The sequence below is a fragment of the Wyeomyia smithii genome, chromosome 3 (genome assembly GCF_029784165.1).
Source record: "Wyeomyia smithii strain HCP4-BCI-WySm-NY-G18 chromosome 3, ASM2978416v1, whole genome shotgun sequence".
NCBI lineage: Eukaryota > Metazoa > Arthropoda > Insecta > Diptera > Culicidae > Wyeomyia > Wyeomyia smithii.
Window position 1 is genome coordinate 30,175,222 of NC_073696.1, and position 72,089 is coordinate 30,247,310.

At 39.2% G+C, this 72,089-nt stretch overlaps 3 protein-coding genes and 1 pseudogene across 3 annotated transcripts; 3 read left to right on the forward strand and 1 right to left on the reverse strand.

Moving 5' to 3' along the window:
* The first annotated feature begins 273 nt into the window (after nucleotides 1–273).
* LOC129730755 (ejaculatory bulb-specific protein 3-like) lies at nucleotides 274–39,851 on the forward strand. Its single transcript, XM_055690311.1, has 3 exons — nucleotides 274–430; nucleotides 29,522–29,848; nucleotides 39,507–39,851. The coding sequence occupies exons 2-3, from the start codon at nucleotides 29,656–29,658 to the stop codon at nucleotides 39,692–39,694; spliced, it is 381 nt and encodes a 126-aa protein (XP_055546286.1). The 5' UTR covers nucleotides 274–430; nucleotides 29,522–29,655; the 3' UTR covers nucleotides 39,695–39,851.
* A 4,861-nt stretch (nucleotides 39,852–44,712) lies between these two features.
* On the forward strand, nucleotides 44,713–44,825 carry LOC129733484 (U4 spliceosomal RNA; annotated as a pseudogene).
* Nucleotides 44,826–49,107: 4,282 nt separating this feature from the next.
* Nucleotides 49,108–49,839, reverse strand: LOC129727730 (ejaculatory bulb-specific protein 3-like). Its single transcript, XM_055685834.1, has 2 exons — nucleotides 49,688–49,839; nucleotides 49,108–49,628 (listed from the first exon to the last, which is right to left on the reverse strand). The coding sequence occupies exon 2, from the start codon at nucleotides 49,616–49,618 to the stop codon at nucleotides 49,238–49,240; it is 381 nt and encodes a 126-aa protein (XP_055541809.1). The 5' UTR covers nucleotides 49,619–49,628; nucleotides 49,688–49,839; the 3' UTR covers nucleotides 49,108–49,237.
* A 1,818-nt stretch (nucleotides 49,840–51,657) lies between these two features.
* LOC129726617 (chitinase-like protein Idgf4) lies at nucleotides 51,658–65,427 on the forward strand. Its single transcript, XM_055683532.1, has 3 exons — nucleotides 51,658–51,875; nucleotides 64,072–64,795; nucleotides 64,852–65,427. The coding sequence occupies exons 1-3, from the start codon at nucleotides 51,749–51,751 to the stop codon at nucleotides 65,324–65,326; spliced, it is 1,326 nt and encodes a 441-aa protein (XP_055539507.1). The 5' UTR covers nucleotides 51,658–51,748; the 3' UTR covers nucleotides 65,327–65,427.
* The last annotated feature ends 6,662 nt before the right edge of the window (nucleotides 65,428–72,089 follow it).

Genomic DNA, 72,089 nt, shown 5'->3' on the forward strand with positions numbered 1-72,089 from the left:
AATAAGTGGCACTTAAAAAAATCTGTGATTGCATCGCTCTCAGAACCCGAATAACACTCCACACACTGACCACAGTCAAATCGGGAGTTTTAATGGGAAAACAGCTGGCCCAGCTCACCTCTGTTTAACACACATCGGATTAAACCTAGAGCACACTTTAGCAGTGGGTCGATCGGTCTGTCGGTCGGTCAGTCGGTCGGTCCGTGTGATTCACGGCGGTGCCGGTGTGTGTTTCGTGACTCGTTGCCGCATAGCGGCAAAGGAAGCGGAGTGGTGGCAGCTATAAAACGAATAAGTCGACCGAGTGGCGCGATTAGTAGTAGTTTAGAGCTTTTCTAGTGCAGAAAGTGAGTGAGTAAATAATTTGCGGTAGCCACGTGCGGACGTTGATTTCTGACAGCAAGATCTTAATCGTGAAAACTAAACGAAGGTGAGTGAAGCCGCCGGGTATGAGCGGCAGCATACCGAGGAGGGAAAGTGAAATACAGCCCCGCTGGGGCTTGGGAAACCGGTGCAAATTGCGTTTGATATGCGAAAAATTGCCAAACCTGGCCTGCTGGCGGCCTCAACGGTTTGCCGGATGGCAGGTCACCAGCGAAAGTGAAACATTTTTTTAAATACATTAGAACTGGATTTGAATAAATTAGAATTGTGCAAAAGGTGTTCAGAAAAAAGTGACCATTCTCCGGTAGGGGAATCGAGTCTGGTTGAGGTTTGTTTGTGTATGGCAGTGCAGTTTTGAGGAACACGCATGTGACACTTTCAGCCATTTGATGCATGTGGTTAGCCACGGTGTGGTCGGTGTTTCGAATCAGCATGGACTGATCAAATGCAGTGTTTATCGGCTCGCTCGCTTGTTCACTCGCACTCGGTAGGTGGAAGTCTACATATAGGCTGTGGTTTCGAAAGCCTCCTCATAATGTTGAATGGATTTCATAATTTAATACCACCCCAGCAGGTAGCATTGAAAGCTCTGCGAAATCGGTACTGATGCGAGCAGCATACCGGGACCAAGTTTAGGCCTGACATGGCCGTTGAAACGGCTGTTTCAGACCGTTATGCAAGCGGATAGGCTTCGTACTTTTTAGATCGGTTCCTAATGGAGGAAGAAGCCGAAGTTCGTGATAGAGCCTAATAAAGCAGGCTTGTTCGAACTTGAGCTGGCAGCTTGTTTGTTAACAGTGAAGTAGGTTAAAGAGTGTAGCTACCGGTTAGCCAATTACATTTCACACTTTGTACAGATGAAAAATGGCTTGTTATCACAACTAACTATTTTGGTTAATTACTTCGATATATGTCTGAAATAATAAAAGGTTAATGATGTGGTAATTAACACAGTTGGTTCGCAACGTGCTGAGCCTATAATTATTTCAGTGTGATATAGTTAACAAAGTTGAATGGAAATTTTAGTTCTAGTAACTTATGCCGTAAGCGAGGTTTTTTTCTAGTTATTTTTTTTTTCTAAGTTCATTCTCAGTGGAAGTTTTATTTGGAGAATGTTCTACCAGTTCATTTTCAATACCAACTGATGATGCAGGAAGTATAAAAATGTGGATTGAATGGTTACTTCAACATTTCAGAACATTAATTTATAAGCACTTTCAAGTTATAATGTATCCAGTAATAAACTTGAAATAGAATCGGTTTTTACTTTTGAGTCGATTTTCAAGTTTTTTCGAGCTCAAGAAAGTGAGAAAATTTCAAGAATTTAATTTTGTAAATTTAACCCATTTTCAAACTACGCGTTGACTAGACTTGTTTTTGATAATCAAATCAATGAATCCTGAGATCAATCAAAACATTTTTAGATTTTTCTTGTTTTTTGTAGCACAGTTCCAACATCAAGGTTTTTGGGCATTGGAGTAAAAAAGTTCTTTTGGAGCTCATGGGCTTTTAATTTTCAAGCCATTTACTACTATTAAAGTTTTTCAGGACTTCTGTCTAGGACTCATACCGATATTCGCAGTTATTGCGATTGTAAACGAGCCGCTGGTTTTTAGCAAAGGTTTGTGACCCTTCAAGTTCGTCATTGAAAAATGAAGAAACTGCCGCTCTGTTAAATTCGGTATCTTTGTATTTTGAAACTTTTTTTTTTGGGATCATCAAGACTCCTAATATATTCTAAAATCAATACCATTAAGCATTTTGTCTCATTCGAAAAATTAAAACTTAAGGGCTTTGAATTGCTCAGACTCCTAAACTTTGGAATTTTAAATACTTTGAGCCTCTGAACGATTAACAATTTTAGATTAACCAGAATTATATTACTTGTTCAGGCATTCGATTTCTTAGAACGTCTGAGGTCATTTAGTAGATTGCCCTTTTTTATCTCTCATGTCTTTCGTGAACTAGTAATGCTATTATTGGACATCAGGACTGCAAAAATTTCTAAGGCTTAACATAAGTTTTGGGTGCTCCTGACTTCAAACAAGGTCTGTATTCTTTAGAAACCATCGATGACATTCCCTTAACTTAATATCTTTGGAACTATTGAATATTTTTGTATTCATTCATTTTTCAGATCTACGAACACTTAGAGTTTTGATAGTTTTCGGACGATAGAAAATTTTTAATGCTATGCAAAACTGGAGAGTTCTAGAGGTTTGAGGCCAGCGGATCAGTTAGATTAGTAAAATGTGTTTGTTTTTGAACTTTCAATTTCGAAAATCGGGACGCTTTCGATTTTTTTTTATTTGAAATCCTTCGAGACAACTGGTTTAATTTTTTTTGGGCATATGAGATCGAAGTTTTGTAAATTTCTCTCAGGTTTTCCTACAAACCTCTATTTTTAATTGCTTCTTCAGGTTAATAACCTCGAAAATAAAAAAAATGTAAACTTTGCCACACGAAAAATTCTTACTTGTTACTTTGTAAGCAATAACGAAAAGTTGTCCTGCTTGTAACAAATTTGTTAATTAAAAAGCAATAACATTCATCTCCACTGAAGTACCAACAAATATGATCACAGACACAAACATATGCTTTCTTGCAAGCGGATGCCAGCCTTGTTGAAAACACACTCTCGTTGGAAGAAAAAGGATTAGCAATCGCATGTTATTTTATTTTACTTCTCTATTGTTTTTCCCTAAACTTCATCGTGTTACCCGCGAAAAAAAAACTTAGTTCTTGTTTGATACTAAAATACTCATGCCAATCTAGAAGCCACAGATTCCCTTAGAACCGTAGACCTACGTTAAAAAGTACGACTAATCTTATGTTGGCGGGTCGTTTTCGACCCCTGTATATTTTGTATGGTAACCCATGGAACCCATTGATGGAATATAGGAAGCACATATTATTCGAATAGTCTTCTGCGTAACACTTCACAGATTTATTATTATTTTTTTTTTTTTGAGACTCCGGGAACATATTCGTTATCACTACTAGCTTAAAATTCTTCATCACTCAACTTTTCTGAGACACGACTGATTTCTTCATTCGATATTTTATCCAGCCGACTCAACATTTCAATGAAGTAAAAAAAAATAGTTGGAGGATGATAGGAATACGGTATTTTTCCATATTTCGATGCTTCGTAGAAATCGTCTTCTGTCGATCCTTTGTACGCTTCTGGGAGTTACACTTATACATCATATTTATATGAAGAGAGCTTGAGATTTTTCTACAAATTCTAAATATATTCGTTTACTCACTAAACGAAACCGCTCTGCAAACTGCTATTGTTCTAGAACTGTAATACAACAATCTGACGTCCGTATGTTACCGGTACGGTTTTGGCATGAGAATGATGGTAAAATGTCTGAATGGTACCTTTCATATCAAGGTTTTGTCAGTTACTTGGAAAGAGGGCGGAGCGCGGCAGAATAGGAAATGGTAGGGAAAGTAAAACATTTTCGAAAACTACACCGGCCGCAACAAAATTGCAAGGATTTTTCGTCTAAACTGGGTCAAAAACTATCCGGTTACGTAGGTCGACAACGCTGTTCGCAATGCATTTTTTTCCATTTTCAAGCGAGGTGTGGCGAGATCTATCCGACCTGACGGGTTAAAACAAAAAACAAAATAAAAAAAAACACTAGGAATAGCTATTGAACAAAACAGTGACGTTTCTAATTGGACATTTAAGCCTGGAGCGCTACGGGAGAGATTCTGCTTATGTATGAAGATAAGGAACTGAAATGAACCTGAACGTTGCAGTACTAATGCAGCAGGTAAAGCTTCATTAACATACGAATTGCGGCTCATACGAGCACGTAGCCATCATTTATTTTGTTACTTTAAGTTTATTACCTTTTGTGTCTAATGCGCGGTCATTAGACACAAAAAGTAATAAAATACTGCCCAACAAACAAAAGCTTCTCCGTGTATTTTGTGTGTGCATTTGTGAAATTGAATAACTTCGCGGTTAAAATAAAGTTCATGGACTCCAGTTTTCAGCCTTCAAGGCTTTTTGAAAGTTATAGAGATTTGCCGGACTAATAGTTTCAACACTTTCGAAGAAATTGTTACGTTCAAGAACAACAGACTTTTTTATTTGTCTCTCGATAAAGGAAATTTTCCGACATGACATAACATGATTCCGTATCTGTATGGAACAGTCCGAAAAACTACCATGATTGGAGCAATTTTGCATATGTGAGATTGCTCTGATATTTTACAAAAAAGTATTTCAAATATTTACCGGTATCATCAAACAACTTCTCCTGATAATGTTCAAAAAATTTCATTGATATTTTTCAATAATACTATTAGTAAAAAAGTTTTGAAAAATCGTCTATTTTCGAGCACAATTCGCCCTCCCGATTGCTATCATGCCTTGTTTTGCAGCAGAGATAATAGAATTCAGTATTAGAAAAAAAATTTTTTTCGGTAAAATGTTTCTATAACATATAAATTTCATGTAGGAACACTTCTTGTACGAAATAGGGTAAATTAACTTATAATGAACCTCTTTCCTATAGTGGACCACCCTCCAGATTAACTGAATTTATACAAAAACTAGACTGCCTGTGATCGCATAATTGTAACATTCGACATTTTATGGATTTCGTGCTTTTTATTGGGAAATGCTTAGAATAGTATGTACTTTTTACATCTGGAAAAATATGCTTATGTTTGTGTGAAAAAAGTCGTAAAAAATACCAAGTTGTTTTGTCACATAGCGTAAATAACCACATAATTGTCACACTACTTAACTTTTTCAACTTTTTTGTCGAAAAAGTTTCCATCCAAATCCACATCTGCATCCTTTGGAACTCGGAAGTTATTCTGGTCCGGTAACCAACCACCGGTGATCCGTTTCTGATGTTCAGCTCATGCTTGTTGAATACATGAAAAACTTCTTTTTCCATGTGATATATTCCAAAAGTAGCTTGAAAGTGACGGCATAAATGTATCATTGCAAAAATGTCAACCAATTTGACTTCAAAAGTAATATTCAATGTATACATAGTGTAAAGTAGTGCTTTCTTCATGACACTAAGTTTAGTTAAAGTGTCTATTTGCGAGAATATATTAGTAACAATGCATTTAAGGTCAAAATATAAAAGTGCGAATTGCTCGAACAACCAATTTTGCAAATGTTACAAATATGCGATTATGGGCAGTAGAGGTTTTATAAAAAATAAAACTTCCGTTGGGAAACATTTTGTCCAGCCAGTCTGCATCACAAAAATTTATTAATTACGATTTACACCAAAGGAAATTGAGTTAATCTGACGTGTAGTCCATTAAAGGTTAATTTAGTAAAGGGGTCCACCATTGGTTAATTTACCCTATTTGCTGTAAAGTTTATCAATGAAATACAAAGGCATGTTTTGTATCATGATCGGAATAGCTTACTTCTGAGACTTTACCGCTCCACTTTGCCTGTGTTTGATTTACTAATGATGGATTTCACGTAGTGTAAATAACCTTTAGTGAATCCTTTGTCTATAGAGGTCCACTCGCAAAATTCCCTCATTTTCGCGAAAACTCGAGGGATTTTCAGAAAGCTTCCATAGTGAAACATATTATCCAGCCAATCTGCAGCCATTATAGGAAAAGGGTCCACTGAAGGTTAATTTACCCTAGGTACAATTCATGGCAAAGTTGTCGTTAAAAAACCTCTTTACTTGAGTGCTCTTTTTAAAATGTTGAGAGAAGGGGTAAATGAACTTTTTTTTATTAACCTACAGTGGACCATCTGTCAGATTAACCTAATTCCTCTCAACATAAATAAGAATTTATAAATATTTGTGAAGCAGATTGGCTAGATAAAATGTTTTCCGATGGAAGCTTTCTGAAAATCACTCAAATTTCCGCATAAATTGAGTTAATCTGACGGGTGGTCCACTAGGAAAGGTTTAGTTTTTGACTGTCCACCTAAAACCTTTTGAATTTAAATGGATCCGAAACTAAATGGCTGACCCGATTATGATACATTTTTTGTTCCGATCATGATTCAATCTCTACGATTCGATAAAACGGTATAATAGGGTAAGTTAACCTATAGTGGAACTAAATTCATGCAAAAATTTGAGGTATTGTCAGAAAATTTCCATCGGGGAACAACTTATCAAAATCATTTGAAAATTCCGATTTATGTTAAGAGAAATTGAATTAATCTGACGGGTGGTTCACTATACGGTAATAACACATAGGTGTCCACTATAGGTTAATTTACCGTAGAATAAATGAACGTTGGTTTTGCTATAAATTATTGTTTCTGTATACTAAAGTTTGTTTCATTTAGAATTTAGCCGCATACAATTTCTGATTTATCCATGAGGAAATAACGTACAAAATTATTTCGCGTGGAATTATTTCACGACCATTTTGAACGGTGAAATGATTCCACAGAGATGCCATAAGTCTGAAAGTTGATTGATTTGTGATCTATGTGATTTATTCTTCAGTAACGAAAAGAATCAGAATTTGATCCGTGCCTTAAAGCGGTCAAATTTTCATTTTCTTGCCCGATGAAAAAAATGCAAACTAGTTCAGGAAATTTTCCATACCGAAAAAAAAAAAACATTTCTTTTGATGCCGAATGTCTTGGAAATGCAGAACACGTCAAGATCTGGTGTTATCAAAAAAAAAAAAAAGGAAAAACGACTTTCTGGGACTTAGAGATTTTTGAGCTGGGAAACAATCTCATTTCACTTGTCCTATTCTCAAATTCACTTCACTGTCAATCTCACTCCACGGAGGTGATTTTTGTCACCTCACTTGAGGTGGAATCGGGAATAGGTCTAAAAAAGTGAAGTGAGCGTGAGAGTGAAATATATTTCACCGTGAAGTGACTCCCGTAATATATGTTTTTGCAGGGTTTTCAATAAACTTCAAGGAAAAAATACAACAAAAGAAATAATTGGCTGCTGTTATTATGAATTTTCTAACTTTTCATCGAATACTTCCAATCAAATTCTGCTCAGTGGCAGCATCAACCGTATCAGCATATTTTTCCTACCACTTCGCCATATCAGATAATGTTTTGATTGATTTGCCACACTTCTTCAATTTACGCTTAACTGTTGCCCAATATCTTTTGATGGGACGAAACTGTGGGCAGTTTGTTGGATTGACCCTTTTCTCGATAACATCAACATTATTCTGCTTGTTTTAATACAGCCCGGGCGCAGTGACAGCTGGTTAGATCGGATCAGAACTTAACAGGGCCTTCGTGTGACTGGATGAACGGCAAAACTATCTCCTGAAGACACTTGTTCTTGTGAACTTGTCCATTCATGGTTGTCCCAGTAATGAAAACTTTTGTCTTCTTTCCACAGCTACACAGCTACAGATGGCTTGCCAAATCATCAACTTGCGTGCCAATTTATACGCGAAAACAAACTTGAACGGTTTTTTACGGTTAGCAAGGTAAACTTCCGACCCGGGATTTGTCCAAAGTCCATTTTGACATATGTTTCATCTTCCATCAAAATACAGCCGTTGTACTCTGTCAGGACTTGCTATAGTTTTCTTACTCGGGTTTTGGCAACCAGGTTCTGTTTTAGAGCAAGCCCACCAGTGGCTAAATTTAAGTTCCTAAAGCTAGTTTGGCAACTCCCACCATAACGCGGCAACCGCACCGGGCGTTGCTATGTTGGTTTGGGAAATAGCAATCCCCACCTCGGGTAGTAGCGAGTTATTAAATTTGGCAACCCGATAGCAACGAGCCGAATCGTTGCTATTTGATGAAATGTCAAACTGTTGTTTTTTTGTGCTCGATAGTGAATGTTCGTAATAATATTACGAAGATGATGAGTGTTTCGAATGCGGACTCAATTGGTCGGCCACGGAAGACGAGATGTTTTGCCTCGCTTGTTAAACACGTCGTAGAACGCAAGTGTCGGCGTGAACTACTACTCAATTTTGTTTCTGATTGAGCTGAATTTTTGCACAGGGTGTTTTTTCGGGCAGGTGAACATTTTGTAAAGGTTTTCATTGAAATGACCATTTTGGTTGGCATTTTGGTGTGCAACCTACACGATGCAGAGAGCGCAAATCCTCACAAGAATTGTCAATATTATTCAATATACCTGGAAGGTTTAAGCAAATCTGCTCGGGAGTATTACCAACTATTTTTCTCCATTTTTTTTGGCTATTTACTAGGCTGAGAGCCGCCCCGAATCATTCCAAAAACCCTATTCTTAATCGCGTATAAGGAAATTTGTTTTGCGAAATCACTTCCTTCATCACTAGAATCAACCAAATACTCGAAAACAATTTCCGCGTTCTATATTCAAGTTTTTTTTTGGTGGCAAATTTTGAAATATTAATAGCAAACTGTGGGAACCAAGACATCATAGAATACAGAATACAACTAATGAAAGTTCGCCAGCTTTCAGTAGAATAGTCGTTTAAGCCAACGTTGCGGGACGTGCCCAGTTTTACGAAATTACTTTGAATAAACATGTAAGGATGAAAAAATCCATGTACGCACAAGTAAAAAAACCTGCAAAAGAATTATGCTATCGATAACTTTGGAAAACGAAAACAAAGTTAAAACAAAGTTGCGTGAAATGGAGGGAACATTTTATGAAGCAGAAAGAACGTAGATCATTCCGGAAAAGATTGACTGACGGACAGGTTGGTTATTACTAGATACGCAAAAAATATGCGAAATACATCACAAACAAACATTTTGCCAACGCTGGCTAGTGACGGTCTTTAGAAATTGGCAACTGCCGGTGTGAAAAAGAGATAGTGGAATTGGTAATCCCCATTAGCAACGACCGGTGCGAAAATCGGTTGCTATCCAAAATAGCAACGGCCAGCGTTGTGAAAAATAGCAACTCAAATGGCAACTCACCGGTGCGCTTGCTCTTAGCGACCTGTTGGGTTGTTTGCTGTCATGATACAACCGTAATCCCCCACGAACAGCCCTGAACTGCCTGAACAGCCTATAAATGTTGAAAGTTTTTTTAAAACCGTCTGCTGGGGTGACATTGGGGCAGGGTGGTGAGATTTAGCCAAAACGAGCAATGTTTGTATGTGAAAATATTTGAGATTTCTAGAACCTAATGACTCAAATTCAATACTATATGAAACATGACTTTGATGACAATGACCGGTGCAAGCATGGCCGGATTTAGTAGTTGCTGGGGGGTTGGGGGTGGGGCAGCAAATATTTTCGTGGGGCTCTCTTTTTTTTAAAAAAAAAAGGTACGAAAATTTTAAATTTTGAATATGACTCAACGCTTCGCTGGAAGCTGACGGGCAAATAAAACGTCTCCACTCTGTCTTCTCGTCTGGTCCAGGACTAGGAGGCCCCTCGTGTCGAAAGGACCGCCATCATTTTTGATTTGGCTGAAACTTTGCATAGACGTTTTTATAGGCAAAAGATGCCGCTTTGTTTAATTTTTTGGAACACGACTCATTTTCGAGAAGCTATTGAAAAATGCTATTTTGGGAAGGTATTGATGATTACACATATTTTTGGGGCCAAAACGGTTTGTTTGATCGGTGTAACGTTTTCGGCAAAATTGTAGATAATAATTTTGTCTTTCCGAAAAAATATACACTCTGAGAAAAAAATATTTATTTTTTGAAAAAAAGTTAAAAGGAAAATTAATTTTTTTTTTATCTAAATAAGCTCATTTTTTTAAAATCTTATTTTGCTATATAAAAACTACAAAAGATTACCTATACAATGCAATCGGTCCGATCATGGAGAAATCAGTAAGAAGCAAGCCATGATATTTTGAAAAAAAAAAATACATTTTTGATGGAAGGACAAAATTATTATCTAAAACTTTGTCGAAGAGACTATACCAATTAAACAAGCCGTTTTGACTGTAAAAATGTTTTTAATTCCCCATAGAGTGCTCTATTGAAAATTAAAATATTTCTACGGACAAAACGGTGTGCATGTATGCTAAAGTTGTAGATATCCTGTCTTAGATATATGTCCTACAAAAAAAAAAATATATCACCCAAAAAAAAAATAAAGTAAAGAATTTTTTTTTTAAAAAATCATATCTTTTTTTTCCTTGATTTCTTCATGATTGGACCGATGGCATCGTTTAGAACGTCTGCGCAAAGCTCAGCCAAATCCAAAATGGCCGGTTAAATTGGTTGCCCGTTTTTTGTGGAATTGCTCATTCTTTATAAGGTAAATTAAGCTACACCCAACGCAAACGGGGAACATTTTATTACTTTAGGGCAATTTTTTATTACTTATTGTGTCTTATGACTGCGCATTATACACAAATAGTAACAAACAAAAAGTAATAAAACTTATGACGGCCACACGCTTGTATGTGTTTCTGGAGGAGAACATACAGCCAAGCACCCACCGCAATGCATGTGTTAGCAAGACTTCACTCGCTGCATTTGTATTGATGCAACGATCAGATTCATTTTTGCTTCCCTTCATCCACACATAATGGGAATCTCACCCGTCAACCTCAAATGTCTAATTAGAAACACTTTCGTTTCGTCCCCCAGTGTTTACATGAAATGGAAATATGTAATACTGTCTGACCAGAGTTGCCGAAGTTGCGAATATTGTCTGGATAGGCACGAGTATTGTATTTTCAAACAGGTGCAAATGAGTTTCCATGAACCAATGAGTATGTGTTTTAGATATCTTGCAGGAAAGCGAATGTTTTTGTTTTTCTCTAACGCAGTTTACAGATCGTGATGTCATTTAAAGACGCATTTCAAGTCTTTGAAATCATCAACGTTTGCATACTCTATGACGGGGAAAATGCTGCTTGGCAGCTCTTGTCATATTTTTTCTCTACTCCGTATGCGAACTAATACACGCACATCGGATGAATTGGAGATTGAATAAACTTGTAACAAGTGCAACATATGCGACGGTGTGTGATTTTTTTTTGCTTGAGATGGAAAGTAAGCAGTTTTCGACAGAAAGAATCTTGCATGTGGTTGAAACGACCATTATTAGATAGTCGTACTCCCGTAACACATGCTAAATTTATGTCAGTATGTATTGTTACTTGACTGGGGAAGAATTTTATTGCCTTTAAAGTAATAGGTTTGTTACCCAAAAGGCAATTTTGCGCTATTGCTTCTAAAGTAATAAGGAAAAGTTTTGCGTGTATAGTTGACCCCTTTGCTATAGCGGACCACCCTCCAGATCAACTCAACTTATACGAAAATTCTAGTGGATTTCAGAAACCTCCCACCGGGAAACATCATATCCAGCCAATCTGTATCACAAATATTCAGAATAATAGAAATAATAAAAGAACGGGGTCTACCATAGGTTAACTTATTCCATTTTCGGAGGCTAAAATTATTTGGCTAAAATATGAGGTGTTTCACTCAATATAATGCAAAAATCTTTGGTTAAGTTCCATTTTGTTGCTAAGCATCAACAGCTACTACCGATCTAAATGTACGCATAATGGATAACACGCGTATTATGCATTTGGCCATGAAATGATGTTTTCTTCTATTAGCAGTTGATATTCTGGAAGCCGCAATTTGAAATAACTTTGACCGCTCTGAGGAACGATTCCCTGTTTCCGAAGTCCGATTGAGCTAAAATTTTGCATGATGACTGTTTTCACGTCTGTAAGAAAGGTCTAGGGTGTAAATTGAAAATCTTAAATCGGGGGACAAAATCACGTCCAATTTCGAATGCTTAATAGGCGACATCAATAAATTACGTAACGCAAAAAACCCAGTTATTGGACCCCAAACTCCCCATATGTAACGAAACGTAACTCCAACACCTACCCCCCATAAAAACAACGTAACGCTGTAGAAAAAATTGCCTTATAAAAATGCTCGTTTTTGGAGAGTCTCTCCAGAGATTTTTTGTTACGTAACGCTGATCATACCTCCCCCCTCCCCTTTGTACCAAATTGTATACTTGTTCTAAATAGATTTCCTTCGCTCTTACAGCAATCGATTAGAAAATTAGCTACGCATCCGCCAAAATACAGTGAACTATTGTTCTAATGAAAAATGGCGAGCTATTTTTTAATGTATATTCCGGCTAATCAAAGCTGAAAATAAGATTAAATACTATCCAATATGGGTGTTTTCGAAACTGGGATTATATCTAAAGGCCGGAAATCGACCATTTTTTTCAAGATGGTGATTTCGGAGACGGCCAAATATCACTGAATTTGGTTATTTCTAGAACCGAAATAATACCCAGAGACCAGGAATCGACTCCAAACGCAATTTTGAAATCGACATTACATCCAGAAGCCTGAAGTCGACCATGACCCTAATTTTGAAATCGAGGTGGAAATTACTCGTACCACCCAACATAAATATTTCCGGAAACAGAAGGACTCCAAATGCCATTTTAAAACCCAAGGTGGTATTTTTGGGTTTCGGGAAAACAACCTATAATGGCCACCTTCTAATATGAGTTTTTCTGACCCCAAGTGCTTTCCTTATGGTTGGTCTTAGTATTTAGCAGCCAACGCTAAATTACTTGATCAAATTGTTATTAAAATTATTTGAACGATTTCAATAAAACTATTCGAGGTGGGTCAAAATGTGTTCGAGGTGGGTCAACAAAACGCTTGCAGTGCAACCAATATCATTTCATTTTATGTTACCGTAAATCTAACAAAGTTTTCTAGCTTTGTTATATATTAAGTCTAGATAACGTTGAAACTATGCGAAAACAACTTTAATATTCAAGCTACAGAAACAATCAATCTTGAAAGGTTGTACGTTGCTTTTTATAATCAATTTATAATTAATTGAAAGTGCCACTGACGAGACGATTGTCGATCTAGTTGCACTGCGCGCAACAATACATTAGCGCTGGGTAAATGTTTTCATAGCAACGCATTTGCGCATGCGCTTTGTTATGGCGAATTCTGACCCACGAATGCGCGAATTTCTTTATTGCACTGGGTCAGTGCAGATCTACCCAAGAAAAAAACGACATTGCGATATACTACGCATGTAAGAAAGAGATGCCAGATAGTTGTTTACGAACTAAGCCCATGTGGTAGTGGGGTAAATTGACCTTTTCGCAATGAAATAAATCAGCGAACATTCTGTAATGCATAATCTGTTTTCCTTTTATTGACAAATAGAAAACGGTATCCAATGAATGGCGCATGATTTTCAGAAGTAAAACACAATGTTTCACCATAAAATTTGAAGCGCACGTTGAACTTTGTATTACAGGCATCGCAAGGTTGATTTAATATTATTTCTTATTTTTCGGTGATTATTCGAAACGCCAAAATCACAATTTTTTTATTGTTCCTAATATAAATCAGCGCCGTTCTGCAATCTTTTTATTTTGAAGTTTTATGCTTGCGTCAACGATGTTTTGATTAGTTAGCAATTTCTTACCGTATTGGTACTCGAGATGTATTTGTAGCTTCAGTCTAACAAGTTGGCGTGCTTTCATGAAGTTCATAATACTTCATATGGCATCAGTACTTGTTTTAGTAGCCTCCAATTTTTGCGCTTTTCTGGTGATAGAGATGTCATGGAAAAGGTAATGTCAACTGAAATCTATAACTGAAGGTTGTATCATTGGAGTTTTCCCAACTTTTCTATTACAACGTGTGTTACTTGGGAATAACATTTTTTATACCTAGTGTGAATCTAAATTATCACGGAAAAGTTGAATATTTAGTTTTTTTTCTATCCATTAGACACACCTTTTTTGATAGACAGAAATCTGTTGATGTGCCAAATTCGATAACCTTCATATTGATTTCAAAATATTATAACGCACTCAACAAACTGCTAGAAATGCCGATGGCAGTTGGCAATCCAATTTGATGAAATCTTAAGAACTGAAAAGTTTGCATAGTTATTTGCGTGAATCACTTGGTAAATAACATTTTGTTGGCTTTTCCGAAGTTCGAACGGATCAGCAGTGCACGTTAAAAATAGATGAACAAGAGTCACCGTTGACGATGACGTAATTGGTTGTTTTCTTGTCTAAAAAAGCTAAACTCCAATCTCATGTTTTGACGGCTGTCGAGATGGGTAATTATCTGAGCCGTTTCGAACTCAATATAATGAATAAAATTTAGATAATCAAATCGCATAGGTATAGCCAGACCCTCAAGGGAACAGTCGTATACATACTCATGGCGATATAAGTGATTTTGTGCGAAAAGTCTATTAACGTCTCACGAAAAGTTTCCCCCGTAAGCAGTATTTGAATTTGCATATAAACATCGGTTTCTATGACGGGAAAGAAAACTCCAAGCTGGTACCTACGTGTATCCTTCGTCCGCTCGTTCGTCATCTCGGAACCATCGACGTTAGATATCGATTCAGAATTCTAATGAAGCTGATGATTCCCCTTTGTGCATACAGTTGGGACGTTACATTTTATGAAAACACTGAGCAGCTGTGCTGATGTGAGCAGCAGGGATTTCGAGTGACCTCTAGACGAAACATGACTAAATCAGTAAGTTTTGGTATTCTTTGTGTGAATGTATCTTTGTTTAAAGTAGTTCAATTATTTACCCAAAAGTGATGATGATCGTCATCTTGGCTTCGAAAAACAACTCACGTTGAAGACAGTTCAAGTATTTACCATACTCATGGATGATAGCCAACGGCATACGCAACCAGCGCCAGAGTCGGGTTGGTCGGTCATGGGAACTGGAAAAACCACACACCCATGTAGGGGAACAATTGTAAACAGAACACGCTGCCGCCGAAGCGGTCAGCCAGCCACTCGGCGGTGATGTGTGGAGCAAGGTTCCCAATTTGAAATCCACGCTCGTCAAGGCCAAAATGCCGCCAGCCAAAACAAGTGTTTTTGCAAAATTATCAACCTACGTGTGCGAGACAGACACACACACACATACTTTGTTAAATTGTTACGCCCGCGCGGTCTAAGCGAGGTCTTTACGATGCGATGTTTAGTTTTCTTTGCCATGAGCTTCTTAAACACACACTCGAAGCTTGTTGTGGAAGTTGTGAACTATTGCGTGACACCCGGCAATCAACACTCGACTATCTATTGACAGGCTGCCTAAGGGTGCACTACTGTAGATAGAGCTACATTATTGTTGCTGATTACTATCAACGATGAAAACAAGTAGCCAAGTGTCGTAATAGTGGGTTCCGATATGTTGTTACTCTGAGAGTTCCGAGAAGCTGGCTGGCAGCTGACCGCGAGCCGACCCTGAAATCTGACTAATCTGGATGAACTTGAATATAAACGCTGCATGTAAACATGTTAATTACTCATATCGCTAATATTACCCACATGCTGATGAGAATCTACCAGATAAGCATTGGAATATTTTATCGTTACGCGGGATAATTTGCCTTTCGAAGTGGATTATGATATGTTTGGGTGGGAAGGCCAAATAGTTTGATCAGCAATTTAGATTAACGTTCGTAACCAATAATTGTCTTGTGCTCGTGTCGGTTTACAAGGGGTTTCCAGATACTAGAACTGCTTGTTCGTAGATCACAATAAAAATTCGCAAAATTTATTTCGATAACACGTCGGTTAATTAAATTTGTATTTCTGTGCCATTTATCGGTTGATGCAAATTTGATGAAATAATTTGGTTTCCAACAAGCTGTTCCGCCATCCTTATGAATCACATTTTGCCATCCTTCACTGCACCACAAGCCAGAAGGTAACCGAGCGAGTAGCAGCATGGGTGCTGTTTATCAACAATAATTACTTTGGTAATGCAATTAGTGGTGCTGGTCAAACATTATAGAATTATCGACTTGCTACCACCCTGCTGGAGCCGTCAAACCACAGATTTGTCGGCACGGCCTAGTTGGAATGTAATTATCGCTAACATCAACCACAACCATCGCCATATTTGCGTGCTCTCTGGCACGGAGTTCTGTGGGTAGCTCAATAGGAATACCACACGGAGTTTTATTGAATTATTATTAAATTTTACGTTATCAGCGTACCAATTGCGATTTTGGTGGTTGAGATTATATTTACGATTTTTCGTGCAAAAGAGCCTAATTCATTACCCACAGTTTTGTTTAAATCTTTTAATCTTGAAAAAATATAGTTGAAAACTATTTTCTAGTATCAAAAAAATAGCGAACGAATCAAATCAAATCACGAAGCAAACGTTCGGAAAACATACGAACATTTTGCAAATTTGTTAGGTTATTTCTTTTGTGAAAATAAAGATACCAACTATCGAAGATTGCGCTTTAACAATGGTTAAAACGTTTGGAAGTTTGTTTACTACTTGTAATTGCTACTGTTAAAATATTGCATAATTTGTGTTTTGGGCTCTTAGGCTCGGATATTTTTTCAAATCATGTTTGCGATCGGTGTTGACAGGACGTCAATAAAAAAATAAAATGTGTTAGAAATGAAGGAAACAAACAAGTTTTTTCATCGCCAGAGCCAGTAATAAAACATGTCAGAATGATGAGAATAAACAAAAATACAAAACAGGTATACCTAGAAGTTAACATTAAGCTTCGGGTTAAGGTTTATTTCTATCTGCTTTCTCTTTTTTCAAATTGTTCATTCAGATGAAAAAAACGTTCACTGACACCTCAGTTGTGCGTCTACAATGTCGTCGCTATCGATAATAAAAAACATTTTAGCTATTTGTTTCATAACATTGAGAAAATGCAATTTCAAATGAATGTTATTTCACAATTTTGTGCTTTTTTCTACACATTAAGGCAAAGTCTTGGTGGTACATTCCGATTCGGAACTCGACCTTCTGTTTATTATACATAGACTTTGCAGCCGACTGCTAAGTGTACAGGACAATTGCGGGGCTACCGCTACGATCCTACTGACACTAACAGTCTCTCCCGAGCCGGGACTCGAACATACGACGACTGGCTTGTTAGGACAGCAACGTACCTCGAGACCAGCTGGGAGGTTGCCTATATATTACTTTAAATATATATGTAGATTTTTCTAGGGGTTTTCCTATTCAATAGTTGTATATTACGATATGTAGCCAAGCGTAGCGTAGCCAAGGGGAGGGAGGCTTTCATCCTATTATTTTTAATGTTCATTTTCGGAATTAGAAAGTGCAAAAGTTCTTCGAATTTCGTTTGGCAGCAGGGCTCAAAAGCATCTTCTCGAAAAAATTCCTCATGCAAAATTTCAGCTCATTCGAACTCCGGTATGTGGATCCTCAAAGAAAGTTTTACTTTTCTGATTAATGAAGAATGCACAGAAATTTTTCCTAACGAAGTTCAGTTGTTTCTTATGAAATTACCATAATCGAACTTTTTTCCGTTTGTGCGGAGAAAATAACGACCACCATGAAATCAAATTTGTTGCTAGATTGATTTTAACAAACAAATTCAACTTTAGCCTAATCTACTGGACAGACATCACTTTCTTTTCCGATTTTCCTCCCTGTGCTTCTTTATATTTTTATGTCTTAGTTCTGTCCCTGTTTTTTATTTATTTATTTGGTCTATTCACCAACAGGCAAGCAAGTGCCCCAATGCACAGTGGTCCAATAGTCTAGTCTAGTCTACACTAACACAGCCAGTACTTGAAAGGATCCTGGAAAAACCCCAATGCACAGTGTTCCAATAAGGCAAAAAGTGGAACTTTATTCCATAGCGCCTTTCAACTTCATCCTAGCTTAAAAGCGTCGCAAATTGTCAAAAAAATATGAAAAGTTTACTATACTAAAAATAAAAAAATAACGTTTTTGTGTTAAGAGATAGAAGAATAAATTATTCAGAAAAGTTGTAGAAGATTCAAAAATATGAAACTTTGTTGAACAAATAAAAATCCTATCTTTTTTCGGTACAAAGTTATAAAGTATATTACATGGAACTTACTAAAAAGTTAGTTTTTTGTACTTAACTTTTGTTAGTTGCATTTTACACGAAAGTGTAGTTCGGAGGAATTGTTGAGGCATACAAAACACACATTTTTGCCAAAGATCATATATCTCCAGGACTTTTCCTTACAAAGTTATATCATATTTTAGCCTATTTTTCCTATAACTTCAAGAACGTATAGGTTAAAAAGGGGCAAGTGGAACCATGATGTCAATACTTTTCCTTGAAGTTAAGCAGAAGTACTATAAACTCCCTTAGATTCCATTTGTTCCAACCCACCTATATTAGAGTACGGCGAGCATATATTACAGTAGGTTTTAATATATCAATAATACTAACTTTTTTGTGTCAAGAGATAGAGGAATGATTTATTCGGCAAAGTTTAAGAACGTGCAAAAATATGAAACTTTGCTGAACAAACAAAATTCCTATTTTCGTTGGGAACAGAGTTACAGAGTATTTTATGTAAAAGTAACTTAAAAGTTAGTTTTTTGTTCTTAACTTTTACATTTTACAAGAAAACGTTGTTCTAAAGAAGCATTTGAACATACAAAACACATATTTTTGTTGAAGACCACACATTTCCAGGACTTTAACAGAAACTGATTTGCCAACCTTTGATTTTCTTCAACGCAGTAAAAACACATTAAAATACATACAGTTGAAATTTAGGAATTGTAAAAATTCATCTCACATATTTCTGCTAAATCAAGCTAGTTTTCGGAAATTTGAGGCGAACATTTCAAAGATTAAATTATTCTTAGTGTAGTGAGTGATTTTGTTTAGTGATTAAAAAAATAGAAAAAATAGAAAATATGCGTCTTTTCCTGTTTTCAGTTGTGTTTTCATGTTGTATGAGATGAATATATGGGCTGAGATGAATGATGGAGCAGTTCCCCTACCGTGCAAAAAAAAAAAAAAAACATGTAAAAAACAACCGCGTTATTTGGAAAAAACGACGTAAAAACTGCGTTATTTGGAAAAACGTCGTGCAAAAAGGTAACTGTGTGAAAAACTCCCTACTATAGTCTGTTACCGTTACTGTTACCTACTATAACTGTTTTACGTAAAGACGAAATTCGTGCAAAAGACGTTAAAAAAACCGCGTTATTTGAAAAATCGTCGTAAGAACCGTGTTAAATGAAACCGTGTAAAAAATACTTTACTGTACTATTTCAAACCATGCAACGGAATGTTGCATCAATTATCTATCTGTGTATCTGTAAGCGGAATCGCTATGATATAAAGAAAACACTTCACCTCTTGAGTTATTCGCGTCTATTCTGTCTCTTCAATATTATTCCGCAATCAGGGGCGGATTAACGCGAAGACGAAGCAGGCGGTCGCCTGCTCGTCAATCATCGAAGGATGCCAAATGAGTGAGCGAAAAATTTGAAAAAAATAAAACTCGAACGATAATAATAATTTGAATGTTCGGCAGATTATCAACTCCTCAAGGACTGCCTGGCAGTGCCTACTTCTTCAGAAATGCCCATAACATAAACTTGACAATGATGAGCAGGGGGATGCCAAATCAATTTTCGCCTGCAGCTCGAATTACCATTCGTCCGCCCCTGTCCACACTTATATCCCTACTACAACTCAACCCGTATTCACAGTGAGTAACGTGAGTGCGCCAAACCACTTTTTTTTTAAATCCCGCTTCGCTACATAACAGTCTATGATTCAGCTTACCCCCTCTCAACCTGCCTGCCTCCTCAATTTTATTATATTATTTTGTTTTCAACAGCTCCACTCCCCCCTCAAGGTAATTCTGGCTACACAACTGTTACGATACTATATGATTGGAACAGAGGAGATGTTGAGCAGATATTATAGAGCATGGAAAAGTTTATGAAGTAGAAGCAGTAATTTTTGAGAATTTCATGTTTTTTTTCGGTTATAACGTTGGCTGAAAAGTCTTCGGCCTGTTAATTTTATCTCAAACCTATTATATTTTTCGATATAACCTCTATCTAGAGTCCTCTAAGAGTGACGAATGACAAATGTTGAAAAAACCCAAAAAAATACCTATCGACCTATCGGGAATTGAAGCCCCGCACGATATGAAGGGGAGTTTGTCTTTGCCTTCACTTTACCTCCTTTACGACTAGGCATTGTAACTTTGATTAAACGGAATAGCGAGGGGATATAAAAAACCCGTGTGATTGTCTTAAACACCTACAGAGAGAACCTACGCAACACTAGGCGGGGCGGCGTAGGTGATAAAATGAAAGAATTTGAAAAAAGGGAATAACAAGTAAATAAAAATAACTAATTTTTAAACATAACTCTTTTTAAACTGTTTGGCAACGTTTTGGCGGAAAATAATATCTACCTCAAGTTTGTTCAATTTATCGTCATTTTGGTCATCTGCTGTGAAAGGCTGCGATGTTTTTGCAACTGTCACCTGCCAGGTTCTGCAGTGCTAATATCAGCCGTTGCTCTGCTTGCTGAGGGTTGAGTCTGTTTCCAGTAAACCATCCTCTTGCTGCAGTGATCGGTTAAAATATGAAGAATAAATGTTTGCATGCTAGCCTTTGTACCCTGTGTTCCGTGTTTTGGTAGACGCATAACTTATTTTCAAATCGATTGTTTTAAGAATAGAGGAAATCCGTTGGACACTGAAAGACGATATTATCGGTTTTTGAATTTGCAACCATATATTGACGTAAGACGTAATTCTACGTCAAAGCACTAGCCAACACATCACCGGTTGATTGCTGTGTTTTGGGTGCTTCGAACGACTCTCACTAAGCACTCTGCTGACTTTCATTTAAACGCAGGAGTGTAGTGGTTGATCCATCGTCCCGTATCAATGCCCGATTTTTCGTCGAAAGTTCGGCACGATGGTCTTCTTGATCAATTGTTAAGAATAGCGACATCCATCGCGTGTGAGATCGAAGACTTAGCCCTTATAGAACTTTTGATACTATGGCGTATTCATTTCAACCAAATGAGATTACCAATTTCCACTCCAGCACCACCGGAACTCCCACGTTCGCTAGGGTCGATACCGATGATATTAATGTCGTCCGCAAAACCAAAACGCCTTTTAGAATTCGTCATGATGGTACCGTTTCTTGGCACGTTTGCTTTTCGTACTGTACCTTCGATGATGAACAATAAGTTGGAGAACGTATCCCCCTGCTTCAGTTCATCTAACGTAACGAACCCTACAGATGTCTCGCCAGCATGGCATGGTTTCGATCTCCCCAGCGTTATACGACTCAGCCTTATAAGTTAAGAGTCTGCATGTTATACTCCTGGAACTTATCGAGGATCTCTCGCAGGATGAAAATGTGATCCTTCGTGGAACGTCCCTGTCGAAAACTAGCCTGGTATTCGCCGACGAAGGATTCCGTTAACGGTCTCAATCTGTAGAACAGGATAGAGGAGGGAACTTTGTATGCGGAGTTGAGCAACGTAATGCCTCGATAATTGCAACGATCCAGTCGAAGACAAATTTGGCATATGATGCCTCCCAACTAGTCGTTTGCTTTGCTTCCTGCTTTCAGAAGTTCGGCCGGGAAAACAGCCTTCCCAGCGGCCTTGCCGTTTTTAAACTCACCAATCTTGTTCGTCGGTCATAATCCTCATCCTATTCCTGTTTTGCTCCTCTTTCTTTTCACCGTTCAATAGCGCGTCGTCGTCAAAGGTTCGTTCAAGCTTTTTTTTTTTTTTATTCTCGCTTATTTTCCGTCGGTCTAGTTCCGCCACTGTTGTGGCCAATCACCGACGCCCAGGGAGGCGACTCCACACCCAGGACCCTAACTCACGACCCGTTTATTAACGGACCGGCGCCAACGGCTTTACTTCCTCATGCGATGGAAGGCGTGATCCCAGAGATTTTTCGCCTCAGAAAATCTCCCGGTGTCGGCTAGGATTGAATCTAGACCAGTTGGGTTGGTTGTGAGTGGATCACGCCACCTCACAACCATCGACACCTATGTCGGCGGTGGGATTCGAACCCAGGCGTCGAGCGTGGTTGGCGGAGACGTTACCAACCACACTAGGCCCCCGCTATAAGATCTGGTGTTATCTAAGAAAAAGGAACAACGACTTTCTGGGACTTAGAGATTTTTGAGCTGGGAAACAAAAACACCGTAATAGTAATTCTTACGCTTCGTTAGTATGGCGGCCAAAAACCAAGGAGACCACGGCAACGAGGAAGCTACGTAAACTTCAGCGGCTAGCTTTTCATTATTATTTATTATTATTTATTGAATTAAATCCATTCGACTAGCAGTCTTAATGAATTAGTGAGTGTATGGCTGGGAAAAGCCACCTTGAAGGTCACTGGTAGGCGACTATCAAGGCGGCATTAAAATGTAAGCATCTGTTTTTTTTTATTTCCATTGCCGGAGCAATGCGGAGTACACCTTCAAAAAAAAGAAGAAGCTATTCCTTTGAATGAACACGTTCAACTAGAGGCCAAGAAAAGTGCACTTAAGCTCAAACGACAAAAGACGATACTAGACGGGGATAAGGGTCACTTGAAGATCTTGAATCTTCTACCTTCTGAACCAGCAACGAACATAAACAGTGATTGGATGGAACCTAAATCCAACTAGGACAGCCCATACTCAGTGTATGAACCCTCTCCCTCGGGTAAGGGATGCGGGAGGACCTCGCGTTCGTAATGGATTGATCAAGTTCTATGCTGACGGTTCAAAAATGGGGATCATAACAGGAACGGGAATCTACGGTCCTATAACAAAAATATCAGTAACTATGGGAAACTGGCCAACCGTCTTCAAGGCTGAAATAACCGCCATTATAGAATGTGTGAATATTTGCCTGAAAAGGAAGTATAGACACGCCAACATTTGCATTTTCTCGGACAGTCAAGCGGCACTCAAGGCCTTGAAAGCCTACAAGTGCTTGTCTAGAATTGTCTGAGACTGCATTTGCCTTTTACAACAGATGAGCCAGTTGAATTCTGTGAATCTTTACTGGATTTCTGGTCACTGTGGAATAGAGGGCAATGAACTTGCAGATGAACTCGCCAGATTTGGTTCCCAATCAACCTTCATTGGTCCAGAACCGTATCGTGCTATCTCAGACTGTGTTCTGAAGGCTGAGCTAAAGAAATGAGAACAACGAGAGATTGCAATTGGAAGGCAGTGAAAACTCTTAACCAATCAAACAGATTTATAACACCAAACACAAAATTTCTCAAAAGTTCCTAAGTCTCAATAAGAACGATCTCAGTATGTTCACTGGCCTAAAAACTGGTCACTGTCCGAGCAAACATCATCTTCAGAAAATTGGTTTCACCCAAGATGATATTTGTCGCTTCTGCAGCTCAGAAAGCGGAACCTCGGAACATTTGCTCTGCAATTGCGAAGCAATAAATAGACGCAGACTTCAGTACTTCAATAAGGGCTCCCTAGAACCCAAGAAAATCTGGTCTGCGCTGCTAGTCAGGGTAACTAGTTTCATAAATCAGATTATTCTCGATTAGCACCTAGCTATAGCTCGGTCGGTCTTTCACTTTGTCAATAAGTGGTAGACAAGCTTGAAGCGCAGTACAGCAAACCGGGGCATAGCACAATAATTCAAATACATGGACGCAGTGGTCCAAAAACCCCCCCAACAGAAAAAAAAATTGTGTGAGCAGAAAAAAATTTACAGCTCTGTCAGTCGAACCCTAACCGTGATGGCGAAAACAGTGAAGCTACTCCGTTTTGCCGGCGAATTGCCACGTGTCAGTAGTGTTGGACGACGAGACCTATTTTAATTCCCCCACAAAGGAAGTGAGCTCCGACGTAAAGTTCATTTCACACCACAAAGTGAAAAGGGGATGTCAAAATCGCTATTCTTTAGCTCCGGACTGGTCATGAACGGAAAAATTTATAGTACGAAGTGCCTGCCGGAAGTTGCTCCGTTCATCAAGAAATACCATAAGGACGAAGACGCCGTGTTCTGGTTGGACCTGGTGTCGGCCCACTACTTTAAGCGATCGCTGGAGGAAATGGAGCGGCTGTATTTAGAAGTGGTACCCAAGTCGGCTAACTCGCTCAATGTCCCATCGAGAATTTTTGGGTGAATCTGAAGCGTAAGATCTACTCCAACAGTTTTGTCGCGAAAACTGATGGGGAATTGATATTATGCACTAAGTTGAAATTTGGAGTGGTCGACCAGCGACAATCGATTTTTCTCTCATGCCGTACATTATACCTAACGTCGGAAGTAGTGCGCTGTATAGCACATCTGATTTGCTATACAGTGCAGTACTTCCGACGTTAAGTATAATACACGCTATGAGAGAAAAATCGAATGTCGCTAGTCGAAAAGTTCGACTTTCTACTGGGGCAACAATAAATGAAATGAAGAAAGAACACAAAAATATGCCTACACGCATGTTCTCGTCCGGCATAGCGAATGTTCCGGTCCTCCGGTCAACTGTCGGAAGGCTGTTCACAAGGGCGATGAATTTTTTTGCAAGTAAGCTAATATACCTTCCGTGGGAAATTGATCAAATTGAATTTCTGCCTTAGTTTTTTTAACGCCATCCGAAAAAAGTTTATGTTTTTTTCAATGCAAACGTTGGAGCGAAGCGATTTTCACTGTAAAGTCTATTTTTTAAAACAAGACGGTTAAAAAATTAAAATTGTAAATTAACTTTCGCATCGATCGCTCCAGTTCGGGTGAAACGTTTTATACTCTACGTTTCTCACGTCATATATGTTCGTATTTCCTTCCTCAAAAGCTAGCGTTCAAAAACCAATGAAAGCTCATAAATTGTTCAAGATTATCAAGAATACTGAATATAATCAGTATAATAACCTAACCTCCCCTTGGGCGAGCTCTGAAAATAGGCCTCAATATTCAAATCCGATCACCATTGTGATCATTGGTAACAACCGCGCAATCTAAAGCATATATCACAAAGAAAGCTTCAAAAAGCGTGCCACTGATGCGGTCGAATCGTGCTTCTCTGGGTTACCAGTGAGGCAATCTGTTTTCCCATCCAGTTCGATTACGCTTTCGCTTTCCATTTGTATTTTTAGCAACATCAGACAGCGAAACGAGTTCTACCCCGAAGGGGGCTCATTTTTCGGTCAGGTACTGAGCTGCTGTTGCTGCGTTTGAGGGGGAGAGGGGAAACCCCCCTAAAACGAACGACACAGGGCTGTTGTTGATGCTGATTTACTACGAAAGACAGAAGCCGTTCGTTCCCCGCAAAAGAGCAGTATCATTGAAGCCGAAAGCAAACAATAATAATGTTCATCGATCGATTTCCTGGTCGGTTCCACAGCCACAGCGATGGCAGGGGAAGTTGAATGACGTATCGAATAAATGCTTCCGATTCCGGTTCGCTGATTGATGGCAGCGATATATTCGGTGCGAGCTGTCAAACCAGAAGCTTTGCGTGATGGTACCCGCCGACCCACCAATCCTGTTTTTTTCGTTATTGAATCTTTATGATGATGATAATGGTGGTCATGATACAGATGTGGATTGAATAAGAATAAATATGTTCTATTACAATTCGATGGACAATCTGAATAATGAGCATGCACTGTTAATGAAATGCATTTATCTCTTAAACGTGGCGGATTGTCCGCCAATCGTTTCGGTGGGTATCACTTTTATGGGTAACAATTTGTCTTGGTTTGTGGCTGTAATTTGCATATCAATATCGGTACGATACGTTAGATGGTGACGTTCCATTTTGTAAAATATCTATTCGCAGGAAGCAACGACCAAGGCTATGGACACCAGCGTAAGGTGCCGTGCGTAGAATTAACTGGAATATTTACCCAGTTACGGTATATCCTGATTACGTCAACGGTTTTAGTTGAAGCACAAAGCGGAAACAGCTGTTCTGTTAATAATGTCGCCAACAGAAATCTGTTATTGCAATATGTGCTCACTGTTTGTTCCTGTTTTGTGGGCTCTCAAGCTCTCGACAGGATGTCAAGGATACAAAAACTACATTTGATTGTTTTTTTTTGCTTCACCCCAGTGGCTGGCTTACGTAACGGCTGATAATTCAATCATTTCATGACATCAGACCGAATCTGTTAACAATGGCAAATTGGATTTCTTCAGCAGAATTCACGATGTAATCTGGTTGAAAATTTTACGAAACCCTTGTTGTTTTGGAGAGTCTTGTTACGAACGTGTGTTACGGGCCGTGTCTTTCGCTTCTAGAACCACATGCGAGAACCATTCTAACGAGGATTGTGGTTTTTGGTTTGCGAAAAACCGACGAAAGCAGTAACATTAGTAAGCTTGTATAACGATAATGGTAATTGACGTTTCTGGTGCGCCTACACGGTAGATTTGGGAGTGTGTATTCACTTGAAATGGTTCATGTCTGCACTGTGGGCTGGTGGGTTTCGAAACATGGTTCAAATTGTGTTGCAATTACGACGAGTAAAAGAATTTTCACGTTTTGCTGAGATTTTCTTAAGTCAGTCTAATGTTAATGCATGGTGTATGAAACAGGTAAGACAGTGAAGGCTTTTAGTTTGATGGTCTGTCGTCTGTTACTTCTGTGGAAATTGAAACTAACATATATGTAGAGCGGTAGGTTGACTTCTTACTCAATCGGAGGTCTGACGGTACAACTGCAGAACAGATTGGTTGGATTTAATATTTACGAGCGGTTTACTGTATCTCAGACATAGACCAGAGATGGTCGGCCAACCTGCCGAGCATTCAATCCGTGAGCGACGACAGCCGTGTCGAGGCAGGGGAGGCAAGGGTTACGAATGAGGAACTCATCGTGATCGCCAAATCCCTAAAGGTGAGCAAGGCACCGGGACCGGATGGTATCCCTAACCTGGCGATCAGGCTGGCGATAAAAACGGCCCCCGGGCTGTTCAGGGCAGTCATGCAGAGGTGCCTGGATGACTGTCTATTTCCGGACAGGTGGAAGCGGCAGAGACTGGTCTTATTGCCGAAGGCTGGGAAACCGCCAGGGGACCCATCGGCATATAGGCCTATCTGCCTGCTGGACACCGCGGGCAAGGTGCTTGAGAGGATCATCCTCAACAGACTGGTAAGGTACACGGAGGGTGTACACGGTCTGGCAAGTAACCAGTTCGGCTTCCGGAAGGGCAGGTCCACGCTGGACGCAATCTCTTCCGTCATCAAGACGGCGGAGGTAGCAATCCAGCGCAAGAGAAGGGGAATACGCTACTGCGCAATTGTCACGCTCGACGTGAAGAATGCGTTCAATAGTGCCAGTTGGGACTCCATAGCGCTCGCGCTCAGGAGCATCCATGTACCGGTGTCGCTGTACAAGATTCTGGAAAATTATTTCCAGAATCGAGTACTTGTTTACGACACAGAGGAGGGTCAGAAGTGCGTCCCAATTACCGCAGGAGTTCCGCAAGGTTCTATCCTGGGCCCGGTGTTGTGGAATGTCATGTATGACGGAGTGTTAAAACTCAAGTTCCCTGTAGGGGTTGTGATCGTCGGCTTTGAAGACGACATAACGCTGGAGGTTTACGGCTAGTCTATCGAGGAGGTCGAGTTGACGGCCGCGCACTGTATACGCAAGGTCGAGGACTGGATGCGCTCCAGGAAACTGGAGCTCGCGCATCATAAGACGGAGGTCACGGTTGTGAACAACCGTAAATCGGAGCAACAAGCGGTGGTCAGAGTCGGAGACTGCACCATCACCTCGAAGCGATCCCTGAAGCTCTTGGGGGTTATGGTGGACGACAAGCTCACGTTCGGGAGTCACGTCGACTATGCTTGTAAGAGGGCCTCATCGGCTATTGCAGCACTATCTCGTATGATGTCCAATAGCTCAGCGGTTTATGGCAGCAAGCGAAGACTTCTTGCCAGCGTGGTTTCGTCCATACTTAGGTATGGTGGGCCAGTCTGGTCCAGAGCGCTAGGTACTAACAGTTACCGTGGTAAACTGGAAAGTACCTACAGGCTCATGTGCCTGAGAGTTGCGAGTGCGTATCGTACGGTGTCATACGATGCAATCTGTGTCTTGTCCGGCATGATGCCTATCAGCATCGCCATCAAGGAGGACAGAAGGTGTTTCGACCAACGTGACACAAGGGGCATACGAGGTACCAGAAGGTCATTCTCGATGCTCCGCTGGCAGCGGGAATGGTCCAACTCCACAAAGGGCAGATGGACGCACCGACTCATACCGGAGATATCCGGCTGGGTCGGGAGACGACATGGTGAAGTGAACTTCCACCTGACACAAATCCTGTCAGGCCATGGTTATTTCAGGCAATATCTGCACAGGTTCGGACACGCGGTGTCCCCCATGTGTCCCGAGTGCGTGGAGGAGGAGGAGACTGCTGAGCATGTCTTCTTCGTATGCCCCCGTTTCGTAAGAGCGAGGAGCAACATGATGGCTGTGAGCGGGCCTGGCACTACTCCGGACAATCTAGTCCGGAGGATGTGCGACGACCCGGACATCTGGAACGCGGTCTGTGCGGCCGCCTCTCAGATTGTTCTGGAGCTGCAACGTGTGTGGCGGGTCAACCACCAACACGCCAGTGGTAGCTAATTACCAGTCTCCAGGTAGTTAGCTAGGAGGTTATAAGAGTAAAGAGGGTGCATCACGCACAAAAGCCACTCCCCGACGTAATACTCAACCGTCGTTCCGGGAAGACCAGGGCTGGAGACTGGAGGGGTTTTAGTGGGTCGGGACAGGGATCAGTAGGTGCCTGGGCGAGTGTAACTACCCCAGCATCTCTCCCCTAGTCTCATCCCCACACCCTGAGTTCTCTTCTCAGGTGTCTGTTTGCAGATTTCCCCGCCAACTTTAAAATATATATATATATATATATATATATATATATATATATATATATATATATATATATATATATATATATATATATATATATATATATATATATATATATATATATATATATATATATATATATCTACGAGCGTATTGCAGGAGATTACAGACTAGAATTACTTAAATAAATTAATAGCTGTAGTTGTTTTCCTCTAGAATACATATAAACATTCAGAATGGCCTCCCGCAAGGGTTGATTTTTTCAGTGCTTTGCATGAAAGGGAAAAATAACCAAATCAAATTAAGAAAAAATCATTATTATAGATGAATTAAAGAGAAAAACCTTTAAATGGATCAGACCAACATTAAACGACCCGTGGAGTCAACAGCGGAAGATTTTGCCTAGAAAATATTTTTTCCTGAATAACCTTTATTTATCTTTTAGCATTCGAATTATTCCGCTATTTGCTAACCGCTCTGTCCACAGCTATTTCACCCGACACTCTGGCGAGGTCGGACAAAAATATATTTATCCAGAATTTCAACAACCCATTCTCACAGGAGCCATTTCCTTTCTACCCTTTATTTTCCATCCAGAAATTCCAAAGGGAGCGAATAAAAACCTGCTGCGACGCCCACCCGACCCCAGCTACTACTGTCAGAAGCAACATTTCATTCACACATTTCCGTAGTCCGAAAGCACCCGCATCCGCACCCACACCAGATACGCCATGCCATCGCTATCCGTGTCACTGCTACTGATCGGTCTGGCGCTGACCGTCGTCACAAGCGCTCAAAAATACACCGACAAATTCGACAACATCAACGTGGATCAGGTGCTCGGTAACGACCGCATCCTGAACAACTACCTCAAGTGCCTGCTGGATAAAGGACCGTGCACCCAGGAGGGACGGGAGCTGAAGAGTGAGTACATAGCCGGTGTCCGGTCGCATACGTAAGGTCCCGCATTAGAGTGTTATGTGTGGTGGTAGATCAAAGTGCTGACAAAGCTGTCGGTACGTAAATTGCTCTTTGCGTTGGTTTCATGTTTACCTACCTAAGGAGAAAACGAGGACTGTACCTATTAAAGTTTAGTATGACCGCCCTTCCTCACCCCTGAGAACGATGTCAATTTGTTCATCTATCGTCTATTATACACTATATCCATTCGAGAAGCATCCAATCCAGATGATACATTCGACCAATTATCGTCGGCTGCTGGTGTCGCGTAACAAGAGCAGGGTTAATGAGTTTCTATTTGGAAGGAGTACTTCCCAGGTAGCAAAAACTCAATCAAGTGAGCCTTGATTGAATCATTCGTCAGCCCACACCACCCCTTAGCACGTGATATTCGGTAGGATTAATTAGTCTCGAGTGTGAAAGGAACTGATCCGGAGAAAAAACCCATTGGACTGTATCAACCTGGTGCTGAAATAATGAGCCAATTATTTTTGTCCCAGAAGCAGCATCCTTGCTCTACGAGCACAAATTTGTTTCATCTTCTTTAGTTGTTACCGTTGACGGTGTCAATGGATAAATGTTTAATTCGGTCGCTTTGGCAAGCGAGAAGCTTATGACACCGACTGAACAACCATCAAGCGTTTAGTCTGGAAAGGTGTGCTCCCTGGAGCGCCACTCGAAATGATGTAATCATTTAAATTCGGAAGATAAAAGATGAAAATGCCATCGGTGGAATTTTTCCCACACACATATCTAGATAAACATTTCAAAAGGTCCTATCTGCTTTCATCGTTTTTCCGAAACGTCTTTTTATTTTGGTAACGGTTTAACTTTAGTAGCTCTCTCAAGCGTGGTTTTCGTTCAGAAGGCTAGAGCGATCCCTCCGCTATCAACTTGTCCAAATTACGTGTCATAAAAGGTGTTTGATAAGTTGTGGTGATTGAATGAAATTGATCGATCAAAAAAACGATCAAAGCAGATAGGACCTTTTGAAATGTTTCTCTAGATATGAGTAATGATTTAGGGTAACTTATGTCATTCACTTTATCCTTGTGTAGGCGAGAATAGTCTCTTTCATGGAAGCTGCTCAAAAGTGGAGCATTAAATCATTTTAAGTGGTATTCGTAGAAGCCAAAGAATTCTTTCAATTGGCTTGAAAATGATATGTCATACATTACTACCTTTTTGGTGCATAACTATTCACTTGGTAAACTGCACTTGAAATGAGAATGAGTTTCATTGTTAATTTTCCAGCACATGTGTGGTGGTTGAACTACTGCTTTACACACTGCACTTAAAAGCTGCACTTCATGATTTTATGGAGCAATCTAGAAGATGCAATTAAAGGCGCTATCTCTGACAGAGCAATCTCTGGATGGACACGGGTGAAACATGGCAGAAAATAACAGCTATATAAAAGCCGATTAATTTTAACGCTTGTCTCTACACGGTTTTAACTGGGTAGGGTTGATATGAACAAGTAGAAAAAAGTGGCTGTTAACTACATTTTTTCGTCTTTTCTGATGAAATCATCTACTTGATTAGTATATATTTTATTGCTGTGTCAACCGAGTGCTCCGAAAAAAGAACCCGCTCCAAGTGTCAGCTTCCTTTAAACTGCCAGCATCGTTTTCATAGTCATCAAAAGTGTACTGCAATAACTGATGACTCTTTCGCTTGATAATTTCTAAAGGTACGTTTAGACTATTAGACATGTCGGTCTGATTTTGACCACTGCAGAAATCGAAAATCTGCTCGATTTACCGTTCGACATACTTTGTCGAACCTGTTTGTATGGCGGTGTTCACACTGCTTGCACAAGTCGAAAGAGGGAACTGTCAAATGAATTTTCAAAACCTATCAAAACAAATTAAAGAGGAAAATCAGATAACGTACCTTATTGCTGGATACAGCTCCAGTTTGGTCCTTTCTTTTCTCCATTTCAATACTTGCCAGCACACAAAAAACGGAAATGATGTTTGTTATGGAAAGTCAGAAAAAAACTGAAAAAAAACAAAGGGTTCCTATGTTCTTGGAGTCGAACGAAAAATAGAAATGTTTCTATTCCTTTCGACATATCTAACGGCATGTCGAATCGCAATATCAAATAGGTGTAAACGTAAAACAACATTGTATTCGATATATTTTCGAGCAATTAGCTCGAATCAGATGAAAAAATCAGATAGTCTAAATATACCTTAACTCAGCCGAAACACAACGGTATAGTACAGCACCAATTTTATTAATTATCTTTGCTCGCACCCATAAAGGTCGCTTTGGATTACTGTAGTCTCGGGCAAAAACTGTGTATCCTACTTCAAAAATGAAACACTTCTTCGTAACGTAAAGATTTTTAATTGTCTTACGTCGTCGTCTCTTTGTAGCTTTGAGCTTGTCGAACGCATCTCTCTTCCGAACATTAGTTTGCATAGAGTAGCACGATACATCTCCAAGTACGTATTCAGCTTCCACACTACTGACTTCCTCTTGAACGCTGGATCTGATGACAATTTCTTCAATGCATTTTTCACAGTTTTTACCGCATTTTCAACTGCACTTTTGGAACAAGGACCATACGGCACTATCGTCAAATGTTTGATACCTAGGTGGGTGCAAAAAGCTTTGAATTTCATCGTGGAAACGCCGTTCCATTATCGGATACCAGTTTTTCGATGGCTTCGAATCTACTTGCGACTTCTGCAATTTTTTGATAGTTTCCTCCAAAGTTAACGAGCGTACAGCATGCGCCTCCATTCACATGCTGTGCCAAAATGTTGAGCTCCACGGACCGAAAAATAGCTACCTACACAATCGCAAGGTGCGCTAGTAAGACGCCAGTGAAATATTGAATCGCCTCGCTCTGGTCGGCTCTGGATACACAGGTCGCATTTTGTGCCAATGTATTCAAGTTCTTCTTCCTCCTTCGTCCAGTGAAGGCCTCCAAAAATATGTTATTCAACAACACGGCTCAGTCATCTGTCACGATGGTTTCCCATGACAATTTGCTTTTGCTCGACTAGTGATCAAGTTTCAGCTTCGATATAATACAAGAAACTGACAGACTCATCTTCGTCCTCTTTACCGTCATTGCTTCCAATAGGATATCGTGACAAAAAGTCCGCTTGTACGTTTAAGACTTCTTCTAATTGATGAATTTCGTAGTCTCAACTCGACATAATTTCTGTTAACGCTCAGACGGCGTTTTTGGTACACTTTCAGAACTAACCAGACAAGCCTTTCGGCCGTCATTAGCTCAAAATGTTGACCATACAGAACTTATTGATCCCGCAATAGAAAGCCAACGCTTCTCTATCAATCACCGAGTATTCAGCTTCATGTTTCTTGAATGCCCTCGTGGCAAACGGATGGGGTGTTCAGTCAGGAAATCCAGCCATAACAGCCTAAAAAAAAATTCTCCAATGTTGCTTGGAAAATTGAACATATTGTCTTTGTCCCGAAAGGGAGTCGATTCATCCAATACACTTCTCGGTGCGTCTTCAAACCAAGCTTCAAAAAATACTTTCCGTCCTGCAGCGCCGCGAAAATTTCGTCAATAACTGAGAACGGATGACGGGTGGCCACTAGAACGGGTTGACAGTGATGCGATAATTTGAGGTGGCATTGCGCATTTTGTTTCGAGTGATTTTTGTTCGTTTCGACCACATTTGACATTGCTGATTTCGATTCGAGCTCGAAACGAGTAGATGGCGTTCTATTGCAGTTGATCTTCGAGCAAAACTGGCATTACGTAATGGTTTGATCGAGAATTTTTTAGCTCGAAAGTGATAGGAAATGGTCGATAAGTTGAAGACGTTCGCTTGTATCTAAGTTTGTTAACTAAAACATAAATAATTTCACTAAAAATCTGTGAAGCGGAAAAACAATAATTTGGTAGGATCCACTAGCGAGTAGATTCAAACTTTAACGGAGCAGGAATTGTACTAGTGCAGTTTGGAGGGAAATACTGTATTTAAAATAGATCTCAGTGCCCCCCGCCTTATCTTGAAATGTTGACGAAACCATGAAAAAAAATTTCTTTTGCATCAGTAAATAATTAACTTTGTTTCATTTAATGTAAGCCTAATACTCATATCTTATTGTTTACGTCTCTGTATATTCCTAAAACCATTTTCATCACTAGAAAAATCGTAGAAAAACATTCAAAGATTAAGATTTTGTTTTAGGAACAAATCTTATAATAAACGTAAAAAATACCAACCCCCAGGGGCAAGACACTATTGATATATGGCGGAATATTCCCAATATTAGATATTACAAAGTATTTATCGTTGCATTGTTAGGCGTGGGTGTGATGTTAATGTGTCGGATAAACGATAAATATCAAAATTTATCAACCGATATCGTTTTATATTACCAAAATATTTTTCATGAAAATAAAGTTTTCTCGCCCCTAGACAAATCTGACATTTACTTTCGAGTCAATGTTTGCGCGAAATAAACTGCAATAAAATTGGGGTGTCGAAAATAATACGCAATACAGCTTCCAGATGGTCTCGAGGTACGATGCTGGCCTAACAAACCTGTCGTCGTAGGTTCGAGTCTTGGCTCGGGAGAGACTGTTAGTGTCAGTAGGATCGTAGCGCTAGCCCCGTAATTGTCCTGTACACTAAACAGTTGGGTGCGAAGTCTGTGTATAAATAAACAGAAGGTCATGTTCCGAATCGGAATTTAGCAACAAGGCATTGCTTTTTTTACCAGCTCCACATCGAAGCGATTTTGATTTCTCTCGATTCGAGTTACTCGAAGCGAAATGCGCAAAATCTCCCCTGCACACAGTCTTAATGATTAATCCTTAATAAGAATAGCGACCAGTAGTGTGCCGCACGTAAATGGCTGGGCAGAGCGTACCTGCAGTACAACCCGTACTAGTTTTTCATAAAATAGACCCCATTGTAATCCATAGCATCCTGCCCAGCAACTCCTATCCGCAGCTCCTCGATGTACCAGCCGGGATACGAGTAACCAAGATCATGGTAATCATTTCGCTGAAAGAGAAGGGAGAGGCTGGCTGACCTTTCTGAGCGTCTGTTTCCCAGGTTTGGAGCGGGTCAAAACAGCGTCCGACCCTAAACGAGCGGCTTAATAAGAAAACGTGCTGTCTCGAACGCTATACCCAAGATGGCAGCCCCATCACGAGACTCGGTAGCGTGGCTCTAGTAAGGCAACTTACCTTAATAATTACACTACGAACATTCAAGAAAATATAACTCGGAACATTCGTCGTGGATCTAGACAACGAACAATGGACCACGAGTGGGAACTCGGTACCTGGAATTGCCAGTCGCTAAATTTTGTGGGCGGAGACAGGATGCCGCTTGAGCAGCTAGAACTCCGCAAGTTCAGCATCGTGGCTCTGCGGGAGATTTGTCGCAAAGGTGAGAAAGTGTGGAAAGTCCATGGAGGCAAGGCCTAGTTCTACCAGAGCGGTGGAGCAACCAACGAGCTGAGAACGGGTGTTTGTGTTATGGACAGAATGCAGGATTGCGTGATCAATTGGAAGGCGATCTACGAGAGGATGTGTCTGTCGAGGATTGAAGGTCGTTTCTTCAACTACAGCATCATCAACGTGTACGGGGTGCGGATTTCGGCTCAGACCATCACCTAGTAGCAGTACATGTGCGCTCAAAACTTTTCAGGGTATTCCACACACGTTAGAACCGTCCTCCTTGGGACTTGTCATTAACTTTGCCAAAGCGAAGTACATGGTAGCTGGCAGGGAGCGTGGGAGTTCCCGTGGTGTTGGTGCTGAGGTGGAGATAGATGGGGAACGATTTGAAGTGGTTGACGAATTCGTTCATCTTGGTACGCTTGTGACATGTGACATGTGACAACGATATGCGCCGTGATGTGAAACGACGAGTTGCAGCTGCGAGCAGGGTCTTCTACGGACTACGTAACCAGCTAAGATCCTCTAGTTTGCAAACTCGCACAAAACTAGCGCTGTATAGGACGCTGATACTCCCGGTGGCCTTTCACGGACATGAAGCATGGACGCTGAAGAAAGCTGATTTTTTTTATTACTTTATTAAGGTGGCTTTCAGCCACAGGCTGGTTCGCCACCATTAAGAGACCATTAAAGATCAAAGAGTGCTCGGAGTTTTTGAGCGCAAAGTTCTGCGAACGACACTGGCGCTAAATTGGAAGATGGAGTGTGGCGCAGACGCATGAATCACGAGTTGTACCAGGTATACAAATTTGTTGATATAGTGAAGGTAATACAGCGGGGCAGGCTTCCGTGGGCTGGACATGTAGCCAAAATGCCTGACGAGAAAGCCTCCAAAACTATCTTCAGCAGAAAACCAAAAAGAGGCCGTCGACTCCGTGATAGGTCTCGCACGCGGTGGATGTGGGCTGTGGAAGAAGATGCACGATCTGCTGGTGTACGAGTACAGAAGAAGCGGGACAACTCTAATTCGTTCGGCCCTAGACCAGTGAACGGTCCGTTAGCCAACGAATTTCTGGAGAACTTGGGGGGTTGGCGGTTTTTGGTACAAAAACAACGTTATTGTCTCTGTACCAATCCAACGTCGATCGCGCGTAATGGCATGATACCAGGTCCGGCCAAAATAATGTCTCGCCTCCGTGGGACTGCAGGAGGCACTCGGTGTGGTTAATTTGGCTGTTGATAGTACCCGTTGTAATGTACGGTTCACTCAGTGTATCGCATTGGCATATGGCCTGCCAGAGCAAGTATTTTTTGGCGAATTAGTCCACTTTCCTTATGTTGTTTTTCTTCCTTATGTCTTTCGGAACATCAAACCGTGATTTGGCGACGCAGAACTCCAGCCCACGTATATGTTCCGTGCCTGACTTGATGTAGGTTTTGTCATTCATAATCACACACATCGGTTTCGTTAACCAATCTCGATACAGCTTCTTTGTGCGGGATTTGGCCACCGTGTTTTATTGATCACACCGACGCCGGTTCGGTGCCTTGCATCATTAGATATATCATTAAGATGCATTTGAATTGTAAATATGACAATGCCACGTGCCTTGCTATTATTATTCGTACTTCAAAACTGAGTCATTTCTTTTCCTGTTGAGAAAGGAAGCATAAACAAACAAGGGAAAGTTTTTTCCTGTTGCCTAGTAATGCTTCGTCTCCAAACCTCTGAAGTGAAAAAACGCTTTTTCACCCCGTGCTTGCTTTTCGATTAAGTCGTTACACCATTCGCAATCACAGCAGACCAAGCTGACATAAGACGTTAGTGAGCTGATAACGTTAATGTTTGAAGACGCTATCGTCATCGTCAATAACGATACATACCAGATTTTAACGATATCGGCGATGACGATTGTCGACGATAATCCATCGTATTAACAACCCTGTTATCAACTATGTTTGCTACGATGGTTCTTAATTCAACACCATACTCCAACGTTGAGCTCTAATGACACGCTTTAACACCAAACTTCACGAACGCAATACGCCACAGGTATCATCAAAATTCCTTTGATTTTTTGTTGTCAATTAAAATTTTCTATGTCTTAAGCCTGTATTACACTCTTTGACCAAGTGTCAAATATTTGTCACTTTTTGATAGATAAAAATTTGGTCAAAGACAATTGTTTGTCACTCTCCAATTTTAACATGGGGCAAACACGGGCAAACAACAACCATGATGTCAAATAAATTTGAATTATGTCAGAAGGTCAAATATTTGACCATTAGACAAAGAGTGTACTACAGGCTTTAAAGTTGTTAAGAACTTTAGCAAATCTCCAGAATCTTTGAAATTCTATAGACACTACTTAGGATATAGGAATTTCACCAAAATGGAATACGTTAAAACTCTTTAGGATTCTTCAAACCAGTGCGGATACAAATCTTTTTCACTCGTGAAATTCTTCGCAAATTTCAACTATTTTTCAATTTTCACTTTCCATTTACGCAGCACCCCTTTTGGGGCACTAGATTTTCATCTTTGAATCAAGCTGTCATATTCTGATGAAATATTTCACGCGCATCATTGACGATCACGCAGCAGATTTTGCTGAAAATACACCAAATAATCGCAAAAAAATTTAAGGCCAAAATTGGTCCAAGAGCGAACTTTCCAAGCCGGTTCCTTTCGAGGATGTGTTTTTTCATCCATCGCTAGTCGCGCAAAAGCACTGTACAGTACGAACAATGAAAAAAAAAAAACTAAGGAAGAGAGAACGTAATTGCATAATTGTGAAATGTTTCCTTGTTATGGTCACTTTGGAAAAAATCAGCTCTGCTTCAAGCATTTTTTGAATCTTTTTTTTTCAAGTTTCTGCGAGAATCTTTATAATCCTATGCAATTCCTAAGAATCTTTAAGTCTTTATTACGCAGTTTTTTGCTCGTTTTTTTAATGCGGTTTTTCACGCGGATTTCGGATTTCAAGTTTTTTTCACGCAAATATCGGAATCTACTCGTTTTTTCGTACACTATGTAACCCCTATTTTCTAGATTTTTTAGTTTTTTTGGTAACTTTTTATGTTCTCCAGATTTGGAATTAGGATTAGAATATTTTTAACTCATATAAAATTTCCTTTGATCCTTCAAAATATCTTAAAGTTGTTCAAAACTTCAAGAATATCTTAAAATTCTGTATAGGAGTTTTTGCAGAATTTGATTTTTTTTCCAAATTTTAGGCTCCCCAAGCTTTCTTCTTTTAATTTTCAAAATTATTAATGAATCTTTTCTTTTCAATTTTATAGAAATGTTCACGGCTTTAAGACTTTGTGACAGATACAAAAAGGATGTCTTAACGGAAATGAATCTCTATGTAAAACGCTCTATTCTGAGGATCTTGATCTACACAGTTTGGTTTCGATCTCAAAGCTACAATCTGTGTTTTGAGGTTTCTAGTATTTTTATTGATGTTTATTCACCTTTTTTGCAGATTTGCTTCATGCTTCAAGTGTTAGTTAATTTTCACTGATAGAATGATGATCGAAATTCATTCAAAAATTTTATTGGCAATCCTAACCATAACTTTTTAGATTTTCGTGCACATTTGAAGCTTTACTTGTTTGCTTATTCAAACAAGTAAGTTCTTGAAATACTCTCTAGCATAAGTGACGCCATATATTCTTCTTTTCTTTTGTCTAAAGTGCCTTTTACATAATTCAAAAACGTCAGATTTGTTTATATCAGGTAAAACTCCTGTAGCTGAGTGCAAACAAAGCGAATCCTCCTTCCCAAAATATATAGCCAATGATTTGGACCGAGTCACTCAAGCGAACATTCCATGACTCCTAGCTGTACGGTTGGAGAGACAGACTCTCATGCTAAGCATTTACCTCCAGACTCAAGATGTCTCTCCCGTTAGCAGTAGCATTCCCGTTTTGCAAAAATCCTACTCGCTTCAACGCACTTCAGTACATCCTCAGACGTTATGTGTAAGCGAAGCGGTTTGGGTGGGTGTGGAGTTCGAATGGAACCCGCCAACCAAGGGATGCGGAAAAGCTACTCTAAATTCGGTCCCAAACCGATCCGATTTTATTTCGCTTAAGTGCTTCAACTTCAGTAACGTTAAAGATTTAACCGTCGGAATGTTTCCACCGACAGATGCTACTTTTATTCGTGTGATTATTTGATATTAAATGTCGATTTTGCTTTCCTTTCAGAGCTGCTCCCCGATGCACTGAAGTCGAACTGTGAAAAATGTAGCGAACGACAAAAGACCAGCTCCCGCAAGGTGATCAGCCATCTGGAGACCAAGAAGCCGGCCGAGTGGAAAAAACTACTAGACAAGTACGACCCGCAGGGAATCTACAAAAGCAAGTTCGAAAAGTTGAACAAAAGCGCTCAGTAGATACGGTGTGTGTGTGTGTGTGTGTGTGTTCGCAACGAGAATTTGATTTCAAATGTCGGGTATTTCTGTTCGGAGAGGAAAGTTTCTGTACAAGCAAAGACAAAGTCGTGTAATTTGTACTCACAAATAAATACGATATCGGTGGCCATACAAACTAGCAAGTGCAAGTTTTAGGAAAGCAATATATGTTTCACATCTGTAGAGAAATGTCCCAACCCAGAAATGCAATGTTATGTGACAAAACATTGTCTCTAGAAATACGTCTCAAACTGATGCCCAGCGGGAGCAGGGTACAAAAGCATAAGTGTGTTACTGTCGGATGAGGAAAACATTGATTATTTCCTGGGAGAAACTTACCCACAACACAGTTGTTGGTTGCATGTACAAAGTTTGCAAGTGACTGTTCTTGCACACAGTCAATAAAACTATCAACGAACGGTAAACATACCCGCAAGTTTTAATGCTAAAGTTGTGGTTGATAGTTTCATCATCGTGAATAGTTTCTGAAATAAATCAGCAAAGCTGCTTTCTAGAATGCACATGTAGATTACATAACGAAGTCAAACTTTCACATTGAAGTAGGTACTGTGATTTTAATCACTTTGCGTAATTTAATACTCGAATCATGTAAACAAGTTGAAATTATTTCCCAAGCTGCTTTACTTACCGGTGAAACGCTGTTTGTTCTATGTTTTGCCATCTTGCTGCACCATGTTTTCAATCCAAAACTTTTTTCTGCGGAATAGCAAATGCTTCGTCCATCTGTGTCTACTTGAAAACCACTCGTAGGATTATGTTTCCAAGCAGATTAGTACAATTTATACATTTTTACGATGGTCTTGTTTAAAAAACATACACAGCGAACGCACTTGTCAAATGTTCACTATGTATTCCGCTTCCAGGCTCCACGATTTGATACAAATATGAGTAATAAGTAGTTATTTCACCAATCATACAATAGAAACAAAAGAGGATTTTCCTGAAAAATCCTAACGATAACAGATTGAACCTCTGCATGCTATGATACTAACGATGGAAAGTACAATTTTCCCACATTTACCACATATTTGGGTCGGTGTTTTCCCTATGGTGGCGCAGTACGCAGCATTGCGGTTTTGCCGCAACTTTCTGGTGCTGTCTGCATTTTATTCCACAGTATCTGTTTATCATATCGAATGGACGGACGGAGAAAATTGAAAAACCATAAACGTTCTGTTGAGAGGAAAAAAAAACAAGCAAACATGGCTTCCATTCAACTCCGACAAAACCAAGCTGCTACCACCAGCTTTGCAACAGTGTTTGCGAACTTCGTTTGGTGGTATTATTATTCGCTTAGATTTATTCTTATTTGCGGTATTCTCAACTTGGGTTGATGAAGCTTACAAAGCTAGATTTAACACTCTTCGGAAATGGCACAGCAGTTACAAAAAAAAACCTCTTTCTACATTTGATTGACATGCAGGTATTTCATCAGTTGGTTTGATGAAAAAACGATGAAAATAAATTACAAGATTAGTTTCAAATAACCAAAACAGTGTGCAAAGATGGAAAACCAAGGTATAAGAAAAAGAGGCAAAACAATTTCTCAAACTTGACCTAAAATTGTAATTTAATTCAAAAGAAGTGAACAACATTACAAATGATTTCTAATTTAAGTCAAGATGTGCCAGAACGAAAAATGATTCCAGCCCAATTTTGCACTACTAAACATTCTTCTGAATGCCATTGAATGCAAAAAGTCATTGAAGCTCGCTGAAACAGACAACAATTAGAAATTATATTCATAAACGCGGAGTTTCGTAACGCAGTTAATGTTATTCATTTCTAATGTGAATTCGAATGTAGACTGATGAAATACCACATAATCTGGGTACTTTCGGAGCTGGAAGGTAACTCCAAATGCCAACTTAAAATCCATGATAGCGACTTCAGATTCTGAAAAATAACCTAAAATGGCCAAATATCACTTTTGGAATCTAAAAATCAACTTCAGACAAGATTTGGAATTTCAAGATAACAACTTGCGATAATTGGAACACAGTCTGAAATGGCCAAATATCATTCGAAAATATTTCCGGAACAGAGATGATGCTCGGAGTCAACTCCAGATGAAATTTTTGAATCAAAGATAACCAAATTGCTCATCTTTCTGGTAACATGTGGATTCCGTGACGAAAAAACTGCTTATCTTTCGAGGTGACCCAAGTATCAATCCAATTTTGACTTCTTCATAACGGAAGTGTTGACAGATAGACCATCGATCAGAACAGGAGAAAATCAGATGAGGTAACGTCTGGAGAGTACTGCGGGTGTGGTAAGATCTCCCACTTCAGTATTTCCAAGTACTTTTTGCCACCTTGGCGATATTGGGTCACCCGTTCTTTTCCGTTTTTCTTCACACGCACTGACCAAACTAAGCATACAGCATCAATCATAGTAACCCAAGAGACAGCAGAAAAAATTTTACAGCTCTATAAGTCGAACTGAAAACGGACATCGTGCGGCACTTTGTAAACGCCGGATACGCCGCTCCGGCATCTACAACATCTTGGCACTATTGGACAACAATCAGGGCATCGAAAGAAAGCCTGGTTCCGAACGGCCGACGACCCTGAGTGACAAGAAGCTCCAAAGGATGCCAAAGAGGAAGACCGAGGGAAAAGTGGCTACAACGCTGCGCGTGCTTGGTCGGGAGGTCGGTGTAACCGGCCGTGAACGGAAAAAATTATAGTATGAAGTGCCAGCCGGAAGTTGCGTCGTTCATCAAGAAATACCATAAGGGCAAGGATGCAGTGTCCTGGCCGGATCCGGCGTCGGCTCACTTTTCGAAGCGATTGTTGGAGGAGAGAAAGCGGCTGAATATCGATGTGGAACCCAACTCGGCGTTTCACCGAGAATTTCTGGGCAAACCTAAAGCACTCCAACAGTTTTGTCGAGAAAACTGACGAGCAATTGATAAAACGAACGAAGGAAGAACTGTGTCGATTCATATCAATCAGCACACGCTAGAGAGTAGAAAACAGCAGAAACGAAGTTGTGTACCTTTTAAAAACGTTTCCTTAACTCAAAATGAGCGCATTTTGATAACCGAGAAACGTTTTCAAGGGCACAAAAAGAAAAAAAAACTAAACGAGCAAATGATGAAGAAGAAATTCCAAATTAGGCAAGATAAAACAAATATAGAAAACGTTTCACAATCTAGATTGAAATCACAAATAGAAGGCTTGAGAAGACAAGAAGAACAAAACCAAACAGTCAAAAAGTTGAAATGCTAAATATGTGGAAAAGTACAGAAAATTGAAGAAAAAAAACAAAGTAGGCACTCCTAAGGAAATAGCTGAAGAAGTTTTTTGAAATACGGCCGCAAGGTTATCGTAAAATTACAACAGCTTGTCTTAAGGGGTTATATACCTTTTTGGTCGAGAAAAATGAGGGAAGTTTGAATTTATTTTTAAGTGCATAGCACCATTTTCATTGCATCGAAGTGGTATTTTTCTAAAAGTACAGTTTATCAACAACAAGAAAATACGTTTGATTTTGAGATATACCAATTATTACTGGAGTAATGGCCGTTTCCCCGAAACGCTATTTTTTGCAGAGGCTTGCGGTGATCCTGATAGAGACTCAGCGGGTCAACTGAATTCAATAAACTCATATTATTTCACTAGTTTAGAAGTGTGCCGGGTCCTTGAACGATCGCTTTTATGAGTATTTTGTTTTCGGTGCAAACAGGAACGTTTTTCCCAAAAAATTCACGTTTTGAACGCAAAAAAATTCCATTAAACATTTTTTTGCGGCAAAATGTAACTGTATGTTTCAAAAAGCGATCGTTCAAGGACCGGCGAATTTTATAACGAAAATTAAAAAAAAAAAGATGAAGGAAATCGGTTCAGTAGTTTTCCCGCAATCAGGATCACGGCAAAGTCATTTTCCGGGAAAACTATTCCGAGATAATCGCGTGTAAAGTTTCAAGTTTAGCTTATGCGGCCGTGGCGAGGCGCGATGCAAATCGCTCTAACGTTCTTCCTATTGCTCAGATCTTTATGAAAATTTGTGGAAATGTTCTCAACATGTTGTATTTGAAGATAATGTTATAAATTTTTTTCCGGTTTTTTGAAAACTAAAAAGGTATATAACCTCTTAAGTAAATGTGTTTTTTGCAATAGGTTTGGGAATAAATTATTCGAGGTTAATCAATTTAATGGTGTAAAGCGCTAAATTTTAGTAACAATTCTCTTCAAATTTTCTTTTTTATTTATTTGATTGGTCACCTTAAAGAGAAGCGTTGATTTTGGATTGCCATTTACCGATGACACGGGATCTTCTAGTGCTCTTGTTGTTCTTCGCTCCGTACACACCACAGGCAAGCAAACAAGACACAACGATAATAACACAACGCGACGCGACAAATTCGGACAAAATTGCTACATGTCCGGATATGTTCAGCAATGCTATGCAGTGCTGCAGTGCGCTGGTTGACCCGTGTGGAACGCAACGATCGAATGAGTTGTCTGCTCAGCCTTGCTGCGCAAAAATCAGCTGCTGCTCTGCCGATTCAATAAGGCTCTACATTTTTCAATAGTACAATAGATAGCATCACAAAATCACTATTATTGACATATTGACACTTTTTCTCGTCATTATTTAAATACATTTATCGATTTGAAGAAGAAGTTCAGAAACTTTAGACCTTTTCGTTAGTTCAGATAGATTTAAAAACAGAAAGTATTTAAAGTTACTGAGAGTTGTAAGTTTCATTGAACGAACTACTCAACCCGTATCGTATTGCGGCCAGGGTTGCCACTTTCTTTCTGTATTTTTTTTCCGAAAATATATGTATATCTGTATTGCGAGCCAAAACTAATTCAAACCTGAAAACCGCAGCCGCACGTGAGGCTGCAAATCAGAACATCGAAAGTAAGTAAATATTTGCAGTCACAGAGAACTCCGTAAGCAACTGTCCTTAGTTTACCGCATTTCAAAAGGATAAATTAAACGTTTCTCTCTTTTATGCAGATTGCTTTGCGCAGTGGCGACATCGTAACCAATGAGGTACAACCGAGGTACGATTATTGCTAGACTCTGTATTGCTTTTATAGTAAAAAAATCTGTAAAATACAGAAAAATCTGTATATGTGGCATCCCTGGTTGCGACTTGGAACGACAAGCGTTTTCTCTCTTTTTCGGATGCAGTGCACCCTCAGCTACGTTGCATTGGATTGCGCTATTGCTATAGTTCAAATGACTGCAGTCGACTGCTGTAAAGTCGAATTTACAACCGCCTTTGTTTCGTGTTCTAACATTCTGAATGAAGTGTATCCAGCTTTCAACGAGCGGTAATGGCGAACAGTGCACGCAGCCCATTTTGACGTTTTCTGTAGGTCGGGTAATTTTCAATCGCAGTAACGGAGTGAAGAACATAAAAATTTTGCAACGTAGCATAGCAACTTCAAAAAACACCTTTGTTTATTTTGATCCGCGCATGCCTACGACAAAATTAAAATAAAGAAACGCCCATTGTTTGTTGAAGCTGCCAGGCTACGTTACGACGTTGTTATATTTTGAAGTAGAATACTTCTCTCAGGAAGTTCGGCTACATAGGGATGTGAAATGAAAATCTAAAACCGAAAAAAGTGAAAAATATGTCCAATTTCAAATGCTAATAAATCGGTTAGTATTTGATGGATTTCCTTCGTTCTTGCAGCAATAGATTTGAAAATCTTCTAAGATTCTTCCCAAAAGAAGATAATTGTAATTTTATTATTCACACTATTGTACTATTGAAAATAGTCAAGCCTTGTCAAAACGAAAAATTCGACCTCTGATTGGTCGTTATATGATTGCTTCCCAAGCACGGTCGACAGAATCATATACCTTGCAGTTGAAAACATGCTATTTGGCCTATATAAGAACCTGTTTCAGCCGAAGCCACTCATAATAGTTCTAGACAGCGACAACAGCAGTCGTCCTCCCGCAGCAGCAGCACTAGCCCTCTGGTTGGTCACCACGTCTCAGGAGCAGCGCAGTTCTTCTCAGCGTGTGTCGTCAGACTGCCATTATTCCCCCCGTGTTGGGGCAGCATGAAGATTGCCATCGGGAAATCCAATTTTGAAAATCAAAATGCCTTTTTCAAGGCAAATAAACAAGTCATTGAAAGTTAATAAGTTTTGACAACGCAAGCAAGCATTCTGTGTTGGATCCTAGCAATTTAAATCTGTCGCACCCGTCTAATTTACTGAATGTGAAATAGCTTCCACAGTGCATGTTGTCCGTGTATGTGTACTGTTAGGGCAGCTCAAAGGTTGCGATCAGCAGCCGATTTTGAACCGAAAAATGCCTTTTTCAAAGCAAATAAACAAGTAATTAAAGGTTAATAATTTTCTGGCATCAACACAAGCAGACATTCTGTGCGGGATACAACAAAATTCTGTTGTAGTTGCCTAATTCTTGCTTTATTTAGTAAACCCCCCACTGTAAGGGCAGCTCAAAGGTTGCGATCAGCATAACCGACTTTGAATAACAAACTGCCCTGTTAGAACGCATTCACAAAGACAGTTAGGCCTCTGCCATGGTGAACGCGAACGGGCGAGAAACTTGCCGTAGGTAAATAAACAGCTCTCTTCACGGCTGTCCGGCATTCTGGATTTTGGCAATCAAAACTTTTGCTGGCTATCTGATTTTCAGTGTGAAAACCGCCTTCAACTTTGTTGTCAGAGTGCATGACTACGATTTGGTAATATTGTTTGAGTTAAATGTTTACAAAATTTTACAATATTCCTCTTTCTCCCATTCAATAAAACAGGTAATACGATGCCTTCGTCATACGCAAGTTCACCATAACTCCCGCTATCGGCGTAACACAGAGATGCAATCAGCGTCATATCCATATCATATTTTAAATTCAACAACAAACTGTCTTTTTTAGGACAGCCAAACAAATGAATTGAAGATTTAATGTTTTCTCGTTCTGAGCTTTAACCAAAAGTTAATTATTTTAATTTGAATTCACATGTACATATACTCTGACTGTTGAAACTTGTTTGCGCCGCAAAGAGTTTGTTCTTTTCCTGTTCAGTGAGGTCGTATTTATATGTGCAAACTGAAATTTAGTAGTACTTCAACTACATTTGCACAAAATTTTCAATACTGCCAATGAGCGGTCAACATTTATTTGCTAGGAAAAATGACTGACACCGGGTTATCTTTCTTGTAAAAGTATTCTACTTCAACCTTGCGGTCGTGGCTTTGCACACAACTATCCTGTGATTTTTCTACTCCGTTACTGCGATTGAAAATTCTCTGACCACACAAAACGTCAAAATGAGCTGCGTGCACTGTCCGCCATTACCGCTAATGGAAAGCAAGATTAAATATTTTTAAAGTGCTGTGCAAACAAGGATTTGAAGTGCTACAGAATTTTAATCTGCACATAAAAATACGGCATTTCTAACCAGGAATGAGACAAGGCGGTTAAAAGTTTTAACAGTCAAAGTGTATGCAGATTATATAGCGACTTAGAAGCATTTGAAATTGGACATATTTTTTCCCTAAAAAAGTCCGAAAATTAAACAAATACAGCTACAAGTGAAAAGGTTAAAGAAATCAAAGAACAATGTTGAAAAAGTCATTAAAACTTAAAAGTTTAAAAACTCAATTAAACAATTAAAAATAAGTTATTTCTACAATACTTCAACACTCATTATAACCTTGCACACAAATTTGCATTGGACGACCGCTTTGTTCACACTGTGTCTCAACTGTCAATGAACACATTTGTTACTTCTGCAGTCGACGGTGATAAGCACTGTTGAGGCAAGATGCAACAACCCCTCCGGTTTACGATGGAGGAACGTTTTATAAACAAAACAATAATTCTTTTATTTAAATCAATGTTTTTTAGTCACCCTATCAATTTGGTAGCACTACAATGTCAGAAAATGTGAATAAATACAAAAAAAAGTTTTCGTAGCATACGGTCTAATTATTTTCTCAATCGAATAAAGTGTTTTCAGCTCTTCAATGGTTGTTTACCACCAGCATCGAATAAACGTCGAGCTACATACATCTGATGAAATTTCGGTAAGTTTTAATTAGCATTACCGTTATGTAAGCAAAAACATTCTGTTGTTACGTTCGAGGCATAACGCTTCTCGTAGCTCGAGTCAAAAGGACTTTTTGTGTACATATTTTTTGCTTACATTTCATATCGTTTCCAGCGATATCCAGACATAAGTCCAATCGGCGTTCATGGACCGTTGAACGACTACAGCTACAGCTACAGCTACAGAATGTGTGGTAAGCATTTTCTCTAATATTTTAGCATCTGATACGAGTTTGAACGAATAAATAAGAGTTTTGTTTTTATGCATTCAACAAGTATATACTATGCTTTCGTTAACTGGTGCGTTCTACCCCAGGAACCTCTACTGTGGTAAAAGAACATAGTTCGTGAGCTGTCCTATTTATATGTGTGCAGAAGTGATCGAAGCACATAAAAAGGCATAGAGAAGATCTCTACGTATCTGATCGAAATCTCCGTTGGACCATGGACTTCCCTGAAGGAATGAAATATCGTAATACATCTCGGAAACTAGTTCAACAGAAGGCTTTCGAACCGTGGATACGTGAAGTAAAACAAAATAAACTTTAAAAAATAAATCCGAAGGCCAAAATAATACAAAACTAGCAATCGTTTTGTACCAAAAACGTTTCGGAAAGACAGAGAAAGCATAAATAGAAAGTGAACCTTGATTGCGGATCCTTTCAGGTATTGGGAAATTGATATATGTTAGTCAAATACTTGTTGCTAGTAAAAATTGAGAAATCTATGAAGAGCAAAGAATTGGTAGGATAAAGATGAGACGTACTTCTTGTTCGGAATAAAATTCACCTATAGAGCCTCCGCATAAATAGGTATAATTCTCGGAAAGATTTTGGATGATCTTTCATATTGCTTCTCATTATACTTTTTATAGCTTAGAATCATCATCTGTTAGTTAAGTTGTTCGAGACGTGAATTGTAAATTTGCATTTCTAAACTACACTAAGGTCTTTTTTTACGCGGGGGATGCGTTCCTTATTTGTATGGGCCCGCGTGAAAAAAAACTTTTTTGATTTGCAAATAAAACAAAGAAAACCATCCTAGATTGTTTGAACCTCGTTCGGATACGATAGTAATCAATCTAGAGACCAAAATGCAACATTTTAAATTTTGAATATTTACACCAAAAATTGTGATTTTTTTTTTTAATTGATATAGGGTAGCAAACGGCTTCAGCCGGTTTCTGCATAAGATATCGTTTTTGAGTAAAGAAGAAAAGCAATCCGCCTAAAAAAGACCTTACTGTATTAAATTAGCGTTGGTGAAGCGGTGTGATATTTTACGATGTAATCTTTACATTGCGATTCTGGGTAATTCCTTTATTTCACTGTTAATAAAAGCGGTCAAAAATCATTACAGGGTTTCGGGAGCAAAAAATGATCAATAATCGCGCTTTGTCCAGCAAAACGTAGGTCACAGCATAATCAAGGCAGTGGAAATCCTTACAGCTTGATTCCATCCTTGTCAGCGTCATCGGCGTACTTCTCGACATACTTGTTGTTGGGGTCGTACTTGGCCTTCAGGAGCTTCCACTGTTCCGGGCGCTTCTCGGTCAGATTCTTGATAACCTTGGTACTTTGGGTCTTTTGCTTCTCGCTACATTTGGCGCAATCATTTTCCAGGGCATCGGGGAGAGCACGTTTCAGCTCGTTAACGTCCGGTGTGCAGGCGCCCTCATCCATCAGGCACTTGAAGTAGTTGATGAAGAGACGGTCCGAGTTCAGGATTTCGTCCACATCGACGCTATCGTACTTGGTCGTGTATTTGTCATCCTCGGCGGCAACCAGAGCAACCAGAGTCAGGGCAACGATGAAGAACTTCATGGTGATGAAACTAAAAATTTTCGATTATTAGCACTGTGAACACTTCTGGTACGAAAATTCCAGATCTACCTTGAGCATGCACTAAGGTCCGAAATCGAACTGTATTCTCACCAGCTTTCCCTCAGCTTTTTATACGTAAAAATCACTCCGGTTTTCTTGCTAGCATCAACCTTCGGTCAACGAACCATTAAACTGATTTCTCACTCGCTCTTAACAGCCACATATTTCGGCAAACAAGGATGAAAGAAAAGAAGAGTGTACCTCGCAAATGAGTTAATCATACAATCCATGAGAAGAACTGGAAATCAGATGATTGACATGTTTGCGGAATCTAATTTCGTTTCTTTCGCCATATCATATTTTGCCTTGTCAATCTTATTCCTGCTGGTTCTAATCCCTTATTCGTTAACTGGTTTTTGAAGTGATGTGCTAGTCTACAATTTGTTTTATTCTGTCTCATTTGAAGATGGGTATATTACAAAATTGATTTAGGTTCAATCCGATTAAAGAAAGGTCGTAAAAGAAAGACAATAAATTAATAATTTGGCTGCCACTCGTGGATTCTTTGCCCCACGATAATCTCCAGGTGATGAGCAGAATTAATGTGATCCGGACACAATCATTTGCACTGCTTGATAAAACATTATTATTCAATTATTCACTTTCACTCCACCTCGCTTTGTTCTATAACTTATGTTTCGGAAAATCATCGACAAAAATGAACGTGCTTCGAATAAGAAAATAGAATGGGAACTCTCAGAACAACCCGAACAAAGAGTCGCACTGAATTTAGTTTGCACGTTCTCTGTCGAACAGAAACTGCAGCAAGTTTTGATAATTTTAAATCCTTATTACCAGCATCAGTTGAGGTCGGCAAACTCAAAGCAGCTCAACGCTTTAATCTGGTCCAGTAAGAAATCATACCACAAGCCAAACGACAGACATCATTTCCTCTGTATGCAACGCTCTCGCTGGAGGATTTTCCGTTGACAGTGTGTCGTTTTGTTCCAAACTCGGGTTGCATCGCGTTGAATCAGCACAGTAGCGACTACCCACTGATTCTATTCATTCTTGCTTCTTCCTATCTCATGTAGCGCGCGTAAAACATGTGCACAAGTACTGCAGCGGGAACTGCGACATACGAACAATCGCAACGGGGAAATAGTGCACGTTTTATAATGTAATTCCAAAATTCCTCTTTTGGAATAAAAATAAAATGGTTGGTTTGCACAAAAAAAAAAACGCTACCCTAAAATTTAGTGTATTACGGAGCGTTCCATTTCCATATGCATATCCGGTGCTCCTCTTTCGAACCAAGGGGTGGGTTATTGCACCCATTGATGTTAGTTGAATCCCGGAGAAAATAGAAAATCGTTTTCCAGAGAAAATAAATTGCCCCGCGGATGGAGCTTTTATTCTCTGTGCTCTGTACGGAGTGCATTTCCATACTTACGCTCGGGTTTGCTGCCGGGTCGACTCAGACCGGATGATGCTCGATTTCATTTTGCCTTAATTTATTTTAATAGTGGATCCTATTATTTTGGCTCCATATAAAGTTACCACAATTCATAGTCGTGGTCAGGCTTCGCGTTTGGCAAGAGTATATTCCAAATAAAATTTAGGATTTTAACAATAAGATGATAAATGCATACGATTTTTTTTACCTTTTTTCAACTTTAGCTCACAAGTGTTAAGAATATTCAATATTCTGAAGTTTTGATTATAAGCGTTCTAACAAATTTCAATATATTTAGAGTACGGCAGATTAGGTAGCCCCCCTTGTCGTAAAATGCTATAAAAACCTAAATTAAATACCATAATATAGTTTGGCTAAAAACTTGAACCGAAACATGAATTAAAGTCTGCTGTTCGATCGATAACCTAGCTATAAAAATCGCCGCTCACAGTCCAGATTGCTGAAGAGTTCCCGCCGCGGTCGAGTGCCGATGACGACGATCAGCTGACTGCAATCTCTCACAGCAATCGTGGTCGATGATCTTCGTGCCGGTTGAGAACCCGGTGCCTTATAAAACCGTGTGTTCGCCTGCCGGCTCAGCTCAGTTGATCGTGAACTTCGCGGGCGATCAGTAATTTGTGGTGTGTTTTGTTAAAAAAAAAGTTAGTGTTAGTATGTTACCAGTGAAATCAGCTGTCCTAGCGCTGGGACTGATCCTGACGGTGTTGCTTCCCGCCGGTCAGAGTCAACAGACGACCAAGGTTCTGTGCTACTACGACGGGGCTAACTTCCTGATCGAAGGTAAGTCACACACCTTGCGTGTTTATTGTGCCGATCGACCGGTCGAGAAACTGTTTGGCACAGTGACATCACCTTGTCATGATTGTGGTCGGTGATTTGTGCGGTTTTTTTTTTGTTCTTTCCGCATCAAGATCTTACGATTGTTTGTGAGGAGCCGGTAGTTATTTTTTTTTCTATCTATTGGAGAGTGTGTATATATAATAACAAAATGAAAGAAATCATGTGATTAGTGTTGTCTCTCTAGAGCATACAATAAAATACTGTGGAAGCAGAACTGTGACAATTGGTACTAATTGTGCTACTACATGAAACAAGGAGTTGGGGCTGAATCATATATCACACCTTTGATGCGTGAGACAAAGTACAAACGAATGATGTTCAATTAGAGACTCTCTAGATTGTTACACGGTTGTGATAATAGATTATGTGCGTGATGTTTCTTGTTTCTATAATCTTCTATTATAACTTTGTATAAGCAAATAGAAATGGAACCAAACCAGCTTCGTGGCAGCCATTTTAGTTGCAAATTGGGGATACATGAAATCACTTACTGTTGCAAATTAGTGAATTTCGGTTTCCTATCGATGATCTCATTGCTTGAATTGTTAATTTCTCTGTGGCCGTAAACAAGTCCGAGACTGTTTACGGGAGCAGGAACAAAAATTCAATCATGCTTGAGCAATCAACTTTCGACCAAAATGAAGGCTGGATTTTGCTTTGGTCAAATATATTTAAAAGAACTTCGAGCAAGTTTGAATCTTTGCAGGAGTGATTGTAAGGGCCAGTAAACAATTCCTGTGGACGTGTGAAATATTTTCTCAGCATTTTTTTTAGTTTTGGGAATGATCAGCTTTTATAATTTATAAACATATTTTAATTTATTTCTATAATTTAGCTGTAATTTTTTTATGGGAATTGTAATCTCAACTCAGTACTCTAGAAGATTTCCATAATTTCTAAAAGTGTGCTCTATCTATCCAACTTTGTGCATCATTCATCTTTTTAAATTTGAAATAGCTCCTATTGTTTTTAATATCTTTCTGAGGGTTGAATCATCTCTTTGTTTCAAAAAGCATATTTTCTTTCTGGAAAACTTTTGAGCCTGCCAGACCACTCAAAACTCTCTCGATTTAAGTATTTCGTGTGGGAAGTAAAATACGAAAGATCCTGCCAGTCGTTGCCAGCCAGGGCGAGACAGATTTCGTCATCCGTCACCACCACCGCGTTGTGATTTGCCGGAAAAAATTATTTGACCATCTTATTCAGACACGGCTGCTGCGCCATTGCCTGCAGCTCTGAGACCAGTGGACGGGACTGCCACTTCCTGATATGTATGTCCATGTTCGCCAGGTTTTTTTTACTTCTATCTCGGTCTTCCTCTTCAGCATTCTTTGGAGCTTCTTGGGGCTCAGGGTCGTCGTCCGTCCGGAACCGGGCTTTTTTCGATGCTCTAATTGTTGTCCAATAGTGCCAAGATGTTGTAGATGCCGGAACGGGCGCACGATGTTCGTTTTCGATGAGACAGAGTACCCCGTTCTTTAAACACTCACACTTCTGAACGGAGTTCGTCTGATAGAGCTGTCAAATTTTCTCTGCTCATGGGTTACTATGAATGATGCTGCATGGGTAGTTTTGTCAGTGCGTGTGCAGGTAAACCCATCGGCAGTTTTTGGTTATTTATTTTACCGCAAACGTTATGAAAAAGGTTTTAAAATAAGATTATATTATAGTACGTTTGCAGAATGTGTTTATTTAGACTGAGGTATTTTCTCGTAGAAACAGATACATTCTATCCTAAATAAAGGCAAATAATTGCACTAGGAAGTTATCAAATGGCAGTAAATAATTGAGACGTCAATGGAAATTATAATCTGTAACGAAATCTTCTTATTCTCTATTGATTTCGTTTAAAAAGTTTCGCAGATATTCAACACCTTAGTCTTTTAAGATATAACTTGACAATATTTGTCAATATTTACTCAAAAAAATCTTGTTTAATGGATGTTCGGGAAAAAGTGAAACAAATTTTTTATTCCTAGTTCGAAACCACACAGTAAAGCTAAAGTAAAGTAAAGTAAGTAACGAATAAGTAAGTCTACTTTTAAAGTTTCACGTTTTTGAAGCAATGAACCTGAACACTTCGCACAGTTATTTCGATTCGGGTAGTTTCATTTCCATTTGATTACTTCCAACTACTGTCATCGAATAACAATAAACATTTCCGCTGTCAAACGAGTTCAATTGCGGGTTTCTTTTCCATCTAGTATTCACCAGTTCAAACAAAAAACAATATCGCATGCTTAGCCTTGGGGCTAATAGCGGTCTCGATCAACTAGATTAGTTGAGAGAATTCGTTATCGATATTGTTTTCGGCACATTTTGCATGTGTAGGATAAGTACAATACACCGTGCCCCAGTGCTGAGTCGAGAAAATTTCTAGCTCGAAAAGATCCTCGAATCGATCGGGAATCGAACCCGATATCACAACCGTGTGGGAGAGCTAGCCGACCGACATCGCTAACCACAGAACCACGGGGACCACAATTCACCAGTTGCACTGTTCCAATTGACGGAATGACTGACGCAAAGGTTAAGTCTATCCTTTTCTTCAGCGTGTCATTCGAAAGTAGCACCGCATCACGTCATTTGATGGTCAAGCGGGAGCTGAAGGCCATGTGACTGTATTCATTTAGTGCGCAAGTTTTGATCAATATTAACCTCGCCACTCAGGAGTTTGGAATATTTGATATACAATTTTTCAAAAAAATTTTTTTTAAATCATAAACAATTTTTATTTTTCCTCTCTTTTTATCATATCATCACGATTTGCTTAACTCCCAATCCCTTCCTTATGAGAGACGAACTGTATGGACTGGTCAGCACTTAAAGTCATTTTCAATAGTAAATCGTCAGGCGATAGTGACGCTGTTATGCTTCGCTTCCAATTGTAAATCATGTTTTTCCTTTTTGAGCTCTTCAGCTGTCGAGTTCATTGCAAGAGCATTCGAGTAGTTTTAATGTGACTGAACTGAAACTGAAAGAAATATACTGGGGTGAGATTTATTAATGAAATTTTACAAAGAATGAGAAATTACGATACAAATCAGACAACGAATCAATCAGCGATTGAAAATATTACAAAAGATTTTTTTTGTAGGCTTAAGAGAAAATAAAAAAGCTTATTAATTCAAAAAATGGAGACTTTTTCAGAATCAACAGAACTTGGAGGCGAAGGGCTCTGCGAATGAATTGAATAAGTTTTTTGTACAAAGCATTGACTGCGTACGTAGTTAATGATGATGATAACGAAGAAAAGTACCTGTTTGGGGATCATTCAAAGAAATCGATGAAGGAGAACTAAAAATGAATATGAAGGTTTTATTGATTTTTATATAAGAGTTATGTGAGATGCTTATGTCTCTATCTAAACATAATTACTGAACCTGATAAATAAGTCGTACCCCAAGGTAGTGTTCTATTGTTTATTTTTACATTAATGATGAACATAGTAAATACTGCAGAAGTCAACATGTTTGCAGATGATAAGGTGATCTTCGTAATAGCGGACAGTACACTAAAGTCGCTTTTAACGCGGGGGATACGTGCGTGAAAAAAGCGCAAATTCCGGAATTCGCGTAAAAACCGCGTAAATTCCAGAATCCGCGCAAAAAAAACGCGTAAATTCCGGAATCCTCGTAAAAAACGCGTTAACTTTGCAATTCGAGTGAAGATAAACCGAAATCCGCGTAAAAGAAAATACCGCGTAAATTCCGGAATTCGCGTGCGTGAAAAAAAACCGCGTAAATTCCGGAATCCGCGCAAAGCATACGCTATCGTGAGAACAGTACTAAAAAAAGTGCGTGATCAAAGTCAAACGAATTAATGTTGAATGTACAGAGTACAAATTACAAGCCTAAAAAAGGTAAACCTGACTGTCGATAACGAAAAGTCGAGAATGTTGAAAGTGAGAAATATCTTGCTATTAGTCGGATGAGAAGTGATGCTTCAATGAACATTTTAGGTTACACTGTAAGGAATGCCGAAAAAAATAAAGGATTACTATACAGAATAGCCCCATACCTGACTTTCGCTAGTACAACTTTACTGTATAAGGCATTTAAAGCCTGATGAAGTATTTTTTATTGATAATTGTTAGGTTATAGTGACACTGTTAACCGTTACCTCCAATTGGGGTGTTTAGCTATTTATTCTCATTTTCAAATATCAGCTAATTTTCTGAGCAAAACGTGATTTTTCAAAATTTAATATCGTTGTCCTTAGATTTTCAAATAAAGAATAAAAATCGTTCTAAACCGCTTGGATGATAGTTGGTACATGAACGAACTGCGAATTGAAGCGATTTCGAGCAATTTTAATTCGTGATTAATAAACCGAAAGACAACAATATAAAATTTCTTTAAATCACGTTTCACAAACATGTGGTATAGCTGAACAACTCAATTGAAATTCATTTATTTCTTTTTCGAGCACTTTTGATCCACAAATGAAACCCACTCGTATGCAGTTGCTTTGATTTTGACAGCTAAAGGGCTTGGAAAGGAAAGGCATGTTTTTTTTCAGGGTGGCCAGCAAACCGTGAAACCGGGAAAAAAACCGGGAACTCGAAAATGAAACGGAAAAAACCGGGAAAAAGCCGGGAATTTCAATACTAAACCGGAAAATTCATCATGTTTATTTTAAACATTATTTTTCATTTACTACATGCTTGGGATCTGTTGTATTAGTATACATTTTCTGCCATCTCACAAACACTGGAAGACTCAAAGAAGCATTTAGTTGGTCTCGGGGTAAGATGTTGGAGTAACAAGCCAGTAGTCATATGTTAGAATCTCGCCTAAGAGAGACGACCGTTAGAGTCAATAGGATCCTAGTGCCTAGCCCTGCAATTGTTCTGTACACTAACTGTTGGCTGCGATTGTTTTACTCTATTCTGTCTTCTTTCTTATTCGCACTGATTAGGACTTCAACAGTAAGTGCCGATCAAACACCAAAACAATCACCACTTTACAGGATCAACGTCTGATGTCATTTATGTCTGAGTATGTTTCAAAGTTATGTACCCATTTATTCATAATTGATGTAAAAATATTCTTTAAAATGAAACAGGTATCGAATCTTTGGTTACAAACCGCCAACAAAAACGTACAAAACTCAAGGAAGGTTAAAATTTTAAATTACTAAAAAAATATTTTTGTGAATTTTTTCATTTTATTTTCAAAAAGCACTTCGAATAAGGCCAAAATCCGTAATCGAGCTTAAAAACAATTGATGAAACTTCTCAAGGCTTGAAATGATAGAAAATGATTCCAAAGATATGTCGTTTCCGAAAAAAAATCTGAAACATGAAGCACACATTGATTTTCAATTATATCTTGAGTAGAGCTGAGGAAAATAAGGGAAATTTTGAGAGAATGATATTTTCTGCACGTTACACGTTTCGAAAAGCCCCAAGTGTGCTCTTTGTACTAGACACAAGATATAACCACATAATACCTCGTTTAGGATTTACACCATGGACCGAGTTGCATTCCTCAGCCATGAAAAATCGAAAAATCAACAGCAAAGAGGTGTTGGCCAAAGTAGTTTCAAGTTTTGAAATGAAATAATGATAATAAAATCAACATTCTTTTATAAATTTATTTTGTCAATGAATAAACGTGATTGAACTCATATATTTACGCGTTTCAAAACCGGGAAAAACATCGATTTGTAACCGGGAAAACCGGGAATTTAAAATTGGAAATCTGCTAACCACCCTGTTATTTTACAACGTCATTTTTGTCACAACAAATAACAACGTCACTGTCACCTGACGTTAGTCAATTGAAAATGACATTGAGCGCTGATGAAGACAGGGGGCTTCCATAAAGTAAAGCTGAACCATTGTGCTGCAAATTTATAGACCTTTAAAGGAAAAATACAGCAAAAATTATTCGTCTTGGTTTCGAATGAATTCCCACACTTTTCGTTTATATCGCCCATCATCTTCTGCACAGTGGAAGTGTCAGCTCGATCCGCCATTTTCTTCCACCATCTATGTAAATCAGCTGGTTATTATTTATCGTTCTGTCACTTTTCTTTAACTTGATACAGTTTACCGCCCTTTATATCTTAAATTGGCTAAGGGTTGGTAGCTTTTTCGATGACATCAATTCCATTCTCCTTGTACCAATTTATGACTTCCGGGCTGTAGTGGCAGCTGGCCAAGTCAGGCCAGAACTTCACCAGATCGGCCATTCATAGTTGATCCGGTGATGAAAACTTTAGTTTTCCTCTGCCAAACCATCAGCTTCCGAGCGAACTTGTCAGCAAACACGAATTTAAACCGCTTGGCGACATTACCCTTGCGCTTGGACACATAGAATTTTTGTTCTGGGAGCTGCGCGAAATCCATTCTTACATGCCTCATCGTCCGTTGAAATGTAACCGTCGAATTTGGTCAAGACTTTCTCATATAGAATCCTAGCGCGATGTTTGCAAAGTTTTGCAACGAGATTATGCTTGAGGTTCCTGTTAGAGTGCTTACTGACTCGGAATGACGGCAGGCCTTCACGCCGAAAGATTCGCGGGACAGTTCTGTACGGTGCCGCGAACATTTTAGCCAAATCGCGCAGGGTGATCCGAGGGTTCGTTCGAACTGCTCTGCAAACTCTTAATCGTAACTGCTTGTCAATCGTTCCATTTCTGCGGTTGCTGTGATCAGCGCAGTCCAGCGTTAGCAGTTCCACAACCCTAAGGCCTCTGCCATGCTGAATGCCAACGCGAGCGATCGGGCGAGGTTCTTGTCGTAGGTAAATAAACAGCCGTAAGTAGAGCTGTTCATTAACCTACGGCAAAAATCTCGCCCGATCGCTCGCGTTGGCGTTCAGCCTGGCACAGGCCCAAGTTTGTACTAGGCGCCAGTGATCAACAGCGAATAACAGAAGAGTTGTGTGCAAAACCTCCACCACAACGCTGTCATAAAACTATACTCAGCGGTTGTTACATCACTTGCATGGTTGCATTTGAGGGTAATCGTAGATGATAAATTCGAAGCAACCTTCTTCTTTCTGGAAATAATGCGGTGGCTCTGAAAAGATTAAAAATGGCACCTGAGGTCGATGTATGGTCTATAAATATCATCCTGCTGGCTACTGCTGCTGCTAATCGCTGCTGTTAAACGCTGAAACTACAGCTGTTACCACTCGCTGCTGCTGGATTATGTCCGTCGAATTTGGTCAAGACTTGCTCATATAGCATCCTAGCGCGATGTTCGAAATTGCAGTGCGTTCATTTATGTGAAGTTGACATAGTGCATACTTCTTGAAATGCCGTTTTGCTCAATAAAATCACGTGAAATTTCTTCATAGAAGGAGCAAAGTTTGTGTGTTCCCAGCACTTCAAACCGGAAGGCTTCGAATGCCGGTATCTTGTCGGTCATGGTAAGGCAATAATCATTTTAAATATTTACTCTGGTCTTACTATCAAAAACATTACAGTCGTTCCATATATTCTTACGTTACCTGAAAGAGATCCGTCTGTAAGAAGTCTGCGATTTAAACCTAAGGCACAGGCTGAATAACTGTTACACGTATCAACATAAGATTAAAACACATGAAAAAAATATTCTAGAGGGAAAGATTAACAAGTATAAAATAGTTAAGATGAGAGACCACGGTAATTTTCGAAATCTTTGTACTATTACAGGAAAAAATAAATTACAAGAAAATATATTTGAGACTCCATCCAAAACCGTTTCGAGAAAATAGCAAAAAAAGCTGGCACTTTGTAGAATGTAAATTGACTTTGACTCTTTATGTAATTTATTTATATGGTATATTTTTGGGAATTCTTACCCGATTAAAATCTATGTCAAATTTCGGTTGGAAATTCAAAATTAAATTTCTTGGTGTTGTGAATAACCCGAATACTCCGCTAACCGTACGATTTTCGCGTATAACTGTTCCTCTACCGCTTGCGATCGGTTCGCGGCTTGCCTTCAGCGAAACCTGAGGGTCATCAGCGAGCGTTGATTACGCTTGATGTTCGAATAAAAACAATTATGTCTGACAAAATCCATTCATAGCTAGTGGCAGAATCCTAGGAAACTTGATTAACAATATTAACCAAATACATGAAATCAAGGTATCAGTCCTATTTTTTCCATATTAAGATAAATTGAGAACGGTTTTCTTCGGTCATTACTAGCAAACAGAGACTGAGTTTCAAACGGTAAAAGTGCTTTTAAAGTCACTTAGATGAAAATTCCACGCACGAGAAGGCTTCGTAATAGTACTTCCAAAAATCTAGTTTTGCTCAATAAACAAAGTATCAACTAGAAAAGCAGTCACGTGTGCAAAGCTTTATTCAAACTGAAACTGTTCAAAACTGGTCGATTGGTCATGTAGAGGACAGGGCCCTATTTTTGTGAAATTGGGTAGTTTCATATCGTTAGCGTTTCTTGTCTCACATTGATGAGTATCCGTTCCTAATTTTGCGTAATAAAATAAATACTGCGGTATCATTTTATTTTTATTTTTAAGTGTAAACAATATTGTTCTTAACTTGATCCTTCTCTCCACAGACAATCAATACAAGCATTCTCACACAACTACACTCATCTTGTCACGTTTTAACATCAATCTCATGGCTGTATTTTTGAGTCTTTTATCCTTTTTTGTCAACGTTAGTTCGCTAGAAAAAGCACCGATGGCAGTATTCAAAATGTGGTGCTATGATTGTCTTCTGTGCTCTACATTTTCGAAGCATGAAAATGAAACTGAATATTTCGCGCAGTCATTTCGATTCGAACAGGTTCATTTTCGTTTGATTCCTTTCAGATACTGTCATCGAACTACGATGATTATCGAGATCAAACCGGTTATCCCGTGTTTTGTTTATCGGGTCATTTAGAATAAAACTGATAAAACTGAATTAACGAAGAGACTTTTTCCTTCCCTTCAACGTGTCATTTGAAATTAGCACCGCATCATCTCATTTAATGATAGTTTCCTAACACATATAGTTGGAACGAGAATGGCATCAAATAAATACGTCATGTAAGTTTCGATCGATATTCCGAAAGATTTTTTGACGTAGAACTACGTCTCTCAGGAAGTTCCGCTACGAAAAAATATGTCCAATTTCAAATGCTTATAAACCGGTTAGTTTTCAACGAATTTCCTTTGTTCTTACACTAATCTATTACAAAATCATCTACGCATCCGCCCAAATGCAGAAAATTGTACTTTGATTATGAGAACTATTATACTATTGTAAATTGTCAAGCATTGTTGAAACGCAGATTTCGACCTCTGATTGGTTGCTTAATGCTTTCCTTTCTGCTTACAGCTCTTATTTTACAGCTGTAAGAAGCAAGCGCATATCCGATATTTATTTGAACAAAATATTGTCCTTTTCAGGACAAAACAAAAAAATAATTGAAGATTGAATATTTTTCCGTTTCGCGCTAGAATTAAAGTAAAATTTTATTTTGACCTGCATGCACTTTGCGCCTTGTACCATTCCTAGTCAGTGATGCCGTATTTTTATGTGCTCTTTCCTTGCACAATCCTTTAGAAATAATCAATACACTTCATTCAAAATGTTGGAACGCTGCAACAAAGACGGTTGAAAATTCGACTTTACAGCAGTAATCTGAAACACATCCTCATGCCAATCAACGATAATAAATTGCAGGTTAGGAGAAAGAAGGAGTTTGATTGTCTTGGTAACGAAAACATAGTGAACAAACCTGATGCTAAAAGCTTATACGTCACAACGTCGAAGGGTCCATCACAACGCACTGGTAGATATTAGGCCGTATGAATAAAACAAGTTACTCTGCTTCTCCCGTAAGATTTGCACGCATGAGTGAAGCATACGCTTTTATTCATACGGCTTATTGATGAAAGAGGATTTTTAATAGCAACTTTTGCGAAGAGATTTTCTCTTGCTATATTGGAAATCAATTTATAAATATGTGGTGTACAATATAAATATTTTGTTCAACTAAATATGCGCTTGCTGCTTACAGCTATAAAATAAGAGCTGTAAGCAGAAAGGAAAGCATTAAGCAACCAATCAGAGGTCGAAATCTGCGTTTCAACAATGCTTGACAATTTACAATAGTATAATAGTTCTCATAATCAAAGTACAATTTTCTGCATTTGGGCGGATGCGTAGATGATTTTGTAATAGATTAGTGTAAGAACAAATGAAATTCGTTGAAAACTAACCGGTTTATAAGCATTTGAAATTGGACATATTTTTACGTAGCGGAACTTCCTGAGTGACGTAGTTCTACGTCAAAAAATCTTTCGGAATATCGATCGAAACTTACATGACGTATTTATTTGATGCCATTCTCGTTCTAACTATATGTGTTAGGAAACTATCATTAAATGAGATGATGCGGTGCTAATTTCAAATGACACGTTGAAGGGAAGGAAAAAGTCTCTTTGTTAATTCAGTTTTATCAGTTTTATTCTAAATGACCCGATAAACAAAACACGGGATAACCGGTTTGATCTCGATAATCATCGTAGTTCGATGACAGTATCCGAAAGGAATCAAACGAAAATGAACCTGTTCGAATCGAAATGACTGCGCGAAATATTCAGTTTTATTTTCATGCTTCGAAAATGTAGAGCACAGAAGACAATCATAGCACCACATTTTGAATACTGCCATCGGTGCTTTTTCTAGCGAACTAACGTTGTCAAAAAAGGATAAAAGACTCAAAAATACAGCTATGAGATTGATTTTAAAACGTGACAAGATGAGTGTAGTTGTGTGAAAATGCTTGTATTGATTGTCTGTGAAGAGAAGGATCAAGTTAAGAACAATATTGTTTACACTTAGAAATAAAAATAGAATGATACCGCAGTATTTATTTTATTGCGCAAAATTAGGAACGGATACTCATCAATGTGAGACAAGAAACGCTAACGATATGAAACTACCCAATTTCACAAAAATAGGGCCCTGTCCCCTACATGACCAATCGACCAGTTTTGAACAGTTTCAGTTTGAATAAAGCTTTGCACACGTGACTGCTTTTCTAGTTGATACTTTGTTTATTGAGCCAAACTAGATTTTTGGAAGTACTATTACGAAGCTTTCTCGTGCGTGGAATTTTCATCTAAGTGGTCTTTAAAAGGACTTATACCGTTTGAAACTCAGTCTCTGTTTGCTAGTAATGACCGAAGAAAACCGTTCTCAATTTATCTTAATATGGAAAAAATAGGACTGATACCTTGATTTCATGTATTTGGTTAATATTGTTAATCAAGTTTCCTAGGATTCTGCCACTAGCTATGAATGGATTTTGTCAGACATAATTGTTTTTATTCGAACATCAAGCGTAATCAACGCTCGCTGATGACCCTCAGGTTTCGCTGAAGGCAAGCCGCGAACCGATCGCAAGCGGTATTTGTCTGGCCGGAGGGATCAGTTGCAATATGTTTGTTCAATATTTAACACAAACAAAGCACTACAACCGTGATGCTCGTGTTTACCACCAGCTCTCTTGTTGCCGTCGTTGGCATTGAATGAATTTCCAGAGAATTTCACTGTTTGAACTATGAAGGCAGGGACTAGCAACGCTTTTACTGCTAAGACGTTAAACGAATATGGAAACATAATATTTTGCTAAGCACTTGAAATTAGTCAAATCAAACATTGATAAACGAACAAACTTTAATGATGGCTGTTAGGTAAATGTTTCGTCGGAAAAGAATGTCAACTCTAGAAACTTGTTTTTCTCCCGACAGTTTTGCTAACAAATACAGGAAGAAAACAATCAATTTCACACGAAAATAGACCGCTCTTATGCGAAGCACTAAAATTAGCATATCTGTGAATCATAATATTCCACAATCGTTTAATTGCCCAACGCTAGTCTCTAACCCTAGCGAGAGAGAGATTCACACTGAATAAGAAGCAAGTATACGAAACAAATCATTTCCCCCGTGCTTCATTAGAATTGTAGAACGATGCTGCTGTCAATTCTGACTCGCCGTAGATGATATCGTCGTTGTAGACCGGCTCACAAATGCAAATGCTTTCCACCGATAACCCTATTTTAGAGAAGGTCACGTATTGCATAATTTCTAGAAAGTTTCAGCTGATTAGAGCCCCCCTAAGCGATAACAGAAAATTAACGTATTATTATTTCTTGTTCTCCCCCGTGCAGGCCTAGGCAAAGTCACGTTAGGCGACATCGAAACCGCAGTTCCATTCTGTACGCATTTGGTTTACGGTTATGCTGCTGTCGATTCGGACTCCTCCAAAGCCGTTTCTCGCAATCCGAACTTAGATCTGGACACCGGAAAGGGCAACTATCGGCAGGTGACGCAGCTGAAGCGTAAATTCCCAGCCCTCAAGGTACTGCTAGGAATCGGCGGGTACCGATTCTCCGCTCCGTCTCCCAAGTATCTGGAACTGCTGGAGTCCGGTGCTTCACGGATCACCTTCATCAACAGTGTTTATTCGATAGTTAAGACTTACGACTTCGATGGAATTGATATAGCCTGGCAGTTCCCGCAGAACAAACCGAAAAAGATCCGCTCCACCACCAGTAAGCTGTGGCACGGATTCAAGAAAGTGTTCAGCGGGGACCAGGTGCTGGACGAGAAAGCCGATGAGCATCGCGAAGAGTTCACCGCTCTGCTGCGGGAGCTGAAAAATGCATTCCGATCTGACAACTACCAGCTGGGAATTACCGTGCTGCCCCATGTTAATGCCACCGTTTTCATGGACATTCCCGCCATCATTAACTATTTGGACTTTGTGAGTATTGCCGCCTACGATATGCAAACCCCACAACGCAACCCCAAGGAAGCTGATTTCTCCGCTCCACTATACGAGCTGAACGATCGAGTACCCGGAAATAATGTGGATGGATTGGTTAGGGTGTGGTAGGTTTTCAGATTCGTCGGATTTAGACTTGTTTTGATTTGTGCTTTTTTTGTAGGTTAAACAGCAACGCACCGGCTTCTAAACTGATAGTAAGCATTCCCACTCATGGTCTCGGGTGGAAGCTGACGGAAGATTCGGGAATTACGGGAGTTCCACCGTTGGCAGCCGATGGCGCTGGACCCGCCGGACCGCAACTGCAGCAGGATGGATTCTACAATTGGGCTGAAACTTGCGCTAAACTTCCAAATCCCAGCAACACCGGTCTGAAGGGAGCGGATGCTCCCCTACGTAAGGTTGGCGATCCCACCAAACGATTCGGAACGTATGCGTTCCGTCTGCCGGACAGTAACGGGGAAAATGGTCTGTGGGTTTCGTACGAAGATCCAGATACGGCTGGTAACAAGGCTGGATACGTGAAGGCGAAAGGTCTCGGTGGTATCGCTATCGTCGATTTGGCGTACGATGATTTCCGCGGTACTTGCGCTGGGGAGAAGTATCCTATTCTGCGCGCCGCGAAGTATAGGCTGTAAGCGCAGGAGGTTTAAGTTTAGTTTTATGTGAAACACAGTCAGTCAATACCGATATTTCTGTTTAAAACGTTAAAATTGTAAATGAATGCATCAACTGTTAATTTGTGTTTTTTTTAATAAATTAAAAGTTTCCATTTTCGCCCACCTCCACAAGGTATGAATGAAAGTGACCTGATTCCGTTGAAATTTACTTCACTTGTTGGCTCTCGGATTATCATACCTTCGTAAGCTCCCGAGATTACCAGAAGATCCATTTTTCTATTTCTAGCTTCAGGCTGCTAGTTTTCCAACACACGAAAGCTGGGTGAGAAATGTCTTTGTTACGTATTGAACCTGGATAGCAAACGTGTCTTTACTTTGACACACAATTTATTATTATTATTATTATTATTATTATTATTATTATTATTATTATTCGTATTATTTATTATATTCAGTTTTACCCGAAGTTTAATCAACCAAGAATTACTACCAGTGATAGTAATGGCTCACGCGTTCTCTGGCTTTTGAAAACGGGATTTTATCGTTCTAAACTCAAGTTTAGAATGCTATCTCGAATCTGTCTGGTTTTTAAAAGCGAGCTCCATTTTGGAATGATTTTTAAATTTACGCTCTTCCGAAGAAATTGAAATTTACGCTCTTCCGAAAAAATTTTTCGTCATTCTCAGCTTATTCTGAAATCATTCTGTTTTCTAAAGTCCGGCACGTAAAAAATTGGTCGATTTCAAAGTGCTGTATTCCTGTGATAATGCATTGAAAACAACCTGTAAAGCTGCATTTGATAGTTGAGTGTATATGCAATGGTTGCTAAGATGACTTTTCACCGTTTTCTCTCCAGTTTTTCAAAATGACATCCAAGCAAGAGAAGCAGCGTGTCAAAATTTCACACGTGCAACAAGATCCCGACGGACGTTCTCGCACGCCTAGTTAGCTGAATTACTGGAAGTGACCTAATCGATCGTTTTGAAGGTGTTCGGGGAGCGGCTTTCTACCGCGAGGAGAGCTGGAAGCGGCAGTAATCGTAATCCGGACGTGACAGCTGCGACGAAGAAGGTGGCGGCGGAATATAAGCGGAATATAAGCGGAAAAACTCTCCATCCGGAAATGTCTTCCAAATTACTGTGCAGCGGGCCAAGAAACGGCGTTAAAGAAAGTGAAAGTGGCGAACCGAGATTACAAACAAAACACGTCGGCAAAACAGCGGTCCCGAAAGCTCTGCTCACAAAGTTCGACTCTGTTGTCATGGACGACAAAAGGATTGGATTCCAAGTAGCTTCCGGGACAGATGTTTTATACCGAATCAGGCCGGATTTTTTTCAAAATCATCAAACTATCGAAGTTCCCGAAAAAATACCTCGTCTGGCGAGCCACTTGTGATCTAGAAACACAGCATTTTCATCATTACGGGAACCATCAATCAAGAGGTCAACGTCTTGGAGTGCCTGGAAAAACGACTGCTACCGTTTTTTAGGCAACATAATAGACCTGTACTGTTCTGGCCGGACTTGATGAGCTGCCACTGTGACAGAAAGGTAATTGACTGGTATGATGCGTACAACTTGGTTGTGGATGTGGTACCCAAAGGCCACAACACTCTCAACAGCCCAGGACTCCGCCCTATCGAGCGGTATTGGGCCTTGGTCAAACGGAATCTAAAAAAAAAACTAATGAATCCATGAAAAAACGACCAAACTGTCGTTCGGTGGTGAATAAGGTCGATGGGACCATCGTGCAAAATTCAATGGAAGGGGTTAATGTGAAGGGACGGCCATTTGGATTTTGCAAACCAAAAAAAATAGACAAACATTTGTTTCTTTTAAATATATATGAATTGAAATACCGAGAAAAAAAAAGATTTTTGTATCATGAATTGTGATTGAGATAAACGATTTTTAACGACCAACGATTGCGCGTTTCAATTTTTAACATTTTAAAGCTTCGTATTGCACATCGTTTTCTTGTTTGATCTTTCCTGTCCTTCAAAAGCATTTTTTACCTTTCGAAGCTCAATTCAAGACCGTTTGACCATTTTACGGCCTAACAAAGTACAGGGTGACAAAAAAGTCCGGTCACACAGGAAAATCTCAATATTTCAAAGAATAAGAAGAAAATCTGAATCTGGCTTTCATAGCTTTATTCAGTAACTCATAAAGATACTTCACAGACGATATCTCGGAATTACACCACCTCTCTCTGATCGCACCAGCTTCAGACGTCTCGGAAAGTCGTCGCAAGCGGCGCGCACGTGTTCCATCGGCATCTCGTCCCAGATTTTCGTGATAACTCGCTCGAATTGCTCCAAATTTGTTATTTTATAGTCGTTCAGCTTCGACATCATGTATTCCCACACGAAATAATCCAGTGGATTCAGTTCCGGAGACGACTGAGGCCATTCATTCTTCAAAATGAAATCGGTCAAGTTTTCCTCACACCACGCCTGAACAACCTTTGCGGTGTGGGATGAGGCGCCATCTTGCTGGAAGCAGTAGTAATCGTCTTCAAACAATAGTTCAGCTTGAGGCAGAACATTTTTATTCAAAACCGTGTCCAGGTAGTACGCTGCGTTGATTTTGACCCCTTTATCGATAAAAATATGAGGCAGTTTACCTCTCTTGCAAATGGCTCCCCAAACCATCACTGACGTCTTATTTTGGAACCGGGAAACGTTCAGCTTGTCCGCAGGAGCTTGCTGGACGCTAACACTACAAACGCCATCATTTTGGCGATTGACTGTTTGCTCCAAAACGAACAGCTTCTCGTCCGAAAAAATAATCTCGTCATCTGCGCGCCAACCGAGCAACTCCCGCGACCGTTGATACCTCTTGTCTTTTGTAGCTTTGGTAACCCCATGAACCACCTGTTTTTTGTACGGTGTAAGTTTCAAATCCTTGCGCAGAAGCAGGCGGATTGATTCTCGGTTCGGATTGGGCGAGATTCCGGCGAATCCGGTCTCGTATAATCTTTTTCAGCCTTGGAGTTCTCACAGACCTTGGTCTTCCAGATCGTGCCTTGTCCTCGGTGCCTCCGGTCTCTAGGTACCGATTTATGGTCCGGTACACGAATTTTCGGTTGATTCCGAGCGATTCTAGGTGTTTGAATATGTGACCGGGTTTGTACCCTTTCACATATTCAGCGATAACAGCTGCTCTTAACTCTGCCATGGCTCACAACTCAATGTAAACAAACTGCACAGAAACGAAACTCTGCCACTTTGGGCAGCAAAGTTAACCCTTTCATTTGACATGTAGATGGCACCAGAGAAATGCAACGTGTAGGCTACAGGCGACCCCAAAAAAGTGTGACCGGACTTTTTTGTCACCGTGTAATTTTCAATCGATAATCGTCAGGCGATAATAATGCTGTTACCTTCACTTTCAATTTACAATCATTTGTTTTCTTTTCTTGCACTTTGTGAGTCACATGGAAACTAAATGAATATTTTTGCATTTATTTTGACAGCTGGAACACTCGAAAAGAAAACGAATGGTTTTCAACGAAAGCGAAGGTCAACAGTGTCATAGTCGCATGACGATTTTCGATTTAAAATAATTTTTTAACGGCCCATGCTAGCCTTTTAAATGATTTTTCGTCATTCTGGACGTCACTTTCTGTTAAGCCTTTTCTGACTTTTAGAAATGTTTAGAGTTATGTGGAGCTTAAGCTTGGATCATTTTCTTTTCTGGTATAAAGGACAGAAAGTGAACGTTGTATTGTCATTTTATCTTTAAGAGATTCTGAGGTTTCTTTTTTATCCTTTCGCAGTAATTTTTTTTTTTTTGCAATATACCCTTAAATTGGGATCATTTTTTATTCAACTTTTTCTGTTCTGCAGGCTGCAGAAGCGTTGTTTGACAAATTTGAGTTTTTTCGGAACTGAATTTTATCATTTCTGCCCTTTAGAAGCGTTTTCTGATTTTAGGTGGCTTTTAGGCCTTCTTCGACTTTGTCTGACTTTAAGAAAAAAATATCATTTTTTGCCTCCTACTTTGTTTATTCGGCATTCTAGGCTTAATTCGTAATAATTTCCTTTATTACTTTACGTAACGCAAAAGCACACATTTTTGGACCACCAGCCTCCCCCCCATATGTGACGAAATGTAACGCCAACACCTAATCCCCACAAAAACTACGTTACGCTGTAGAAGAATTTGCTTCATAAAAATGCTCGTTTTTGGAGAGTTTTTCCAGAGTTTTTGTGTTACGTAACGCTGATCTTATCTTCCCCCTCCTCTATGTAACAAATCGTAATGCTCAAGGATACCCCCTCTACCTCCTATGCTCCTATGAGCGTTACGTAATTCATGGATGCCGATATTTTCGCTATTCTGAGTTCGATTTTAGATATTTTGACATTTTTTCATCATTTCGGGTATAATTTCGTCTTTACAAACGTTTTTCCACCATACGAAGCTCAATATGGAATCATTTTCTGCTATGAAATGTCTGGTCTTCAGAATTTTTTCTTTGGAAGCCGTTTTTCACTATTCTGGACTCTCATTGGATTTTTTTTCATGTATGATTTATCTGGCTTTCTTAAGTGTTTTTCTTCACGCAAATTTAAATTTGGATTTGTTTTTTTTTCAAACCTTTACTAGCCCGCCGAAGCGTTGTTTCACTTTCATAAGTTTTATTTTATTTCAATGTTTCGTTTTTCTTCTTACCATTGTTTTTAAAGGCACAATTTACCATACGTAATTCTGTTTGGTATTGTTTCTTCTATTGGTTCAATTTAGGATTTTTACCTGTTTATTTATTTATTTATTTTCGTCAAGCAAATGTAGACTACAGTTATAATAAAACAATGTTTTCCTATATTCTACACATTATGTCCAGTAGTTAGTCGTTTTTTGATTTGATTTCTGCCCATAGTGATGTCGATATTTCCGCAGTGCTGATTATAGTGACGCATCATATGATTTATTGGGCCATTTTTGAGTAGTTAGTTCTGTGAGAGTTTTCCGAAAATATTTTACGATTTCCTAATTGACGACTGGGTGCGTAAAAATTTAGTTGCGATAATAATTTAGAAGATTGCACGCGTTGAGAAATAATGTCATTGATAAAATAAAGCATTGAAAGTTCGCGGCGTTCTTTAAGTGCTTGTAGGTCTATAAGCATGCAGCGAGCTTCATATGATGGTAAGGGAAATGCTGTCCAATTTAGTTTACGAAGCGCGTACAAAAGAAATTGTTTTTGGACAGATTCAATGCGTTCTTCATGTGTTACAATATAGGGATTCCATACAATGCTACAGTATTTCAGAATTGGTCGGACGTATGTAATATATAATAGTTTGATTGTATATGGGTCTTGAAAATTGTGGCCGAAGCGTTTTATAAAGCCCAGCATACTATTTGCTTTGTTGATAATTGTATTATAATGTTCTATGAATGTAAATTCGGAATCTAAGATTACGCTTAGGTCCCTAACGATTTTGCATTTTTCTACTGGTTGGTTTCCTAAGAAAATGTTTGTTGGTGGTGTTACTGTTTTTCTGCTAAAGGCTATTGAATTACATTTTTTAATGTTGAGTTGTAATAGGCTTTTGTTGCACCAAGTGTAGAATACATTAATTTCATTCTGGAATATTTCGAAGTCTTCTGCATTGATTCTTTCTATAAAGAGCTTCATGTCGTCAGCATATATAAGCACACGTATTGATTTGAGAAGAAAGGAAATGTCATTCACGTATGATATAAAAAGAAAAGGGCCCAGGTGAGAACCTTGAGAAACCCCGGAAGTTACTTCTATTGGGTTTGAGAAGGAATTTTGAAAGCGGACTATTTGTGTTCTCTTTGTTAAGTATGACTGCAGCCATTCCAAGAATTTTGTTTCCATTCCGTATTTTTCGAGCTTGAAGAGCAATAAAGGTATGTCGATTCTGTCAATACCTTGCTAAAGTCCGTATAAAGAGCTTCTACGTGGTTGCCGTTGTCCATTACAGTCAAAGTGAAATTTATGAATTCCAAAAGGTTTGTGGTAGTTGTAAAAGCCGTGCTGTTGAGTTGTGACTTGGTTTTTTACTTGCTGAAAGATTTTTTTCATTATTTATTGATTCAAATAATTTTGGAATGCATGAAATAATGGCAATTCCACGATAATTACGAATGTCTGATTTAGCGCCAGATTTGAAAATTGGCACTAAGTATGAGGTTTTCCAGAGTTCTGGAAAAATTCGATTCTTCAGAGACATATTAAAGAGGTGTAGTAAAGGTGTAGATAGTTCTTCTGCCAAGTTTTTGAGAAAAATTGGAGCTATTCTGTCAGGTCCAGGACCTTTCGTAGCGTCTAAGTTTTGAAGTGCGTTCTGAATTTCGAATTCAGATATTTGATTGATAGATAAAGAATTCGAAAATTCAGGAAAATACGAGAAATATTCGCGGTCGCTGTCTGTTTCTTCAAATGTAGTGTATATTTCTTGAAAAAAAAAGTGGCAAAAAGACTACATATTTCATTACTAGTGTGTCCTACATTACTGTCAAGATGCATTCGTGATGGAAAGTTGTTGCTTTTTAGTTTGGTTTTTACGTAATTGAAGAAGTTCTTAAGGCAGGACTTGATTTGATGTTCGACTTTACGGTTATGCTCTTCATGCGCAATTTCAATGGCTGCGTCAAGTTGACGGCAAATTTATTGGTAATTTTGAAGATTTTCGCTATTGTTGTCTTTTTTGTATATTTTATGTGCTTTTTGTTTTCTATTTTTTAGGTTCTTCAATTGTGGATTAAACCACACTGGATATTTGTTGGTGTTAGTTCGTCTT

Excerpts from the sequence above, each read along its gene's own strand:
- LOC129730755 (XM_055690311.1), top strand. The coding sequence starts at position 29,656 with ATGCCATCGCTATCCGTGTCACTGCTACTGATCGGTCTGGCGCTGACC. Across the intron at positions 29,849-39,506 it reads GGAGGGACGGGAGCTGAAGA|AGCTGCTCCCCGATGCACTG; the intron begins GTGAGTACATAG and ends CTTTCCTTTCAG.
- LOC129727730 (XM_055685834.1), bottom strand. The coding sequence starts at position 49,618 with ATGAAGTTCTTCATCGTTGCCCTGACTCTGGTTGCTCTGGTTGCCGCC.
- LOC129726617 (XM_055683532.1), top strand. The coding sequence starts at position 51,749 with ATGTTACCAGTGAAATCAGCTGTCCTAGCGCTGGGACTGATCCTGACG. Across the intron at positions 51,876-64,071 it reads GGCTAACTTCCTGATCGAAG|GCCTAGGCAAAGTCACGTTA; the intron begins GTAAGTCACACA and ends TCCCCCGTGCAG. Across the intron at positions 64,796-64,851 it reads GATGGATTGGTTAGGGTGTG|GTTAAACAGCAACGCACCGG; the intron begins GTAGGTTTTCAG and ends CTTTTTTTGTAG.